At 41.2% G+C, this 72,089-nt stretch overlaps 3 long non-coding RNA genes across 3 annotated transcripts; all 3 read right to left on the reverse strand.

Annotated features, from left to right (window-relative positions):
- Nucleotides 1–17,721: 17,721 nt before the first annotated feature.
- LOC118557129 lies at nt 17,722–18,292 on the reverse strand. The gene is made up of 2 exons (XR_004927627.1): nt 17,904–18,292; nt 17,722–17,779 (listed from the first exon to the last, which is right to left on the reverse strand). It is a non-coding gene; the product is annotated as an uncharacterized LOC118557129 (long non-coding RNA).
- A 6,232-nt stretch (nt 18,293–24,524) lies between these two features.
- Nucleotides 24,525–24,906, reverse strand: LOC118557130. The gene is made up of 2 exons (XR_004927628.1): nt 24,707–24,906; nt 24,525–24,582 (listed from the first exon to the last, which is right to left on the reverse strand). It is a non-coding gene; the product is annotated as an uncharacterized LOC118557130 (long non-coding RNA).
- A 32,286-nt stretch (nt 24,907–57,192) lies between these two features.
- LOC118557128 lies at nt 57,193–58,192 on the reverse strand. The gene is made up of 2 exons (XR_004927626.1): nt 57,855–58,192; nt 57,193–57,294 (listed from the first exon to the last, which is right to left on the reverse strand). It is a non-coding gene; the product is annotated as an uncharacterized LOC118557128 (long non-coding RNA).
- Nucleotides 58,193–72,089: the final 13,897 nt, after the last annotated feature.

A 72,089-nucleotide genomic window follows, 5' to 3' on the forward strand; every position in this document is an offset into this window, starting at 1 on the left:
AGGGAGTTTTCAGCCTGTTACTAATATAACTTCCTGTAGCAATTTGATGCTTTCCAGCTGTGTCTGTAATGATTCTACCTCAGTTTTTGCCTGATCACCTCCTCCCCACTGATCACCGTCACCTGCAACTAATTCCCTGCTCTAATTACTCCTGTCAGCCCATCCCTATATAAGCACTCCTCTTTCAGTTTGTCTTTGCTGGTTTGTCTGATCTCCAAGACTCTGCACTCCCTCAATCACCAGATGTCCAGCTTCCCTTCTGCTCCCCAGCCTGTGCACTCCTCGCCAGCCAGCCTGCTACCTCACGCCATCCCAGGTTAGTGGATCTTGCCTCCCACTCACCTCTTTACTTTGTGTTCCAGTCTTCCCTCCTGTCTCGATCCACCAGCACGTCCTGGCTTTCACCCTGACGCACCACAGCCACAGTCCTCCTTCACATCCTGGTCCCTGTTCCGACCCACCACCTGTCCCACTTCGTCAGCACGTTTTGGACCCAGCTCCGGAGCTCATCAGGCTCGTTCTGTCAGTGCTCCAGCGTCCCGTCTGCGGTGGCTCTGAGGACCACCGTACCCGTCTGCCTGCTAAATCTCCACCATCTCCAGTCTTCTTCAGCCCGGTCCTGATATCCTACCTTCTTTGTGGCAATAAAGCTCCTAAATATCCGGCTCTGTGTGTGGTTTGAATTCGGGCTCGGACCCCGGTCATTACAGAACAAACCAGCCACGACAGAGTCCGTCACCCACACAGAGCCGATTCGGGGACCGGAGCGTAATGGCGGATGACGAGGAGCCGCGGAGGGCTCCGCAGGCTGTAGCGGTCCCGTCCAGTCAATTGGATTCGGCCGTCCTGCATGGATCGGCTCGCCGCCGGAGACGAAGACGTCAGCCTGCCTGTCCGGTCTCTCTCACCTCCGTGCAGCCATTAGCCGAGCCAACCCGGCTGCCGTCTGCTGCCGAGCCCCTGTCCCAGTCGGTAGACTCCATTGCTCCTGCTGCCACTTCCTGCCCAGTTCCTTGCTCTGCAGTCCGGAGCCCGCAGACCAACGGAGCCAAGCTCTCCACAGCTCCCCCTTGTGACGCCCCCAGCTCAGAGTACAGAAGATTGGAGGACAAAATAAGAACTTTTGCCCCAACAATCAAGCGTCTGAGGGAGACTTTATTTTCTCAGTACTCTGAGGAGCTGGAGAGAAAATTAAAGGAGTTGGAGGACAACTATAGATCAGCTCTCAGGGCATTCTACAGCCGTTCTGCTCCAGTCACTAAGGGTCCAGCGGACGCTTCGTTCCCAGAGCAAGTTTGTGAAGGTGCACATGCCCCAGTTTGGCACGATGTTACCATGGCCGCACCACATGTTGAGGAGTCTCACCTTTGGGACTTCTTCTATGGGGACAGGGAGGACCTGTTCTCGATAAGGGCTGTTCCGGCCCATGGAGGGGCTGCGGCCACCGAAGGCCTCCCTGCTCTGCCATCGCAGGAGGACCGGCCTGCGCCCAAGCCTCAAGAGGAGGTCCTGGAGGACCGGCCTGTGCCCAAGCCTCAAGAGGAGGTCCTGGAGGACCGGCCTGCGCCCAAGCCTCAAGAGGAGGTCCTGGAGGACCGGCCTGCGCCCAGGCCTCAAGAGGAGGTCCTGGAGGACCGGCCTGCGCCCAGGCCTCAAGAGGAGGTCCTGGAGGACCGGCCTGCGCCCAGGCCTCAAGAGGAGGTCCTGGAGGACCGGCCTGCGCCCAGGCCTCAAGAGGAGGTCCTGGAGGACCGGCCTGCGCCCAGGCCTCAAGAGGAGGTCCTGGAGGACCGGCCTGCGCCCAGGCCTCAAGAGGAGGTCCTGGAGGACCGGCCTGCGCCCAGGCCTCAAGAGGAGGTCCTGGAGGACCGGCCTGCGCCCAGGCCTCAAGAGGAGGTCCTGGAGGACCGGCCTGCGCCCAGGCCTCAAGAGGAGGTCCTGGAGGACCGGCCTGCGCCCAGGCCTCAAGAGGAGGTCCTGGAGGACCGGCCTGCGCCCAGGCCTCCAGGTGAGACCCAGGAGGGTCCGTCGCCGACTTGCGACGCAACGACCCAGGAGGGTCCGTCGTCCACCTGTGAGGTGGGAACCCAGGTGGACGCTTCCTCCTTCGAGCGCTCCGATCCTCGGGAGAGGGCTCAGCACCCAAGATCTCCTGGAGGCTTTGCCCCCCTTGGTGTTTCTTCTGAAGCCTCAGCCCTTGGTCGCCCTGGTAGACAGCCTGCTCTGGGAGAGACTTTACTGGCTGTCACTGTCTGACATCCTCCAGAGGCTGGTTTTGAGACTTTTTGTTGCCAAGGGTTTGTCCTCCACGACAGCCTGTAGTCAGGCTCCCCCTCCAGACGCCTGTAGTCAGGCTCCCCCTCCAGACGCCTGTAGTCAGGCTCCCCCTCCAGACGCCTGTAGTCAGGCTCCCCCTCCAGACGCCTGTAGTCAGGCTCCCCCTCCAGACGCCTGTAGTCAGGCTCCCCCTCCAGACGCCTGTAGTCAGGCTCCCCCTCCAGACGCCTGTAGTCAGGCTCCCCCTCCAGACGCCTGTAGTCAGGCTCCCCCTCCAGACGCCTGTAGTCAGGCTCCCCCTCCAGACGCCTGTAGTCAGGCTCCCCCTCCAGACGCCTGTAGTCAGGCTCCCCCTCCAGACGCCTGTAGCCAGGCTTTCCCTCCAGACGCCTGTAGCCAGGCTTTCCCTCCAGACGCCTGTAGCCAGGCTTTCCCTCCAGACGCCTGTAGCCAGGCTTTCCCTCCAGACGCCTGTAGCCAGGCTTTCCCTCCAGACGCCTGTAGCCAGGCTTTCCCTCCAGACGCCTGTAGCCAGGCTTTCCCTCCAGACGCCTGTAGCCAGGCTTTCCCGTCTGTCGCCTGTAGCCAGGCTTCCCCGTCTGTCGCCTGTAGCCAGGCTTCCCCGTCTGTCGCCTGTAGCCAGGCTTCCCCGTCTGTCGCCTGTAGCCAGGCTTCCCCGTCTGTCGCCTGTAGCCAGGCTTCCCCGTCTGTCGCCTGTAGCCAGGCTTCCCCGTCTGTCGCCTGTAGCCAGGCTTCCCCGTCTGTCGCCTGTAGCCAGGCTTCCCCGTCTGTCGCCTGTAGCCAGGCTTCCCCGTCTGTCGCCTGTAGCCAGGCTTCCCCGTCTGTCGCCTGTAGCCAGGCTTCCCCGTCTGTCGCCTGTAGCCAGGCGCCCCCCTGCAGACCCAACCTTTCCCAGAGCCGGGTCCCAACGGACTCGCCCCTGGGCGCCGCTTCCGAGCCAGCGCTGCTCGGCACGCCTCACCAAGTTGGCGCAGCCCAGCACGCCCCCACATATTTGTACGCCCGGTTGGGGTTGTCTTTTGTTCTTTGGTTCCTGGCCCTCCGTCCTATGCCTCCCTCCGCCCACCCTGGGTGGGTAGTTTTTCGTTTTTTGGTCTTTGTCAGGTCTGCCCCTATTATGCCCGGTTTTGGGCGTCTGGAATCCGCCCTTGAGGGGGGGGTTCTGTAATGATTCTACCTCAGTTTTTGCCTGATCACCTCCTCCCCACTGATCACCGTCACCTGCAACTAATTCCCTGCTCTAATTACTCCTGTCAGCCCATCCCTATATAAGCACTCCTCTTTCAGTTTGTCTTTGCTGGTTTGTCTGATCTCCAAGACTCTGCACTCCCTCAATCACCAGATGTCCAGCTTCCCTTCTGCTCCCCAGCCTGTGCACTCCTCGCCAGCCAGCCTGCTACCTCACGCCATCCCAGGTTAGTGGATCTTGCCTCCCACTCACCTCTTTACTTTGTGTTCCAGTCTTCCCTCCTGTCTCGATCCACCAGCATGTCCTGGCTTTCACCCTGACGCACCACAGCCACAGTCCTCCTTCACATCCTGGTCCCTGTTCCGACCCACCACCTGTCCCACTTCGTCAGCACGTTTTGGACCCAGCTCCGGAGCTCATCAGGCTCGTTCTGTCAGTGCTCCAGCGTCCCGTCTGCGGTGGCTCTGAGGACCACCGTACCCGTCTGCCTGCTAAATCTCCACCATCTCCAGTCTTCTTCAGCCCGGTCCTGATATCCTACCTTCTTTGTGGCAATAAAGCTCCTAAATATCCGGCTCTGTGTGTGGTTTGAATTCGGGCTCGGACCCCGGTCATTACAGTGTCGTTCCCTTTTGTTACCTCCTCTACAACAGCAACAACATTTTAAGATGCTGCTTTATTTTCAGGGTAAATTTATGTTAAATTAAGTTGCTACATTGGTCATACCCTATAAGGAAGGGTTTCTGACCCCCAATACCCAATGAAATGCATATCAGTTAGATCCCTACGTTGGAGAAGAAAATGGCAAACTAGATTTACCTCATTAAAGAGTTCTCTAGCTCTTAAAATCAACTTCTTTCATAGACTTTCAATCCACCTTTACATACATCTCCACTGTCTGTGTTCCTCAATAATGCATCATGCATAGACCAAGCACAAACCTGCACCTAATTCCCAAACGCACATTCACAGGGAGAGGGGAAAAAAATTAAATGAAAAATTAAAAGCTCACCGTTCATCTGCCAACCCAGCAATCCATCCCTCACTCTCAGCCACATCATATGTGACTGCTTTAATCGCAGGCCAATCACTGCTAGGTCACAATTAATAAAAGCCACAACAGACTCAAATAAACAAGTCCAAATTGCTGCCTTAATCGAATGATGCAAACATCAGTGAGTTACAAAAGTTCACCGCCGTCACTGACAATTTCCTAATTGTATTCACTCATTCATGGGAATTTTATTAACATGGAGCGGATGTCTTCTGCCCTTCCACTGTCACAGCACTAGGGATCTAATTTCATTATTTTCCACAAGATTTGCTTGACTACCGCCGCCATGCTAGTGGCGCACTGTGGCCAGATGTTTTTGCTATTTAAATTAGAAAGCAAAGCCTGATGGGTAAACATAATTAAAGAAAGTTGGAAGCGTCCGTGTTTTTTTTTTTTTTTTTTACTTCTTTCCTTTCTTGCCCTCTCTTTGTCTTCTGGCTTCTCCTCCTACATCGTTCTCCATTTCTTAACTCTAGTTCATCAGACTTTTCAATAAACAGCGGAGCCGTATGTTTCTCTAAGCTGGGGCACAAGGGCGATTTGCATAGAGGAGTGGGACAGAGTGGACAACACACACGCAACACACACACACACAGAAAGAGAAAGTAGCCAACAGATATGCATGTATGCAAAATTTGTGCAAAAACATTAGCAAAGAAGTGAAGAAAAACAGGCTATAGGTTGTTATACTAAAGCTGTTGTAAGACGAAGTGTGGCCTCGTCTTGTTTCACTTCGTGCACAGCTCTTTTCCACCTGTACGGAAGATGAATCCAAACACTGCTGACCTGTGGCCTCCTATTGGTGTCTGTTTATTAAAATCATCACCCAGTGCAACCCAATCACGCACGCATTAATGTCCACGCCTGTCGCATGCTAAGTAACCGCAAATAAGGAGGGGATGGAGGCTAAATTAAATCACTTGTGTCACAGTACTAATAGGACAGCTTTATTCTACAATGCTGGAAAATGTATCTGCTCCAATGCAGTTTACTTCTGATAGTGCTTTTTTAATGACACTTATGCATTTTTGTATATGTTTTAAATGATCAACCAAATTTTATATATCTTTATAACCAGGGTGAACAAGGAGTGTGATTTCTAAATGTTGTCATTTAGCAAATGGGGAAAAGCTATCCAAACCAACTTCCCCTATTTTAATTAAAAAAGTTACTTTAATTTAAAAAGTTGTTTAAATCATGAAGTAACTGTGATGAACCACATTTCTTAGGGGATGTGAGTCCAAGTGCACTTGACACATCAAAAAATAATCAGGAAATTGCCTAAGCAGAATCAGTCTGACAACATGACGTATGCAAAAAGATCTCATAAAGAAACCCATCATGCCCCAAACTACAGGAATTCAAGAGCAAATGCATATCACATCCATTGACGTCAGTGTGGAATGTGTTTTCATTTGTGAGGTTTTGAGATTCCAGCAAATCACAGGCACTAACCGCAAACTGAGAAAACACAGAACCGTGGTGAACTTTCCAAGGAGCTGCGAGCCTACCATGATCCCTCCTAGAGAGCAATCGCTACTCATCCAGGAAGTCACACAAGAACCAAGAACAACATCTAAAGCACTGAAGGCCTCACTTGCCTCGGTTAGGGTCAGCGTACATGACTGAAATAGAGACCGTGCATAAATGATGTCCATTAGAGAGCTCGAAGGCGAACCCACTGCTAACCAAGAAGCAACAGTCACATATTGTGGTCGCAGAGGGATAGTGCATTGGTGCTTCAGGACCTGGACGACCAGCAGTGGAAACAATGGATTCTGTTGTCAAGCTGAAAATCCAGAGGGTGAATGTCCAGCCATCTGTTTGTGACCTTTGATTTAGTCCAAAACTGAAATGTATCGTTCTGTTTATAATACACAGGTCATGTTGTTTTGAGTCATTCTATTTTCACCAGAAGTGAAACTGGTTGACATTACAGCCGTGCTCCGGACACGGAGTGGAGAGTCAAGAGGATTGGCTTGACTGCCATGGTTCTTTCTCATATGTTACAATGTTGTTGTGCTTTTCAGTATGTATTGCTATATTTTTTTTTTTCAAACTAAAGATTTAATTAGTAATTCCATCAATTTAATCTGTTCAAGTCCAATATATATTTATTAGAATACTGCAGGAAGACTTTCACCTAAAAGAATTGTACTGTACTATGTTTTAATTAAATACAAACTGTCTAAATTGGAATTAGGCAGCTAGGTTTACAACTTTTTATATGTCAAGTACACATTTTATATTGCAGCTTTCCTATTTCAATTGTCAAATTTAGGGTGCATTCCAGTTTATTATTCCAACATTTCACTTGCTCTCCTGAATGGCCAAACCTTAAAACCTCCTATCTCCAAGTAGCCAGATTTAACCTTAGATGATGAGAAGAAGTAAGAGTCCTCATATTCATTCTGTATGCAAGGAATACCATCCCCTGTTATGACATAAAAGTACCTTGAACAAAAAGAAAAAAAACAGTCAGGTTTGTTGTGAACATATTGAAACACAACAACCCACCATTTTTCAATTAGAAGGTTTTGTGTTTTGGCCATCGTTGCTGCTGTAGATAATTGAAAATGCAGCAGACTGAGACATCAGTAGAGTGACAGTTGTTTTACACCCATAGAAAACAGCTCAATGCAAGTCATAGCACAGGACACTGGTGGTGTAATCTTTATTTATTTGTTTCTTACCACTATTTATCATCCAATTGCATTAAGGCTTGAGAAAATTGCAACAACTCATTAAAAAGAGTATCCTCTATCTTACAGCTCAACTCATCACCGTTGCCTTGAGTCCAGTCGCTCTTATTCTCCGGTGTGATTTGGTTGGAGTTGTCTCACTCATTAAAGCTTTCAATCTGACTACAAGAGGCAGAAGCATTCGTTTACTCCATTTGATGGAAAACGGCCCATTCTCTGCGTGCATTACAGCCCTACGTAGCAAGCCTTGATGGCTGAAATATGCTCTGGGTGTTACAGCCACACACAAGTACTTTTTTAGCATGCAGTGCGCGACACATTTGATACCCTTTAGTGCACACGAACTGAGTAGCTGTCAAAAATACAACAGGCATCTCAAGTAATTATGCAGATTTATGCAAAACATTAACAAGAAGAATTAAAGGCACAAATGAGGTGGCTACACTTGAATTGTTAAGATTATGAATAATTACCATGAATCTTTTTGCTCTTAATATAACTTGTTTTTGATAAACAAAGCCTTAATTATTGGAATACTTTGGAGGATTCCGGTGACCTTCATTAATCTTAGACAACAAGTCTCTGGTGAGACTTGAGATGAGGCCTTAACACACACACACACACACACACACACACACACACACACACACACACACACACACACACACACACACACACAGGGGCATGCACATGAACAGACACCCCATGCAGGGTAAATGCACATGCATGGAAGCATCTATGCTAACTAGCCACTTCAGCCCAGAAGGAAGCAGACCGACAGGTAAAGCTTCTAGTTAAGCCAAAACAGTTCCTCATGCTCCCTGGTGTGTCCAGGTAAGGTGAGCCAAGGAACACAGATGCACACAAACACACGCGTACACGGATTTACTTGGACGTGAATATTCTAGTGTCAGACATTGTGCACTGAACCTGATGCTCAATATGGTTCCCATAATTAAAGGCATGACGAGCAAGATAAAGAAATACTAAAGGTGCTAAAACTGTGCTCTGTGTGGGCAGAGGACCGTACAAAAAAATAGAAAGACCCTAAAATATTTTAAAATGTTTCCATCTGAAAAGCTCTGTAGAGGCAATAATAGAAGCCTAATCCGAGCCTGACTACTCTCACTGTTTGTGTCTCACTTTAGAAGTTAGATCAGCTCAACGTCATACCGAACCGTTTGTAACATCAATTTTGTTAAAGCTTCGTCAACTAAGTGACACAATTTCAATTGTGTCATCCTATTTACACGATCTGCCTGGCTAATAATGTTAGATTTAGTTTAATTATGTCTGTTTAGGACAATAGCCAAATACTCTGCATTGGTAACAGCTATTGTTGACTGTCAACCTTAATGGGTTGACAGTCAGACCTGATCCCATGGGGACCAGGCACCCAGGGGTCCTGTCAATCAAACTGCTGTTGACTGATTTTGTTTTAGCTATCGGATGGTTTCTGTTTCCTTCTGTCTTCTTTAGGATGCCCTGATCTGCAGAGAGACAGTCCACCTTCATCATCATCCTGTTTGAACGTCTCTGGGTGTAATGATAGGGACTTAGAAAAAAATGACAGCAAAAATAACATCCTCTTCAATGTCAAGCCCGCCCTGCAAAACCCTGCATAATTGCTGCAAAACTGTAATTCTGTTATCAGGAGGCCTGGGTATAAAGGTGAGTGTTTTATGCCTAAATAATAAAGATGTTAGAAGAAAGACATATTTTCTGAATCTAAATCTGTGTTGTTTGTCTTGGTCAACAGCATGGACAGAGAACTGGTGGATCCTACACTCTTGATTCTTGATTCTAAGAAGCATGATATGTCCTTTTAAGAGAGATAAATAAAACATGAAGCATAGTTTCTTATGCACATAAAAGTCTTTGCAAATGTAGTGTTATTTTAAATAACTTTAGAGGTGCAGAATGAGCTTATGTCCCTGTCTGACCGCTATCAAATCCAAATCAGATGCAGAGCATCAAATTAAAGCAGACTATCTAGTGCACTATACAAATTTGGTATCATATAAATATTTTTTGTCCATTGCAATATTGTACAGAGCTGTACAGATTAAAATGTGCCATATACTTTCTTCAGCATGTATAGCAGAGTTATTCTCCTACAACAATCTGATGTAGGACTCCATATAGCAGCACCAATATCTGCTGAAGGGTACAGCTGTCCAAAGGATACAGCTATTCTGGGCACTGGGTTAAGGCTCTTAAATGCTGTTGTAAAGCTCAGCTCCACAATGGCGTACATTTGAAGAAAAAAAAATCAACTTAATAGGGGCATCAAAATTATCAGTTTGCTCCTGGAAAGCCTTGTGCTAACGCATAATTACACATTGTTGATCCACGGCTGCAGATTGTTCCTCCTTGATTGATCTCCTTGCATGCTGTATGTTGTGATCTTGCAGTAAAAAAAAAAAAGATTTATGAAAACAGTCAATAATTAATGAGTAAAATGTTTCTTTTTTTTAGCAGCTAAACGTTATTATTCTCTGTCCTGTCAAGTGCAAAATAGGGAAAGTAGGGAGCGAATATATTACATTAGGGTTAATGCAACTGAACAGCTGTGCAAAGGCAATGGCACGTTTCTACGACTCGCTTAAAGAAAAATAATTTGACAAATACAAGCCACAATAAATATTTCACTTCCATCTTGAACTGCTAAATTAACACCAATGGCGTGACCATAGTCCAGTAATTACTCCCACACACTTTGATCTTTATTACTGCATCACAATTTCACACTGACATAAACTTCGGTACCCGATCTGAGATAGATAAAGTTTAAACTAGTAATAATGATGGACTATGCTGTTTTACAGCAGAAACATCCCCCACTAGAGGTAGGTTTGCTTAGAAATTACCAAATCTCATACTTTTTTATTATTTCTAGGTCACGGTTTATTTCCTATTTCTCCTAATGAGCTATGCACAGTATAATAAGCATATGGAGGCAACAAGCAAGTTTGACATTATCTATCTCACAACCAGACACAACCACTGGACCGAACCAAGACGTTTGATAAGATGATAGCTCAACATATCAGACTTGTGTGACTGCTCTGCTGGCCCCACCAAAAGCATCTTGAACAGTAATTCTCTGCTGCGGTATTGATCATGAAAGTGCAGTATCCTTCATCTTGATGAGAACAAAACAAGCCAATATGCTTTCAAATGCTTTACTGCCCTCTAGAAAACATCGATGAAGCAATATTGGCCCAGTTTACATAAAAGAGCAAAGAATGCGAAAGGATAAAAAACAAAAGGGATGGATGCTGGTAAGTTGTTAGTCAAGAAGGCCAGATTTACCATTTCCATTTTATGTCCCCCCCTTCCCTCACGGATCAATGGAGGAGGGAGTTAATTTGCACTGACTTCGATATCTTGGAACAGCTTCCCTCTAAGACTTTTTCATCATTGGAGCTCCTAGAAGAAAGTCCCAGTCCCAGGGTTGAGTCAGCACTTAACTTTTCCAAGCTAAGGATCTGCTCAGAATCATCCTTCCAGGACAGTTTTGAGAAATGTCCCAAAAAAAAAGAAAAGAAGAAACTCTTTAAACTGTCACATGCTTTCACAAGAGCACCCCAGTTGTCTGCTACTCTGATACTTGCCTAACCTTTTACAATTCGGGTTTTTGGTCGTTGGTTTAGTTTTGTACTTCTTTCTAGTTTACCGATTCTGTCTTAGGTTTTGGTTCTGTATTTATTTTGGTTTATGGGATAGATTGAGTTTTTGTTGTGGTTTTGATCTTGTTCTTTGTTTTATGCCATCCGTCAGGGTTCTGTAAGCTTTTGGTTCAGTTTGGTTTTCCTGCCAGCCCACTTACCTGTCTTAGTTTGGTTTGTGCCACAGTGTGGGCTCTGGGTTGAGTTTGTATTTGGATTCTGTGTGTTATCAGTTTTATTTGCTATCTGCCATAGTTTAGTTTTCTCTGTTTAGAGTTCCGTAATAGGTTGTGTTTCTTCTACTTTAGTCTTTGTGTTTTGAGTTTCCTTTCGGGTTTTTCTGTTATTGTTTAGGTTTCTGGCTTGCTTTTGTTTCTGTCTGGATCTCGGCACTGGTGGCTGGTTTGATTACTCTCATTACAAACCTGCTCTACTCCACCCCACCTGCAGTTATCTCTTACTGGTTTCACCTGGTCCCACCTCCATTTAATCCCTGTTCAGTCCAGCCATCAGTGCCAGATCGTCTGTTCTAGTTTATCGGTAAATCTAATCCAGTGTTTAAGTTTGCCTGTAGATCCCTATCTGATTGGTTTCCAGCGTTCTGAGCAATCCTGTTACCTGTATACCTGACCTGATTCTGTTCCCGGACTAGTTGAGCTCGCCTGTTCCTAGTTCATCTGTAAGTCTATTTGTTGCCAACCTTGGATCTGTTCTTTGACGCCGTTTTTTGGATTCTGCTCTGGACATTCTAGTTTATCTGGTTTTCCGTTTTTTTTTACCCTGGACTGTTTTTTGGATCATAGGATTCTTGTTTTCCCCTTTTTGGTTATCTGCCTCAGTTGTACTGGTTCCTGTCCTGCTGTCTGTCAGAAAATAAATAATCTTTTATCGGCACACTGTTTGTCTGGCTGAATATTGGGTCCACACTCTGGATCGTTACATAACCTGGCATTTTAAATGGACACATCTTGTTAGGACAGCAGTTAAAGCTTGGGTTTGCGATTTTTTTTTTTCCCGGAAGTTTCCCCAAGCGCCTCTTTGCACGTGCAAGACCGTCTTACCTTGCTCTTCTGCTCTTCAGGGGAGTCGTGTGAAAAGAATGTCCCAAATCCACTCTAGTCTTATTTCTTTGTACTGAGGCTTCTTCTTCTCATAAACATGAACGTGGTTTGCTTCTTGCGACTCTCGGCTATGTTCAAAGTCTACGGTGAAAACAGTGGAGCTACAATGAGCGGCTAACCCCTAAGCTAGCCACTAACCTATCCGCTAGTCTAACCGGATACATAAACACCAGAAGTGCGCATGCACAGTCAGCAAGCGGAAACTGGAAAGGAACGACCATCCACACTGGCGTTACGTGAGTGCCTCAGAATGATTGGCATGTGGGACAACCAATAGGTTAGCTGATAACCCCAGAACACGAGGGACAGAGGGGGATGTGCGCAGGAACAAAACTCTGGCAAATACCTCCCATTCGGACCGAACGGCAGATATTAGTTAGTTTTTACAGGCCTGCAGCTCTCTCAGAGAACTATTTTTAAGCTCCTTTTTGCGATTTTACCCAGAAAAAAGTGTTTCTGAACAGGATTATCAACTATAGCTTTAATGTATTTTTTTTAAATTCTCAGATTAATAAAACATTCTTGGATACAGCTCGTAATATTGTTGTATGAGGTCCATGAAACCTTTCTATCCATGACCTGTCTGGTGTGTATCTTGCTCTTCATTATGTTTTCTAAAACGTCTTTGAAGCTATCACAAAACAAGTATATTTTGGAGTTTGTGGTGGTTTGCAGTTTCTTCCAAAACAAAGAAAAGTTTAAAGAGTATGAATTATTTTGCAACACATTAAAGTGAAATGAAGAACCAGAGGCTGGCAGTTCATTGAATAGTACTAGCCAACTTGGCTCTGTGACTACACCCTTAGTGGCCCTAGAGGGTAAAGGCAATGGGTTCAGAGTTAGGATTACAATAAACTGGAAAGTTTGGTGTGAGAGTTGCTTCAGCCGCAAGTTTTAAAAAATGAGGTAAAAACCCACTGACCTCTCCTGAGTAGTTTGGGAAAATCACTAGACCCTTTGTAGTCAGCTTCAAGAACTTTTTAGGACCTTTTCTCACTTCTGCTCCAAGGTAAGATGCTAAAGGCCCTGGTGTCTCCATTTGGAGGTAACTGGCGGATGTTAATGCCTTTGGAGATTGGTATTGCCCTCACTGGCAGTTCTTTGCAGCTTACACCTCCAACCCCGGATCAAACCTTCATAGGAGTAGAATGAGAGGAAGCTATTGTGAGTCAAACTGCTCAAGGGTAGCCCAACCTCCCTCGAAGAACTCTGACCTCCTCTCCAGGACGGGGGTGGATTGGTGGATGTTGAGGAGGCCTGTGGAGGAATATCTTTCCGAAGGGTGGCGACTTGGCAAGGAACTTTGAGAGTGTGCTAAAAGGTGTTTACGGGATATCACGCCCCAAGCTCCCTCTACTTGTGTTTGATGCCTGACTTCTTTTTACATTATTCACTTTTACTTTAGTTAAAAAAAAAATGAAAGCACATATTCTGCTGAAGCAGTCGGTGGCTTTTATAGGAATGAAGATGTCTTTGCTAAAATATGATGCCGTCCCACGATCATGACAGAAGATTTCATTGTTGTTGAGGGTGAGCATAAAAATGTGAAGACCTGTGATCACTTGAGCCGGTGAAAAACTAAAAAAAAAAAAAATCACTTCAAACCAGTTAGTTTAAACTGGCTTCAAATTACTCAACTTAAATGTATTCTCACACTACTGTAAATTTAGTTTTTTAATATTTCTAACTGAATATTTAATTATACTTGGCATTTAGAAAAATTAGTAAAATTGATTTTTTTTTTATTATTTTAAATAGTAAATTACCATTAAAAGTACTCCTGTTCCAGAGCTTCTATGTTTGGCTGTGTCTTTCTTTAGGACATATTTCTGTCAATAGGTTTGTATAATGTAGTAGACAGATCACCTGATATTACCATATAATGTAGAACAGATTACCGGATCAATGTGTTCTTCTGTGCATTTTTGTCTCTCTTGTTTTGTCTCTCAGGTTCCACCTGCTGCCACTAATCAGTCCCTACTCTGCTCACCTGTTCCCCATCCTTCATATACCTGCCTCACTCAGGGCCAGATCATCTCATCACCTCACTTGTGCTCTGCTGCCGTGGTGTTTTCAGTTGTGTGCTCAATCTGCATATGGGTCAAGTCTGGTTCTGCCAGCAACTCCTTGTCTGTCTGCATTGAACATTTCCAATAAACCCCTTGTAACGTAACTGTGTTCGGTTGAATATCGGATTATCCTTTTAAATCAGCTGGATTTTTGACACTGAACCAGCTTTTTAACATTTTCCAAAAATCTTCTACTATAAAAGGTTATGATAACCTTGGTTCCTGGGTTGTTCCTTGACTTTTTGTGAGCTCTCCTCACAAACTTACTTAAAAAAACTGACTTAAAAAAGCTCAACAAGCCTATAAATCATTCTGGCTCTGTTCTGGAGGCTCCTCTAGAATATCTGGAGATGAGTGTGCAAAAAAAAAAAAAAAAAAAAAGAAAGTTGAATAACATTACAGACAAACCTGGGCATCCTTTTCATCAGATTGTCATACAACAGCAGAGTGTGTTCAGACAGAGGCTTCCTCAGACACACTGTAAAACAGTAACCTTGCCTGCGAGCTGAATTCCCACGGTATTTTTGCGTTCATAGATGCACAAGAATCCACCTTGCCCCCCTCCCCCCGCCCCACCAACCCATTTTGAGTCAGGAGTGACTCAAAATGGGTTGGCCAATCACGTTGTACTATTATAGTTTAAGGTGGGACACGTCAGCTGTGACAAAAGAAAGAGCTGGTGAGCCCACAGCCAAACCAACACAAATATTTGTGGCGGCACATGAGGACACATGCCTAGCCAGAACAGAACGTTGTCTTGACCAGCGTAACTTGTTGTGGTCTCTCATGGCGCCTGCTGTTTACGACATTTTCATTTGATACCATGATTGGCCAAAACCAACGTTTGTTAGGCAGACACTAGGTGTCGCTTCGCCCAATCAGCTCAAAAAGTTCTGCTGAATCTCCCTCCTTTCCCTGAATGGATTCAATAGGAGCAGTTACAGATTGATAATGTGCAGAACGGAGAGTGCTACATGTTATCAATCTGGCTGACCAGATTTGTAAAACAGGCCTTTTCAGAAGATCCTTCCTGCCTACAGGAAGGATCATCTACAAGAGGGTTGAAGAAAACTGCATACTATTAGTCACAACAACATTTTATTAACCTTTGGGATAAATAAAATGTTTTGAATTGAATTGAATTGGAGTCTCCCAAATGAACATGATCCCAAAAACGTATAAAAACGGTTCTGAATAAAGAATAAAGGACACCAACTTTAAGCTTCTAGAAAATGCTGACCTGAACCATATTCAAAATATATGAGCTATGCTTATACAGAGGTTCATGTTTAAATGACCTGTACTATTTCTGATGGTAAACATTGATAAACCGGCTAGAATTATGCCAGGACCTAGACGATGGTTGTACAGAGTGTGTCATTTATCAGCAACTTGCTGAGAGAGATTTTTCCAGAGTGTATGTATACATTTGAGCCTTTATGTACAGTAGTGAATTTGTGTGGATTTGAAAAGATCAGCTTTAAATTACAACTCGAGAACCAAATTTATGTGTTTGACACATTTGTGTCACAAATAAAAGTCGACATTGCAAAGCATTACATCTTGTGAAGACTTTCAATAATGTTTACCATGCATTATTCATAGAACCATCCGTGGGCCTTTGGCTTGGAGAAGTTCTGAGCCAAACAAGCATCCCACAGTCCACTGTATAACCACAAAGCCGTATGTGCAACATATTGCACAGATTCTGACCATGCCAGTTCCTAATTAGGCTTAAGTGAAGTGTTGTTGTTGTCTTTGTGCCCTCCGACAGCCTCCCCCTGCATTTACCTGTTTCAGCATGGACTCCAGAAGACACTGCCAATTCTGTTGCCATGTGGGCTCTGCTGTGTTTGTCTCACACACACACACACACACACACACACACACACACACACACACATACAGACGAGCCTGCCCCCACCTCCAGGCAAACAGATGTCCCCCCCCCCCTCCTCCCTCTGATAGCTGGGAAGGCTGCATTTACACCCCAGTGCACACACACAAACATGTGAGGCTGCACGGATGTTCACAAAGAAATGAAGTCTCCGGTCGGTCTCTGCTGTTCACACTTGTGATTAGTTTTCCTCACATGTGACAGAAATCTGGTTCGTAGTTTTACTACAAGGACACAGCATTGCAACACATATTTGAAGTTTGGCACATTTGTAAAGACAAAAAAAAAATAAAAAACTTTCTGACATACACCTGAGACCATTTTCCTTTCATTCCTTCCCTTCCTGTCTATTTTCGGAACAACGTGCGACCAGCATTAGCATGGATCGGGCAGCAAAAACGCCCGGAAACTACGAACATTTGATTTCTTCAGTCATATTCTCTGTCAAAACTTGAAAGCAGGTTGATTTTTTTTTTTTTTTTTGTCATTTCTACTCCATGCACATGTCTTCTCAACACCGCTGTCAGTTTACTGCAGCACAGTAGGTCACATCCCAAAATAGACAAAAGTGTCTTTTGGATTCTGATAAGACGGACATTTTGCAAAATGCGCATTTGCTTGGGTCACATGGCCAAAACTTGAAACAAATAAAACTCGGGTTGCAGCTATGTTTGTGCATATTTGCCATTTTTAATATTTGTCCCAGAAAATGTTCAAGCTCAACAGAGCATCGTGTTATTCTGTTTTTGCACAAAGTGTGTGTGAGTGTGTGCGTAAAAAAAAAAAAAAAGGGATGATGCATTTGTGTAAGAGGCTCAACCTGACAAATGTATTCACAGCCAAAATTCATGTAAAACACCAGTAACAATCTCCCTGTGCTTTTAAAAAGGTTTGGATGATTCGGGATAATGATGCAAATTTCAGCTCTATTATGGATATTCAATGCCTCCCCCCTACCAACACTCAGGGTTGGACTAAGAAAAGGGATAAAAGGGATAGAATAGCCCGTTCTCCCAGGGACTTAAGCATAATTTTATGGTAGTCATGGTAGAACAGCTCAATTCCAGTTTTTCCTTACTTCTAAACTGTGTCATTAAAGACGTGGGATTGTATTACTACTTTAGATTAAAACACTTTACAGAAATTTCATATTTTCTTTGTAGATGAGAAAGGACATTTTGTGCAGATTGGTGGAAAATCCAAGATATTTAATTTCTAATGTTCCGCAGAATATGAATTTAAAATATTTTGGTAAACAGAGGAATTGATCTGAGAGGAGCTCATTCTAGTAATTTGGGTATAATTGTCGAAATTTTAAATTACATGTGACTTTGAAAAACAGGTTGACTTTTATATTAGGAAAAAAATAATTCACAAAATATAACAAATCAAAAAAATAAGTGAAAAAGTGAAACGGGATAAAAGTGTCTGGAACATCACAGAAAAGGATTTTTTCAGTATTTAGGCTTTTAGAATTTTTGTTGCAATAGCTCAAGAAAGGTGCAGAAACAAAAACAGCAGCATCCATTGGTCTTTAAGGCCTCGTCCGGATGGAGTTGGGTTTGGTTGTACATGACAAGCTTCTTTGTTGGTGTCAAGTTTTCTGGCCTCTACAAATCACCTTAGCTTCTGCCCAAACTTGACAAGGGCTTGCTCCCATCAAAGAAATCCAGGACCAACTCTTCTCAGTGTCATCTTTTCATTTTATTTCTCTTTTCTCTTTTTTTTCTTTAAATCCTTGTACTTTTCAATACATGACACCCAAGCAGGTTGAAAACCTACAAACAAACAAATTACAAATTACTTTCAAGTCATCAAGAAAAATAAACAAAATAAACTACTTTCCCATTTTTGTAAAGCCAGCTAAGTCCTCCGAATACAGGTTTAAAGTTCAGTTCCTACCAGTGGTGTTTCTGCAGGAGCTTGAAGATGAGGTCTTTGTTTGTAGAGGTTCTTTCAACACAGGTGTGCTGAGTAGACTTATAGCTCTTGAAGGCCTGAGTGAAAGACGGGTGTGCTTGATTTTCTGTAGGCCACGTGCCAGCTGGGTGGAGATGGTATTGCACTCACACAAATACACCAATTGCTGTTTCAACTTGACACCTCCCACTTGAGCTCCTGGTTTTTTTTTTTTAACCCAAGGAGGTCACGCCTCTCTCTTCGCCAGATCTTGTCCCAGTAGGGTTTTCTTGTTCTTCTATCGGCAATAACACAACAATGCGCCTTACATCTCTGTGAAGTATTGTTGAGGGTATCTTCACTTGAAGTTCCTTCCTCGTCCTCCTTGTTTGTCCTCCAGCTCTTTTAAGTGGTACAGGATAACTTGGATAAGTTCGTACATGAACATCTCTTACAGTCCCCTTTCCGTCACAGTTTACGCTGATCACTCTGCCAAGTTTGTACTGACTCCTCAAAGCATTTTGGTCTGCCAGCCAAACAATGTCTCCGACAGCAACATTTCGCTTTTTTGAATGCCATTTACTTCTGATAAACAAATTTGGTCCAGCTAATTGACTCCATTTTCTCCAGAATCTATCCACTTCTGTTTGAATGAACTTTAATCTCTTGAGTGGATAACTTTTAAAGTCAAATCCGCAACTATCACTTTTTAGATCAGTTCTTCCAAGCAGCAGAGAATTTGGTGTGATGTAGCTTATGCAATCTTCTCGACTTTGAGTTCTTGCATCTATTGGTCTTTCATTAGCCAGATTAGCTGCCATATACAGGAATGTTTGAAATTCACTCCATGTAAAAACTCCGTCCGATCCTAGATTGTGCAATGCTTGCTTGACTATCTTTACAGCTGCTTCTGCTGCCCCATTCCTATGGGGGGAGTCTGCAGGGTGTATTTTCCAGCTCCATTCAGTTCCATGTTCCAAAGCTTCATGTTGAATTTGCTCTTTGTTTAGTTGGTCCAAAAACAGATAAAGATCAGCCAGGACAGGTTTAGCTCCAATAAAGTTTTTTCCGCCATCTGACCATGACTTTCTTGGATGTCCTCTTAAGGCTGTAAATCTCTGGTATGCTAACAAAAAACCTTCACTTGACTGATCGCTTACAAGGTCTGTGTGAATAGCTCTAGATGACATGCAACAGAAGATGATGCCCCACACTTTCAGTTTAACTCTTTTCCGGGCCTCATCCCTCACTTCATAAGGTCCAAAAAGATCAATAGTAGTAAACTCAAATGGTCTAGCCGGCTGTGTTCGTTCTGGTGGAAGATCCCCCATTATCTGCTCACATCTTTTTGCCCTGATTTTCCGGCACGTCACACAGTTATTCACAACTTTCTTAGCCAATCTTCTGCCTCTCACCACCCATGCTTTTTTCCTCATCTGCAGTAATGTACCAGCAATACCTTCATGATTGACTTCATGAGCTTCAAGAGCAACCAATGTGGATACCCATGAGTCATAGGGTAAAATGGGAACAGCTCTTTTATCTTCATTAAAGGATTGAATACGACCCCCACATACCTGAAGTCCAGAATCTTGTTCTCTAAACACAACTAGCCTGTTTAAAGTTGTGTCATGGAACGAGGTATTCTCTTGTGCAGCCAGAAAAACCTCTCTCAGTGCATTCTCACACTCTTTAACACTAAGCCCGGGATGGATGGTTGATTGTTTGACGTCTGTTGAAATTTTCACTTTCACTTTTCTGCCACTATGGTGATTTTCCAAAGTGAGTCTCCAGTTTTCAACAGCTCTTCTCACCCATGCAATAACTCTGACCAGTTTAGAAAGACTGCTGTATCTTCTCTCTTGAATTAACTGCTTGGCAATGAATGTAAGAGGTGAGATTTTGAGCTCCATGCCCCTTTCTTTACCCTTTGTAACTTTTAGAGCATTCTTTGTTGCCTCCTCATTACACAATTTTTTTTTAGTTTGCTTAGACTGTGCTCTAGTTGTTACTGCTGAGAAAGCTTTTCTTTGGAGTTTTTCAACCCCTTCTCTTGCACTCATAGCAATGTCTTTGGCAGATCTTTTCGGCCATTGGTCAATAGGTTGCACCAAAAACTTTGGTCCATTTTGCCACTGTGAGTCCTCTTGGAGGTGCTCAGGACATGCTCCTCTTGATGTAATGTCTGCAACATTGAGCTCACCTGGAATCCACCACCAATCTGCTACAGGCCCAGTTTTCTGTATTTCACCAATTCTATTAGCAAAGAAAGTTTGGTACCCATAGCTGTCACGCTGAATGGCTCCTAACACAGTTTGGCTGTCTAGAAGATGGTACCACCCTCCAATTTCCATCCTACTGTGCTTTTCAACATACTTCCTCAGACGAGCTGCAAACACCGCACCACAGATTTCTGCCTTTACAGGTTCTCCTTTCTGGTCGAGTGGAGTTAGTTTTGCTTTGGATTCTACAAGTCTCACTTGGATCCCTTGCTCTGTCTCCCATCTGAAGTATAGAACTGCCCCATAACTTTTGTCACTCCCATCAGAAAAAGTTATTCCAATGGGCTTTCCGATCCAACTGATTGGTGTTAAACTCCTGTGAAATTTAATTTGGCCCAGGCGAACATACTCCTGGAACAATTCAATGGCTTCATTTCTTAGTCCATCAGAAAGTGGTTGATCCCAAGTATCACCTGCTTTGCCTGCAGTTTTGGTTTCTTGAAAAGCCTTTCTCACTAGAATGGCTCCTTTTTGTTTGGTGGGTGTAACTAGCCCAATGGGATCAAAAAGACTAGCTACTTGGCTAAGGAGTTCTCTCCTAGTGAGAGGATTTGGAGTTTTTATTCTCACTTCTCCTTCTTCTAGGTTTTGTCCCATCCTCATTTTTTTCCTCCTCTTTGAGAAGTTAATTGATGTCATCACATACAATTTATCCTCCTCCACCAGATATCCCACTCCCAAAGCCTTATTGTCATCCTCTTCCAACTGATTAGGGAGTTTAAGGATTTTATCTCTGCCCGATAAGGACATGTTTTGCCTCCCACTTTGACCTGATAGAACCCATGGTTTCAAACAGAATCCCCCAGCTTGTAAGATCTCTTCCACCTTCTCAATGTGTCTATGCAAAAGTTCTGGGTCATTGTCAGATGTTAGAATATCATCGACATAACAGTCTTCTTCCAGGATCCTCCGCTCCTCTTTACAGCTGTCAAACATGGGCAGTTTTGCCGTCTCTCGCATCGCTACTTGGGCAATACATCCAGCAGGTCGATCCCCAATGTTAACTCTGGTAATGGCAAACTCACCGATCTCCTCTTCTGAGCCGTCTCTCCAGAGGAACCTGTGTAGATGTCTCTCCAGGTCCTCTAGCCACACAGAGTTATACATCTTTTTAATGTCTCCCAGGGCAGCATGCAGTCCCCTTCTGAACCTGAGTAGAACAGCACGAATAGGATTTAAAACATCAGGACCTTTCAGCAGAATATCGTTCATACTTAGGCCTTCAAATCCTTGACTGCTGTTCCATACTAAACGCACAGGAGTGGTCACAGAATGAGGATTTGGCGCCACCTGATGGTTTACATACCATACTGGTCCTTTCCAGTTGTTTAGAGTGTCTTCTGTTAGTTTTACTGCTGCTTTCCTCTCCACCATTTCATGCACCTGGCTTGCATAGACAGTTTTCCATTCAGGCTCTTTATTTAATCGTCTTTCTATTCTTAAGAAAGTTGATTCAACACTTTTCCTGTTATTGGGAAGACAAGTGGGTTCTACAATCCAAGGATACTTTGCATCCCAGTGGGGAGCATCACTGTGGTTATCTGCTTGCACATAGGTAAGGCCTTGTTTAATTATTTCAAGTTCTTTCTCCTCCATTAATGTCATATCTTTCCCACCTGGCTGACATGTCCCACAGCGACATCCACCACACTTTGGTTCACAAGCTGCTCCTATGCTCTCCCACTTCCACCAATCAATGAACTCTTTATTGGTAGTTGTGTTTTTGCTTTCTGCTTTAACTTCTTCAAAACTGCAGGCTTCTTTATACTCCACAGCAGCAATGCGCATGGAACGAGCAAAGTGCGTTTCTGACCTGTATGCTGCCACGTCGACGTCTTCACAAAGATCCGGATGAGCTCCTCCCACGGTCATGCCGAGTGGACTGTTCCACAGAACCAAGTCTCCCACAACCTTGACTCTTTGAGGGGCCAGTCTGCCTTCTCTGTGGCTTATTAGCAGCTCAATAGTATCTGGTCTTTTAAGGTCCTCCAGGCCAACATCTGGGAAAAACCTTTGCAACTGTTGAGGTTGAATGACTTTAAGCACCTTAGCAATTTCACTAAGTCCATAACACATGAGTTGGTGAGCTTTCACTTTGCCTTTGGGGGTCTTAACTCTTACTTTTAGCAGGTATCTTTTTGTTCTAACTTTGACTGACATTCCCCCAACACCATGAACAACTAATGTTATGTTTTCACCTTCCAGGCTCAACCTTTTAGCTGCTTGATGAGTAATGTAATTAGTATCAGAAGCCAGGTCAATCAAAGTGCCAATTTTCTGGCCTGCGTTCGCAGTGACTTCCAATAGCATTAGAATGACAGGTTGCTCCTTTAGTCCATATGACTCCATAAGACCAGAGGCTTCACGCCTTGTGTTTCTTGTTGAAGCAGTCACATTTGAAAAGGCTTCTCTGCATTCTTCTGCTAGTTCTGGTGAAAGTCCAGCTATGAATTTTTCCTGCTCTTCTGTCAATCTATTTTCCCTTCTTGGTTTATCAGTCTCAACCTTTGTACTTTTACCCTTTGGGCAAAGGAGAAAATGGTGATCTGAAAAGCTTCTCTTCTTACAATCTTTATCTCTACAAAGGTAGGTGTTGACGCAATCAGCATCTCCATGCTTTCTCAAACACCTTTTGCATGTGTCCAGTGTCTTTACAATGTTGAGCTTTTCAGGTAAATTCATTACTTTGAACTGTTTGCAGAAGAATATTTTATCTCCGTGTCTTGTGTCTCCACACACAATACAGGCATGATTCTTTCTTGTGGATCGAGTAAAAGCATGTCGTTTCTCAAACTTCTTCTCAACCTTTTCACTCACTCCTAGTTGCTCCAATTTCTCTAGAACTTCCTCCTGTGTTTTTAGAAATTTGAGAAGACTATCAAAATGGTTATCTGGTGTAACTGCATTGGCAGGATTAACCATAAAAACTAGCCAGTCTCTCTTTATAACATCAGGTAGTTTACTCTCTAGAGATTTAATAACCAGAGGATTTTTCATTGCTCCAATATTACCTAACTCTGTTAAGTCAGCTAGAGCCTTTTCAATTTCTTGAATAAGATCTATCACTTTCCTTGGCTGGTTTGCTTTCCGGGGTGGAGTCTTCTCAAGCTCTTCAATAATTTCTAAAGCAATGCTTAACTTGTCGCCATACCTATTTTCCATCACTCGAAACATATCTGCAGCAGTATCATAAGTAGACAGGTGTAATTCATTACAGATCCTTTCATCTACACTATCCAACAACTGAAACTTTTTCACTTCCACTGAGCCACTTGGTTCTCCCTGCTTCTGCAGACTTTCCCAGTCTTTTCTCCATCTGTGAAAGTTTCTTTTACAGCCATGAAATTTTGGTAGACAAATGGGTCTAATCTTTACACTGGGTGCAGGTTGCGCTCGTATAGGAAAAGATGTAAGGTCTAATTGAGCAGCATCTGATTTCCTCTTCTCCTCTGCAATCGTTTGTGCTATGGCAAACTGAGATTTTCTTGTTTGAAGTTTATTTTTCATCAATTTCATTTGTTTTACTCTGTCTTCTATATTGTCCCTTTCTTCTACTGGAATCCACACTTCCTAGGTCACAAAACTTTTAATAGATTCCTGGATCACATTCTCCACGAAGGACAGCTGCACTTCATATGCGCTTTTGTTCACAGTTAAAACTTTTATCTCAGAAGCATCATTGCATGCCTTTTCTGCCTCTTGGATTGCAGTATAGAGTTCATCTTGACCATACTTTTTCCACAAATTAGACTGAACTATTTGTTTGACTTCTTCTAATTTTAATTCACAGTCATTAATAGTCTTTTCCAAATCAGCTGCTTGCTGTTTATCAAGTTCACCATCTTCATCTCCCACCTCTGCCAGTAGTCCAGCTTTGTAATCATCATTTGAATCACTTACATGTCTGGCATCGGAAGTTAGCTTTTTAAACTCCTCCCGTAGTTCCATCTCTGTCATGTTGGAAGCTTTTCTGCTCAGGAAATTAGCTTGCTTGGTGAAGGAAGACTTTGCCATGGTGCGATCCAGCTTCAATTGTTTCACTGACTTTCCAAACATTTCTTCAGCCATTGTGGATTGTATAGATGAGATGACCTGATGTTCCTCCTTGAGTTGATTCGTCAAAGCTTTCCTCTCAGGACTTCACTGTCATCTGATCTTCTGTTGGTTTCCAACTGGTTCCCAATTGATTCGAACTGGTTTCCATGGTTTTCAACTGTCAAGTTTTCTGGCCTCTACAAATCACCTTAGCTTCTGCCCAAACTTGACAAGGGCTTGCTCCCATCAAAGAAATCCAGGACCAACTCTTCTCAGTGTCATCTTTTCATTTTATTTCTCTTTTCTCTTTTTTTTCTTTAAATCCTTGTACTTTTCAATACATGACACCCAAGCAGGTTGAAAACCTACAAACAAACAAATTACAAATTACTTTCAAGTCATCAAGAAAAATAAACAAAATAAACTACTTTCCCATTTTTGTAAAGCCAGCTAAGTCCTCCGAATACAGGTTTAAAGTTCAGTTCCTACCAGTGGTGTTTCTGCAGGAGCTTGAAGATGAGGTCTTTGTTTGTAGAGGTTCTTTCAACACAGGTGTGCTGAGTAGACTTATAGCTCTTGAAGGCCTGAGTGAAAGACGGGTGTGCTTGATTTTCTGTAGGCCACGTGCCAGCTGGGTGGAGATGGTATTGCACTCACACAAATACACCAATTGCTGTTTCAACTTGACAGTTGGTTAGGGGATCCCGTCACAACAAAGCAGCCGCAAAATCAACTACGTCTGAAAGCAGCCCCCAGAGTGGGTGAGTTTGAAACCGTCCTCCGCGGTGCCTCCGTCACGATACCCCATACACATAATCAGCTAGACATTGGCGCGTTTGCGCACGCAAGCCGATGTAGGCCGTGCCTCTCCTTTAACACACATGCGCCTCCTTCAAACAGCAACAGTGGTGATCTCCATAGTTGCAGTTGTGCTGCACAGGCTTTTCCTACTTACTGATCTTTGCTGGAGACTTTAATGATGTTGTACTAAAAGATGTGCTCCCTAAGTTCCATAAATTCGTTAAGTTCCCGAACAGAGACAGTAATATATTAGACCAAGTTTACTACAGTATCCTAAAAGCATATAAAGCTTTTGCAGCTCCTCACCACGGTTCATCAGGCTACATAACGGTGGAGCGAATACCTGCCTACAAGCCACTGATCTGCAGACCCAGACCTGGGATGAAAACCATACAGGTTTGGACGGAGGTCGCCTGCTCAGCTCTTCAGGACTGTTTTGAAAACAGAGACTGGGAAGTGTTTTCAGAGGACGCTGACTTAGAAAGTCACACATCCTCTGTTCTGTTTTAAATTCACTTCTGCGCTGATGTTTCCTAACCAGAAACCATGGGTGGACAACACGGCCCTGGATGCAGTGTTCAGATCAAGAGAGACTGGCCTACAGCAGAGCTAGAAGCAAACTTTAAGAAGGCACCCAGAGAGCAGAGCACAGGTATAAGCAGCGCATGGAAGACCACTTCGGCAGCCACAACCCACGTGACATGTGGAGAAGCATCAGAAACACTACGGACTAAAAACGTAGAGACCAGCGGCTGAGCAATGACCCGGTTCTCCCTGACACCCTAAACATCTTCTTCCACGCTTCGACTCTCCAAGCAGCAGGGAGCCTGAACATCTTCCCCAGCCAGAGGAGTGGCATCTGCCTCATGTTCTGCAGCTCCACCAAGTGACTTCCTCTCTAAAGTATGTCAAAATCAACAAGGCTGCAGGTCCAGACATGGTGTCAGGTCAGACACTTAAATCATGTGCTGACCAGCTAGCAGGGGTCTTTCTGGACATCTTTAACCTCTCCCTGCAGCTTTCCGTGATCCCTGTATGAAATCATCCATCATCGTGTCTGTCCCCAAAAAAAACAACCATCACCTGCCTCAATGACTACCGTCCTGTTGCTCTGACCTTTGAGAGGACCCTCCTAAAGTACATCAAGGATGCCATCCCTGCTGGCCTGGACAGCCTGCAGTTTGCCTACAGGGAGAATCGCTCCACAGAGGACGCTGTCTTGTTAGCACTCCACTCAGCTCTGACTCACCTGCAGCATCCCAACACCTATTAGGATGCTATTCATGGGCTTCAGTTCAGCTTTTAACACCGTGCTCCCAGACATGCTGGCACTGAAGCTCAGCAACCTGGGATTGTCTCCACCTCTCTGCTCCTGGATCAGTGACTTCCTGACCAACAGACCCCAGGTGGTGATGATAGGGAACTGCGCATGGCTCTACTGATCCTCAACACAGATACCCTCTCTTCACCCATGATTGTTCTGCTATTTACTCCACAAACACAATAGTTAAGTTTGCAGACAACAGCACTGTGGTTGGTCTCATCTCCATCAATTATAAGACCCACTACAGAGATGGGGTCCACAATCTCCCCCAGTGGTGCTCCAAGAACAATCTCATCCTGAACACCAGCAAGACCAAAGAGATCATAGTGGACTACAGGAGTTTCAAGAAAACTGAACGCACTCCTCTCTGCATACAGGGGGAGACGGTGGAGCGTGTGGACTGCATTAAGTTCCTGGGCGTCCACATCTCCTCTGACCTCTCCTGGTCCGTAAACACCTCCTACCTGTGAGGAGGTCCCAACAATGGCTCCCCTCCCTCAGGAAGAGAAACTGAAATGGACTGGACTTTCCACTAAACCGCTAACAAACCTTTACATTGCTACAATAGAAAGTATTCTATGTCCTAGCATAACTGTGTGGTATGGGATGCACAATGAAGGAGAAGAGGGATTTAGCTTAGGTGGTGAGGACAGCACAGGGAATTGTGGGATACTGTCTGCAAGAACTGGACTCAGTTTATGTTGCAAAGGTCAGGAGAAGGGGCCAGATGCACACTGTTAGCCATCAGGAAGGTTTCACTGCACAGTTCTTTATATGAAGGTATAAGAATATTGCACATTAACTATCAGGAATGTTTCACTGCTGAGTTTAATGCACAGTTTTTAAGAATTGCTGTCTTAATGCCAAAGAGAACAGATTTTACTTTCACAAGCGGAGCCTTACTGCTTTCGCCATAGTGTTCCGCTTGACTTGTATATGCAAAAAAGCTTTATTAGGTTTTATTCTGGAACGATTTCATGTTCAATGGACAAAAACAGGAAGGTAGACGAGAAAGATGAGACAAAAGTCTAGAAGGGAGAAAATGTGAAAAACATAGAGGAGAGGAAAGGGACAGAACAATATAACATCCACTGAGTCTGCTTCTACACCTGCAAAGATAGATATAAAAACAACAGCAAAACAAACCGATAAAGTATTACGGGTACCAACAACCAAGGCCATGCTACCATCACTAAAAAATACACAGTGTTATTTAATATGAGATGTATAAGGTGACAGCTTAAGTTAATGATAACAGCTTTTCTGTATAGCAGTGTGTGTAAGCACCTGAATCCAAGCACCTGAAGGCGTTTGTGAGAGTGCAGTTGTTCATGTAAGGTTTATCCATAAGAAAAATGCTCAATAGTGGTTGTGAGGAGCCAAAGACCCCCCCCCCCCCCCCAGAGTACTGAGGCAGACTCTCTTTTCTTTTAAAGATGATGGATTGAGCGGCGCTCTGTGAGATGTTCAAAGCTTGAGATTTTATTTCATAACCTAACCCTGGTTTAAACATCCCCAAAGTTTTCCCCCTGACGTGTCTGCAGTGTTGTTTTACATTATAGAGCAAACCACTGTTACACAAAAAAAAGTTAATTAAAAGAAAAGATTACAGGATATGTTTTCTAAATTACGAAAGAAATGCGATGACTTTCTGTCTGCCCCTTTCCCGTTTGATGAAGATCTCATAGTACCATGGAAATGGCAGCACATAAAAAGTTACTCTTAAGAAAACACTTTTGGTTCAACACAGAGAATTTGAGTGAACAATAGAAACACATCACCTCCCACAATGAACAACGTTTGAATTTGTAGGTAGTAAACTATAAATCTGTGCACACTAAAATTAAAATTAGCTTTGGTCATAAATTAGGTGGGGATGGGATACAATATACTATAAATGTGTTTGACTCATTGCACAGAGAATTTGGACACCTTTCTCTACACCTTTGTCCCACAAAAGCATTTGATTAATTTCTAAGTGATTTAAGAATCTCTTCATCTTTCTTCAATCATCGGCTGAAAAACAGCAACTGTATTTTTACATTCAGCAGTTCAAGGACCTATTTCCCCCCCACACTCGCCACGTCTGAAATAAATATGCTGAAACATTCATCAAGGAGAGCAAGAAGGGGACAGAAAACAAGGATGGGTTGAGGTAAAAAAGAAGGCGGCGCAACAGGCGCACACATAATCACAGGTTCCCCAGTAATGTGCACGCATTCACCCATTGGACGAACATCTTTTACTTTATTAGCATGACAAAGAGCACAATCATTTCGGATATGCCTGAGTGCTGTTTTCATTAACTTTCCAATGAGTTATTAACAAAAGTGTCAGGAATGCTGCAGGCTTTGGCCAAAAGAATGGGGAAAACTGAGAAATTGAACAAAAAAAATATATTAACAAATGTGTAAACCAAAGAAAAGAAATGTCATATTAGAAAAAGAGTCACGGGAGAGCAAAAGGGGTGCTGGGTTAACAAGTAAATAGAGGTTAACAGGCTGCCAGTTTTGAAGCAGCAGATCCCGTTCTAAATGTAAAGCATATCCAATTAATCATGATGACCAGTATTTTTACTCATTGAAACTGAGATTTTCAGCTGGGAAATGTGATTTAGTCTTTTACCAGTCAGAGACGGGACTGAAGCTTACACCTGGATATTTTGATTTGAAACAGACTTAGGATGGTGAAACACAAAAACATGCATTTACATACATTGTACTATGTACTGTAATGTTTACAACTACATTATGTGTAGTTGATGCTGAAGCTTTTAAAATGTAAGATAAGATAAGATAAGATAAGATAAGCTTTATTGATCTCACATTGGAAAAATTCACTTGCCACATCGGCTCATGAAAGAAGGTGCAAAAGTAGGAAAGCTGCATCAGTTATATACAGTGAATCTTCATATATACAGTGGATCAAAGAGAAAGAGAAAAATGAAATATATAGACAATACTATTAACTGTATTTTTATTCAAAATAAGCCAAAAAAATAAGTAGCGACATTGTCTTGCAAAAAAAATACCCCTTTTCACATGATGTCAGGTAACCATAAAGCTCAATATATTTATGTACTGTATTAGAACAAATCAAAAATCAAATCAGTAATGTCACATTGCCACTGTCAAATAGATAACGGCAATTTACAACACATACGATCTCAACACACTTTATAAAGTCAATGCAATCAAATCATACAGACAGATTGGTCAAAATTATTTCTATGTAAGGAAACCCAGCAGATTACATCGAGTCTTTGACGTCTGCATTGTGTCATTGACTTTGCAGCAATCCCTCAAATCTAATGAATAGATGTCATCATGCAGTGCTTTGTGTTGATCTATCAGTAAAAATCTCAGTAAAATACGTGTATTAGATGTTTGTGGTTGTTATGTGACAAAACCTTTCACAAAAGTTAGAAGTTTAAGTCTTTTTTGCAAAGGTTGTGAAGAGTAAAGTTGCATGCAACGGAACAAATCAGTAAATTCATAACATGCATTGTAACATCAGTAAAAATTTAAAATCGATAGCGTTATGATGTCATTATGCACTGAACTTCCACTGAAATCTAGCAAAATGTAATACATCCTAATGGAAGAAAAAAAAAATAAAGGAGCAATGGCTCATAAACAGTAAAGGTTTTAACCAGAAGGCCCCATAAATGTGTCTTAGACGTGTGTTGCTTGGAACCACATTGGCTGTGATATACTTTAATAGATCTTTTTGTTGCTGTTTTTGGCTGTAGAGGTGTGACTCCTCATTTCTCAGTCCTCAAGGCCTGCCAAGAAGTTCTACAATCATCAACTTCTCAGTTACAACAGAAGAAAATGCTAATCTAACAAATACATTTAAAAAAAAAAAAAAAGTGCAGTGTTAAAACAGCCTCACTCCATTCCAGCGCCTTTGAAAAATCACGGGCCAGTGAAAATAAGCTCAACAGTGTAATTTACAAAGCCCTATAAATCAATCCTGGTGAGTCCACATATTTCTGTGAGGGGAGAATTTATATGTTTAATTACCGAGCGCAGGTGCCAAGCCCTGGCTTTACTCATTACAGAAAGATATATGAATGGCAGGGAGGACTCGGATAGTGCAGGACAAAAAAGTGAGGACAACGTAATTAGCCAGCTCTTATTTAATGGGACCCTTCCTCAAGTCGTTGGAGGCTCCCTCCGCGGCTCCTCGTCCATATGCTTCAATTCAGAAGTCATTTCAGAAATCACTAGTGGCAGGTAGCACAGCAGCAATTAACAGCGGCTGAGAATGGGATCGGCAGGGATTGAAAATGAAGTGTTAAACACTGGGATATTTGATTGTCCAGCTTTTCGTCACCCCCTCCCTCCCTCCGCTCCTTCGTTCTCGTTTCTGCCTCTTAAGGTTTGTTCCAGAGAGGTGGAAAGCTAAACAAGAGGATTCCCCGCTGAGTGGGACTGGGCTGCAAATGCCTTTGGCTACAAAGAGGCTGAGGACGGTTTTGGCCATGTATCTGTGTATTTGGCCAAATTGAGTGTTTATCCTCCCATGGTCTGTAAGTGGACTTGGCTGTAAATTCAGCTTAGCCTGTAGAGGAGTGTGTGCATGTGTTTTATTTAGCCTGACGGTACCTGCACTGTATGCTGAGGGTGGGTTGAAGATGCTAGCCAGTCGGTGTGCCAAGCTCACGGAGCCCTGCCAAAGGCATGTCCTGACCATGAAGACACAAGCCTGCCTGCTTTCCCCATCGGAGGACTCAGAAAATTGCATAAATAAATTAAATATATTAAAATCAATTAGGTTTTTTTTATTATTGAAAACCAAATCTATCAATTATTATCTACATGACTTTATTATTCTGGGGGAATTTTGGTCTTCGGTGTTGCTTCGGTTTGTTAGGGTGTTATGGATTTCTTTTTCTTCGCAGCTCCAGAAAAGTTCTGCCACAGCCGGGAAGATTTCCACTCGAGGGGAAACAAGTGGAAAACGTTTTCTACTTGTGAGCAGTCTTTCTTCCTGTAGAATTTGAATTGTTTGGAAACGTTCCTATATTCCTTCCCAGATTGATTGGCAGCGACTGTTGCCAGCCTGAGGCCATTGCAGATGTCTTCCCTGCTTGGCATTGGGCTATAACACAATCATGTACTCTCTGGACTAACGGAAGCACCAAGAGCACGCGATCGGTTATTTGTTTTATCGTGTACTGTACATATTACAAATAATGTAAATGTGTAGTCCCTAAAAAAAAACCTTCACTGACCTGAAAAAGTAGAAAGAAACCGTAACCCTCTCATGACCAACCCTGACAAATAAACAGGGAAAAACTATTACTACTACTCACCCAGTTTACTAACTCAGATACACACACCAGTTGTACCGAGACGGTCCATCACACCCGGAGGCATTGTTTGGCCAACACTAATCTGGGGGACCCTCACTGGACACCACTTGGCTGTTCCTTAACTCTCTGCACTCACCGTCTGGCCACAGGCTTGTTGCAATTGGCAGGCCGTGTTCCCTGGCAACTGCCCACTCTTGAGTTCGTAGCTTTTTGACCCGCGTGTTGAGAGGATCGTTTGGCTCTCGCTGAGCCGCATAAACATTGGAGCGTGTTAGCCGAGGGCAGTTTGGCCAGAGCATTAAAACACCTGATGTTCTCAATCTGTCTTGGAGCCAGTTCTGGTGACTGTCCTTTGGCAGCACTGAAACCATGTTAGACTCCCTGTGGGCAGTGCTGTAGCATCGCCCCCGTATGAAAATAGGCAAGCGCTGCTCAAAGTATCGACTTATATCCCCCCCCCTGTAACTGTGAAATGTTTATCAAGTCTTACAAAAGCCTCCGTTTTAGCAGTGATAAAAAGTTTTACAGCCAAAAAATTAAACTTTGAGAACATTTTTGCAGAAGAACGACCCTGCCTTGTCATTATAAAGCTAAGACTAAATCAGTCTGAAATCAAATTATCTACATGGTTATCAAACGTGGGTCAAATTTATTATTTTGGTGCACAACTCCTAACAACAACGGAAGCTAGCTGAAAAGTAAATATCTCAAAAAGTGGTACACAAACATAATAGTCCTATGAGAGAATTTCTAATGTATAAATTATATATATGTTATCTTTTTAATATTTATTTTATAATTATTTTGTTATTTTATTATTGGGTAAAAACATAAACAAAAAAAATACAACTGATCCAAATGACCAGTTAGTCACGGTATCTTTGTCAGCATTTATCATCCTAAGAAATGTAATATCATGTTTTTAGTACAGGGGCCATAACAGGGGCCAGGAACAGTTCTACATGGGCACAGGCCCCTGTTGGCCCCTGTCTAGAACTGCCCCTGCATATAATAGAGAGGGTCAAATAAGCATCAGAATCGGCTAGTCTGACTATTTCACTATGTTGATCTTCTGGTATTTTAATGGGGAACAATTTCCTTTAATTTACAGAGAATGGCCCAATAAAACAGTTATGAATGCCTTGATGATGTCAAAGGTTAGAGCTAATGACCAGGGCAGCTCCAGGTGGCAGAAAGGCTACAGCAGATTAATCAATGAATGTGGGATACCATCTCTGAACACACAGCAGCTAAGGCTGAGCCAAACTGGAGCATGACAGCATGAAATATGACAGTATGAAAAAACGTTGCCTGGTCAACATTCCAGATTTTGCACAAACACCATGGTAGCTTAGATCCATGATGCCTGGCATCAGGAGTTCAGGCTGCTGGTGGTGATGCACTGCTTTGGATAATATTTTCTTAGTGTCATTTTAGCAGCATTTCATCACCCACCTGAGTATTGTTGTTATGTCCATCCTGTGATGACCACAGGATGGACATGGTCGGCTGGACCTTCTGATGGTAAAGTCCAGCAGGATAATGTATGATGTGACCAAGATAAAATCATGTCTAACTGTAATTCTGTGCCCTCTACAGTCACCAGATCTGAATCCAGGAGAGCACCTTCGCAGCAACTGTGTGATGATGTCATGTTCACGCAGACAAAAACCCACATGGAACGTTTCTGGCACCTTCTTGAATCTGTGCCACGATAATGAAAGCAGTTCTGAAGGAATAAGGAGGCTTAATCAGGCACTTGCAAGGTGCCTATAAATATGGTATGTGAGTGTAATTGCTTTTGATAAATTCGATCCAGGGGTGTAAAATTTTATACGCAGAACTTTTTATACTGTGCAAGATAGGAAAGCAATATTGCTGCGTACCATCAACTTCTCGTCCATCAGAAAGGATGCTATTTCCATTGTAGAAGATCAACTGCTTTGATGTCTTTAATCTGAAGATTTTGTATTTCTGATTTCATAAAACAAAAACGTGTCAAAGCTGTAAAGAGTATCTACTCTTATCACAGAAATATGTTCATGTTAGTATTATCTTCTATCTTAGATTTCCAGTGGTTGCCATGCTAAGGCATGTTTCATCAACCATGTAACAAACAATTTATTATAATGAAACTTTTTGTGATAAAAGAATTAACATGGTATGAATAAAGGGTAAAACCAAGATACGTTGTTAAATTTGTGGCTTTCATTTGTTAAAATAAAAAATAAAAAAAACTTTTTGCAAAGATCATCATGATAATGGCCTGGTTTACCATAGGGATTTTTAAAATAATTTTTCAAAATGAGATCATTCTCACCACTGTCTTCACATTTTTATACCAAGTTAAACCAGACTAAGGAAATTCTAACATTGCATAGGGTTTTGTTGAACTTGAGTTAAGGTTTAAAAAAAATGTTCAGGTTCAAAAGAAGCTCCTTTAGCACTAATTAACTCTAAGAACTTGTCCTTTCTCTGTCTGAGCCAAATAAGGGAGGGGCGATTTGACTCCAGTTCTACTAGAGTAGTATTAGCTGACTTTTTTAAAGCCAAAGAACATGTTCTTGTGAGAAAATAGTAGACGGACTAACAGTAATGAGTTTTTTAACAGCCACAATACTGCGGTGCTGTTTAGCCCTCGTAGGTTTAAACACAGACGAATTATGTGGACAAAAGTGAGCATTGCACATCCAGTGGATGGTACGGAGCCCGTTAAGTCTTGGTGGGTATTTAAAAAAAACAAGGCAGGTGGAAATCCCTGGTCACGCTTTACAAAACTGTGCTCTGTTTCTGCAATACGTGCATGCAGATTATTCAGTCACATCTGTGAAGAGTTTGGACGCTGTGGCCCACCTGAAAGGTAAAGTCTTTGGAAATGTCATATACAAAGTTAAAGCACTGTTCAGTTTTAATCAGCGCACTTCACAGCTTGTAATCTGCGTGACCAGATTGCAGAAACCAAGCGCACGGTTTAGTAATCCGTTCGCACGGATTGCCAAACGGAGTGCACATTTTATCGAACCGTGCGCAGAGATTTCAAAAACCTAGCACACGGTTTAGTAAAGCGTGAGCGCGGATTTCCATTCGCTATATTTTTGCCGGGCTCCGTAGGATGGACACCTGCCTAATCATTTGGAAATAACCCTCCCAAATATGAACATTTTTGGTCTGCTGCTGGTTTGATTCTCATTACTCATGTGGCCCACAACCCTAGCTCACATTTGGATTTTTACAAATATTGATGTTGCAATTTGACATGAGAAATGTATTTCTACTGGTCTAAATGTCCTGTCAGCTCAAACGTATAATTACGTCATACTGCTGCATCTTAAGTGGTAAATAATGTGGTAAACAATCAAGATTAAAGTCATTGGAAGAATAGGCTGCATCTTAGATTTTAGTAAAAATAAATAACCTAAATAAAAATGGCACTAAAGTGAATTGTTAATCTTGGAATAATTGAGTCATTAAAATATAGATGACCTAAACAGAGCATAAAGGGTTGAACTCATCAAAGTCCTCCAATGACTTTCTCTCATTGTAGAATTAATGGATTTATCATGATTAATTACATGGCTGTTTAAAAGAAGTGTTTTACTGACATGGTTCCCCCAATATAATCTGAACAATTTTCATGTTGTAGAGTTTATTTGTTTCAACTCCTGTACAATCATTCAGGATCTGTAAACAGCTCTTCACAAAGTTTACGCAGCTTCAACAGGCTCTCGAGTGAGTCCCGGATCACCAAACGCTCTTTCTGTATCATATTCTGTGTGTGAAGGGTGACTGATAAAGTAATGGAGACAAAACAGTGAGTCTGTTCTGTGGGTAACAAACTTTGAATGTCAGCCAGCGTGACGGCCACTGACTCAGACAGACACAAGGGGGAGGGCATGAATCGGAGACGAAGCTGGCACGGATCCCTACCTGGTTGAGAGCAGCTGGCGAACCTCCAGTCAGTGTGCCACCCCGGCTGCCATCTCTCCTCCCAGCTCATGGATCCGGGCACCGTCTTCACTCACACTGAGGACACCGGAGAAAAAAAAACAACAAAAAAACCAAACAAATGAGACAAGAGGACGGGCCGTCACAGTCAGATCTCTAGACGAAACAAGGCTTTTTATTACTGCAAGTCGGTGGAAGCAACATGTTTTCCTTAAGAATAAACATAAATCGTCTCTAAAGCATGTCAAATGTAGTGTAAAAAACATCTGTTAAAAAAATCCTATATGTATTGATTGAAACATTATGAAACTTAAGACGGACCATTTTAAATAATTCAGAGTTGAATGTGATTTGGTTGAAAGGGGACACAGCAAGTAAGTTTTCCCAAAACTTTCCACACCAAAGCTTTTAGTTTATAGTTTACATTTTCAGAAAATATCAAAGATTTTTAAGCATGTACATGGGGTTGATAGTAACTTTAATAAAGTATCAGACATTAACTAGCCAAATTTAGGAGCTGAAATGCTTCTTGCACAAGAAAAGGATGTATAGTAGTATTATGTATTATCTGCTGCTCTTTGTAATGTAATTTTTGAAGCTAGAAGCCAAAATCTACAGATGCACCAATCAAGGTTTTAACAGCTGATACAGAAATTTGGTGGTCTATAAAGTGAGATATGATCACTCTAATTTTGCTCCCCCAAAGGACGATACTTTATAAAATAATTAAAGCGTATTGCAGGAGTATCCTCGCTGACTGGACCTAAACCTTCACCAGATTTTTATGAAGCTTTGGAAAAAGTAAATTACCCATTGTTTTATTTATTTCCCAATAATGACGCTAGTTCTTAGCTTTTATCCATGAATATGGAAAGAAAAGTAAATTTTTCACGATGTGACTGACAACTATTCAGAGCTGATCAAGGGAACATTGTATCTGTAATTCCTATCTCTGGCTGCCTGATTGGTGCATCTATGGTGTCTATATTATAGAAGGCATGACACAGAGGTGTGCAGAAACAACCCCTTAAATCCGAGCCGCCATGTGTGACCCCAGGGAAGATAAACAAGTAAACAATGTGAAACAATTCCCTAATTATTTTTTGCTCAAATACTTATGGTTGACGATAAAATGACAATAAAACATTCTCGATTCTTGTTTTACAGCTATTTAAATATACCTGATAAGATTTAAACATGGCGGACATTTAGAAAAAAAAAAAAACACATCTACCGGCTCCAACCACCCATGTCCACTATCACATGAAACGCCTTTTATGTGCAAAATCGAGCTTAAGATTTAGCTTTACAGATTGCTTTGTGCATTATGGATATAATGCAGTGCACAATGGTACATTTGATGATACAGGGGGTAGACGTGTTGACCAAAGACTATTTCATACTCATAAGGAGACCTACAATGTAAATCAGCACCAGATTCCCTTTAATGAGGTGAAAAACACATTTGGCACAGTTTTGGCACATTTGGCTAAACTGCGCCAATATCACAGCTCTGCCTGGCAAACTGCCCACTAAAAACTTTGAGGAACAGCAAAGCTTCAACTGATTTACTCCAAATTTGCTGCAGCTATAGTCAAGATATGGATCTATAAAATCTGATGCTTCTCCTAGGTTTTCAAAGGGGTTTTCTTGGTGTTTTGTAATGTCTACTTAGACAAAAATATGGGTGAGGCTCAGAAATGAATATTTTTTCTTTGTTCAAACATCAATAAATCAAGTATTGTGACAATTGAAATTGTGGTTCCACTGGGAAAATATCCTTTAATTACTTGCCGTTACATAGGTAACAAAAGTTAGCATTTCTATTTTATAACTATGGAGCTGTACTTGATGTATATCAGGTATGTAATTTCAGGTGGAAATTGCTCTGAAAACCCTTTAAGGCAGTGATAACTAACGCTCCTCTGTACCCAAGTTATGAGGATCAAGGTTTTTTATGACCATCAAAAAATTTGAACACACTATTGTGTTTACTTTTTTCAAGAAAAAAAAAATTCCTGGGTTTTCTTCTGTATTGTCTGACTTGCTGGCAGCTGAGGAAAATTGGTCTGCAACTCCATAAATTATTTGCACTGTAGCCTCACTGTATTCATTGTGAATCTAATAAATGCTGTTTATTCCATAAATGCATGAATTTATTTTGCAATATAATTAATTATAACTAAATAGATTGAAATATTTCATGACTAAACATAAAAAGGGAAAAACAAAACAGAATTAACAAACAAAGAAATAGCAGGGATGAAGAAGAAGATTGGATTAAATATTTTATTGCAAAGAACTCCACGGCATGTAGCCCAGGAAGACAAGTGAAAAACAATTAGTAGCAACCCATTCATGGGAACAATTAAAAAAAGGGTTGGGCTTAGCAGAAACGTTCAGTTTAATTTAAATGAGAAAAAAGAAAGCCGAAAATGTCCCTAAACTTTCGATATATATAAACAAGTGCTATATTTTTAGTTAAAGGAAGTCTTGTACATGGAACCGTTGTAAATAAGGACTAAAAATATAACCTGGATCTTACTGCATTGACAGTACAAAAAGATTGTTAATTTTTTTGCTTTTCATTGAAACTTTTAATCCAGACTTCTGCCTCTGTTTTCAAATGAAACCTACAAACGTCTTTCTAATATTTAGCTTTAATTAAAGTTAATCTGTTATGATCATTTCCGTGTAGTTTGACAAGTAAATGAAACAACAACATTGTGTTACATTGTTGAGAGAGACTCACCAATATTTCATGTTGAATAAAGTGTCAAGATTCACGGTGATGTCTGGTGCAAACTGATGGCTCGTGTTAATCTGTATTTTCCCCGTGCCTTTATTCACAGAGCCGCTCTGTGTTGTTCATGTCATACGACTGAATTTTTTTTGTCTCATGTGGAGGAAGAAAAAGAAGGAGGAGAAACCTTGACATCATCAGGCTGTTATTAGCTGCTTCATCTATTTTCATTGGTCTTTCTTCTATCATGCTTTTTTCAATTTTGACAACTCCTGATAGCTTTCTTTAGAGAACTTTTTTCGATGCCTTTTTTTTTTTCATGTGTAATTACATTTTCTGGGTAAGTGGCCAAAGTTATATGGAAATGTGAAAGGACTACCTTTATAACTTTTGCACAAATTCAACCTATTGTATACAAAAATGGGAGGGGGGGGGGTCTGTAAAGCAAGATGTAAAAAAACTAAAAGGTCTGAAGGAAAGCAATAACTAAATCACCATTAAAGTCAATCTCTACTTGCATATCATTGGCAAAATTTTTTGGTGCGTTTTGATTTTATTTCACTATGCAATTTATTTTAAAATGTGTTCAGATGATCCAAAAATATAAAAATTAGCCAAAATCCTAGATTGGAAAAGCAAAACAGAAACTGCAACCATTACTGATGTACATGGTATAAATAAAAAAAATTAACAAGCGTAAAACCATTACATAAATGGTATGAAATAAAGAAAAGTAATGGTCCATTTGATTAAATGACAGCCTTTATATATATTGCACAACTGTTTAAAAATATCCCCTTGTTGAATTTCGAATAATGTGGTATTAAATGAGATTAACCACATTTTGGCAAATCAAGAACTCTGAGAGAAAACAGGAAGTAGGCTACAAGATCTTCAAACAAAATACACATTCTGACTATCTAAAGAGATTTGAGAACAGATGTGAACCAAATTCATTGACAGCTATTAGTCTGGAAGGGGTTAAAAGTTGTTTCTAAGACGTTGGGATCGGCAGTGAACCACGGAGAGCTACCAACGTTACTCTAACAATGACTCATCCAGGAGGTCTCATAAATCCCCAGAACACCTAAAGCTTCTCAGGCCTCACTTGGCTCAGTTAAGGTCAGAGTTCAGCATTCAACAATAAGAAAGGGAGACGGGGTAACAATGGCATCCGTGGGAGAGCGGCCATCTAATCTTTTGCCAAAAGCCTGATAATAACATTTGTTTGATGATTGGGAAATGTTTTACAAAAAAATCTAGGAATAACAGAAGTTTGAAAGATCCGTCTGACCTCCACAACCATGCCACATTCAAAGAATGGAGCATGTAGACCTTATAAAGTGGCCAGTGAGTGTTTTCAATACAGCTGGCAGCTGATAACACAATGATTCCCAAAAGCTATTAGCTGAAAACATGCGGTTTAGTACACAATCTTCTGAAAAAGGATGCATCAAAGACGCTTTCCTTTTGAGGAGACATGAATTACAGGTACATTTCAACTACTGTATGCTTTCTTCTCTCCTTTAGACCTGACATTGCTGTTTCCTTTGCTTCTCTAGTCTTCCCAAAAAATCTTTAAAAGGAAAATTGGCTCACCCTACTTGAGACAATCCAAGACTTGTCTCCAATAGCTCTTTAATGGCCACCAAGGGAAATTTATTTCTGAGTAATGGTCTAAAAGTGGGTAAAAAAAAAAAGCTAAATATTTGTTTAGCTTTTTACAGATAATTCTCACTCCTTAAAAATAAAACAGAGTTTAAATTAAACCAAGACAATTGGGGAACATGGACATTGTTCCAAAATCTCATAGATGACCTTTACATTACAGGTATGTACTTCAGTAAACTCATATTTTACGATCTTCCAGAATTCTTCTTGTTTTCGACGTAATCTCTGGCATTAGCATCGATTGCAGTGAATCACATCCACCCCATAAGGCATGCACATAATAATCGTTGCAGTCACCCAGCTTCTACAAACTCTGTCGTGGCAGAACAACCAGAAAAAGCGTCTTTGATCATGAAATATGAGCAGGTGTGCACAGTTTGCTAAAACCAAAGCACCACCAACATGACAGAAGGAGATGTTAAGTCAACAAGGCATGGTCCAAGAATTTTTTCTGTGGTATTTTTGAAAACCGTTACATTTTCCAGATGCCCTTGATGCTCAGAACGCGTTCGGTCTGAACGGGGCTGTCTGGATGCATGAATAGATCCAGTTTGAATTACTGCACAGCACATTGTGTAATGAAAGGACGGCGTGCACAAGGAGCGTAGTCAGTGTGGAGCCGGCTTCCTGAGTCTGGCCTGGCTGTCTGAAGGTGCTCTCACGTTCCTCCTGCGCCACTGCAATCAAGATAATCGACTGCGCCTGTGAGCCGCCTCCAACGGCACCACAATCAAAGAGTAGTCCGATTCCCTTAAGCTGTTTTCCTGCCTTTATATACTGGGTCTCAGCAGATAGCCAGCGCCAACTTACTGAAAGCCAAGTATTAGTAGATGGCCAGCGGTCCTTGCCAGCCTGATCACGGCCAAGTTCACATCTTCTGGATTGCCCTTGTCGGATATGTCTTAGGCTTCTGATTTATGTATCACAATCAAGTTTCAACATAAAAGCAGCAAGTTCCATCCTTCACGCAGCCCACTGTGACGCCATCGTCCCCTCTAATGGATAATTGTATTTCTGCGGAGCCAAAAGAACCGCTCTCCAGAACCGCAGCCCCAACCTGGCTCCTGAAAAGGCTAGTGGCTTATTTTCCTAAAACCTGTTCCTCTCCCTTTCAGTGTTTCATGACTGTGCCTCCGGCTGTTTCCAGTTTGCCAACGTTACACTCTTGTAAAAAAAATAAAATTGCTAAAACGTTTCCTGTGATTGGTTGAAATTTTGGGCCCTCGGTCTGGTGCACTACAGATCTGCAGTAAATAGACATTTGTGCACGTTTTGGAAACCATTGAGCTGCTTTCGACATGACAGGTGTCGTCTTTGTCCTTGTGACAGAGGAAACAAGCAGGTACAAAACGGGTTGACAATTCTTCCAGATGGAAAACACCAAAGTGAGCCCAACATCTACAACCGACAACACACCGACTTCAGCATCGCTTGGAGGTTATTTGGCGAAACTGTAACCTATGAAAATTTATAAAGCGCTGCTTTAGCTTTACACTATAGCCACATTAACCTAATTGCATTCACTCAGCCATTCATACTCTGGTGCAAAGATCACTAGGCCACTTGGGGTTAAGTGCCTTGACTGAAGGGCCAACACGAAATCAAACCCACAACCTTCAGAGTGCAAGAGAACTACTCCACCCATTGAGCCGGAGTCACCCCAATGTAATTTAGAACATTTACAGACAAGAATCACTTAAAATGAATTTTTTTAAAATCCCTGGCAGATTTAGATCTAAAGTAATCTTTTAAATTTCGTAACATTTAAAAAAATTTCTTAACACGTTTTTTTTTCTGACTGGAGGATCTGATTGTGGATCAGTGAAAGAGGCAAAAGGTTAGGATGATGGCAAGGTGGCCTTCTGACCTCAATGACTCGGTGCTCATCAAAAAAGATGAATTTGTAAAAAATAGCAGTGGAAACGTGCCAGAAGCAAGTTAACAATTCCAAGGGTTTGATTGCTGTGGTCCCAACGAATGATTCACATTTTTATTAGGTGGTATATTAAACTTTTTTCCAAAATGAATACTCCTGCTTTATTACATTTTGAGAATACGTGTCTCAGCAGAAAGAAACTTGTTGGTTGAGAAAAATTTACTGCCTAACCTGATTTTAATTACTTTAAATCTAAACCAGCATGTACTTACTTTTGATTAGCTTACTGGGGTGAAAGAGCAACAGGATCTGACAGAGAGCAGGTTGGAGGTTGGCGTAAATAGCAGGTTCATAATTTGATGGAACGGTCCAATTTAGTATCGAGATCTGAAATCCAGATACATGATTCTGCCTTGTTCGATTTCAATACACCGAATGCAAAGTCATTACAGGAAAAATGAGCTTATATAGGATTTATACCAATCAGTCTGTAATGTCTACCTCTTTTACAGGTCCAAGTCCTAAAAGAGGGTTGAAACTCTCCTTCTCCCTGTAAAGCAAAATCTAAAAAGGAAGGGTTTCCTACTAAACACCACTGAAGAGGTTAAGCCAAATAAATACATGTGCCGTCCAAAGGGATAAATAACCAATTTTAAAGATGCAATTATTCCATTGATAGACTACAAAAAAGTGATTCTTTAAATTAGGAGAAAAGCATGGAAATTGGGGGGGGTTGGGGTGGGGGCGGTAAAGCTCAGATGGCGGGGAAATGAATTCCCAAAACTAATCTTAGCATAATCAGGGCACTGCCCCAGTGTCCTAACCCCATCTACACGCACACACACACACACACGGTGCAACACATAACCTCCGCTGTGTGGGCGGCGTTGTTCCCATGACCCACTTAACACATCTGGGTCAGCTGTATTCAACCACCAATTTACAGACATACGCACAAAGCCAGCCAGGTGCGCTAAGATAAATGAACCCACGCATACAGGGATCAGAAGACCGGGACCGTCGTTTCCTCCCTCTACCCAGTGAATACCGAAATCAGTCGACCGCTCATTACTGGAAGAAGTAGCAAACCCCTGACACGTTGGCGCAGTTATCTGATACGCTTCACTGTTGCTCAACAACTATCTGCCCCTCCGCAGCCGAAACCTACCGCTGCTTGTTTATCCCTCGATCTACTCATCTCTGTGCCAGAAGAAGAAGAAGAAGAAGAAGCAAGGGCCGAATTGGCACCCCCCCCTCCCCCTCCCCTTTACTGTATATAAAGAGCACTGTGAGATGAACACCTTGGAAAGCCAAAAGGTTGCCTTGCCAGTTGTACAGCTGGATGTAAACTAGTAAGTTTTGCTGCCGCACTGGGGCCTTTTTGCAGAGGCAGGAAGCAAGAAAAGGGCACATGAAGAGAATGCTTAGGCTCTTTAAACGCAAGGGTAGCGCTGGCTGCATCGCTTCCAAAAATAAAATAAAAAAAAGGGAAGAAAAAAAAACCGAAAGGAAAAACTTTTGAAGTGTGTTTGTGTTTGAGGCGAGGGAGCAAAGGTGTGCTTTTGCGTTTGAGGCAAAAGGCAAGAGTATCCCTGCCGTCTGTCTGTTTGTGTGTGCGTGTGCACGCGTGTGCGCGGAAGTCCCGCTTGCCAGTTATAAAAAAACATGCGTAGCCCAGGTAAATGGCACGCTGTCGTCTGTACATGCCCAGTGGCTTTTCCTTTCTCTTCACAGGGAAGAGTTCAGAGGGCCAGTTAGCACCGTTCACAGCGGACCCCGAGGCTTCAGTCAAACACACGTACACACCGAACCAACATGCACATATGCTGAAAATCCTGCTCGGAGAATCTCAAAGTGCACGCATACACATCTGCACATGCTCACAGGCTCTTGTAAATTCATGCAGCAGCAGCAGCAGCAGCAGCAGCTGTACATGCAAGCCCAAACTTATTGAACACAAAGGCGTTTTGCACGCCCAGTTGGCCCGTGGCTAGGGCGTTCAAACGGCCGTGATATTGAAATCCAGCAGTTGGGAAAACAGTGGATTTCGCCGAGGTCCATAGCAGGTTATTGATCAAGGTTAGCTTAATGCGCAAACTGCCTGTGGCCGAGGGGCCGTTCCCACAACACATGTGTGTTGTTGCATGTAAAGCGTGTAACGAAAGCCCTTTGTGTCAGTGTGAGTCAGCTTATAGGTGCTGAAATGGGAGGGCTTGACTTACCTACGCTGTAAGTTTATGAACTTTATGAACTGGCTCGCTTAAACGAGCTAGAAAAGGACAGTTTTGCTACATCCCTGGAAGCTAACTGCAAGAACCATCTATCTTTGTTAGTTTGCATTGCCTACACCATGTTGAATTTGGTCTGAACGCAAAATAGCTGAGGCGTAGCATTACAATGGTCACATCTGGATTTAATTTGGTCTGAATGCAGATTGGTGACTGGTACGGAAATTGACTTGTGAAGGGCTGGTATGAACGGCAGCTGGAAGGTACATGTGCGGGATCCTCAAGTGAAATAATGTCATCAGACCAATCGCCGGAGCATCCGAAAGTTAGTAAGTGCAGAGAAGCAGCGAGCTTTAACATGCTGTAACATGTTTTTAGTGTATTTTCTCCTTAACAGGTTTTCTCCCAAGATTACCCTCGGGATCCTGCCACCACCATGTTCCACCGTGGGAATGTTGCGGCAGCCTCATAATAGATATCATTCAGCTCTTGATTGCTTTTCTGTTCAGTATTCTCAATTTAGGTAGACTGCTATGCCTTGGCAGGTATGCAGTTATCGGATACTCTTTGCGTATCCAGATGGTTTGAGCACTACGCTTTCAGATGGTCACAGCTTGAGATATTGTTTCAGAACATGAAATCCGAGGTCTTTTGAGTCGCTTAAACTGACAAAGAAAACAGATCTTCCCCTGGGTCTGTGTAACCTGCTCTTTCCTTGTAGTTTTACTTCTGCTCTAATAACTAAATCCACAAATCCTGAATCGTGCCTACAGAAAACACGGGAGAGAATGGTCGGATTTAAAGCGCAAAAGAAAAAAACAAAAATTGTGTCACGGGGGTTCTTTCTCTTCTGTGCTTATACGGGTGTGTTATCTCCAACGCCGATATCCATTGAAACCAGTATAAGCAGTCAGGAGAAACACAAAGATTAGATATTTTACACACACATATGGTGCAAAAATAACTGCTGCTATGAGCGGAGGCAAGCACTGGAAACTGTACTTGCAAAAATCACAGCACAGCAGATAAATATGCGACTGCCTGCTAACATGACAGTTCCAAAGCTAAAGCTGGCAAAAAAAAAAAAATGGTCTTAACACGGAGCCAATATGTGCTAAAGAGACAGAATGGAGCCTACTGCTAAGTCTCCAAATGGTTCACAGGTGGAAAGCTTTTAATAGCAGTGGGCACAAGCAGCCGGGGCAGCGAAGATTCATTTCATTACAGCCTGCTGGACAAGTGAATGGTTAGAAAATCACCCTACACAGCAGGCTCAGCCCTTAATCCTCGGAAAACATAATTTCTCAATATAGCTAAAGCTGAAAACAAAAGTCAACACGGAGCTCTGCGGCTTGTGGTCTCTCAAGGATGACTTTGATATCTGTGTTTTCTTCATTTTGCCGAACACAAATTTGCCCTCGGGCTAATTCATCCAAAAACCCTGAGACCACACAACTCAAACATCAAACCACAGCATACGTGCAAATGATGAACAGCCAGAGTGTCCCCCCGCTTTGCAAAAAAAAAAGGCATTTTGTCTGATCTGCAACTGGCTCTCTAAAGGGAGGCACACACACACACACACACACACACAGATGTACTCTCTGCTTGCCTTCCAGTGTCCAGTCAAAGTAATAGATGGTGAATTCTGTTGCTTACTCATGCATACAGCTGACAAATTGTCCCTCTCCGATTGCGCAGTGTGATTGGTGAGAGATGGAGCACGACAGAATGAGCTGGCAGCTCCGACCGAAGAAGGGCAGCGGAGACGCAGACAGAAACTAGTCCAAAAAGCTGCATTTGAAGAAAATTATATATCTGAGGGCTGAAAGGCCGCCGGAGTGCAGATGAGCTGCTTTTAAGTGCGAGTGCATGCACGTCTACGAAAGATCAAAAGACTCGTGAGACACTTCTTCCCCTTCCCTTTTCTTTGCAATGACCTTGCTGCATCTAGCAGCGCGCGGCGTTGTGTATGGGGTTTAAGCTCAGCCAAACAACATCAACAAACAAAAGCAATATAATAACTTGTGCACGCAAAATTCACAAAGGTGTGATCTGATGACAGGATGTACCTGTGATATATCCACTTAATGTCCACCAATCCTGATTTAGGTTGCATGATACGACCCATATACAGCCCGGCAGTTAATGCTTACAGTATAGTTTAACCTACATACGAGTCCCGTCCCACAGGATCTGTTATCGCCACACGACATGCGTTTTCTGGAGTAAAAGGCATTGATACGTTGGCGTGAAAAAGTGTTTCTCTACCTACAGATTTATTCTGCTTTTCCTTTTTTTTTTTTTGTCACACTCATGTTTCAGTAATCAAACATGTTTTAACACCAAAAGTAGACTGAGTAAATGTAATAAACTTGTTTCAAAGGATGATTTCCTGTTTAAACCAAGAATTAACAGAGATTAATCCCATTTTAGACACACCCAGGCATGATTACTGCCTTACATGTAGAATCAGAACCTGTCTGACTAGAGTAAGTTGGCTAAAAGATCCCAAAGGCGCATCATAAAGAAATTCAAGAATAGTTAAGAAACTAAGTCAATGATATATGTCAGTCTGGAAAGGGTTAAAAGTAATTTCTATAGCTTTGGGACTCCAGCGAACCACGGTGAGACCTACAGTATTATCCGCCAATGGAGAAAACATGACAAAGCTTTTCAAGGAGCCCCCAAACTTCCATAATTACTCCAGGAAAGCGTCGGTAGCCTATCCAGGAGGTCACAAAGATAAACCAACAGATCATCTACAGCACTGTACGGCTAATTTTCCTCAGTTAAAGTCAGAGATCAGGATTCTAAAATGAGAACGAGAATGGTCAACGATGCCAAAAACATTTTGATGTTTGGGGAAAATACTATGTAGACTGACGGAAATAACGTGGAAAAACGAGAAGGCTTGAAACAAAGCGCACTTACCTTCGAACAAGGGGGTTGTAGCATAATCATTTCTCTGGTTTTTGTGTACATAAGTTGTTTGGCTTTGCCGCTTGAGCTTTAAAAAGACATGCGTACTTGAAGATTGTGTGTAGACAAAAGGTGTTCTTCTGCTTCATTAACCTATTTTCATAAAATGTAATCACTATTATTCCAGCTGTGTTCATCTGCACAGCTGGAGATGTCTGAGCACTGAGTAGGTCAAATGACACCAACAAACAGGGAGTTGAAGCTGCTAGAACGTTCTTCCACTGTAAATATTACCACAAAAGGTGAAAACTACTTTGATGCTAGAAAAACTCTGACTTGTTAGATCAAGAAAACAATGTACACAGCCTATAATACCTTTTTACAAGCTATGCCCACCAAATTAAGCTATGGGTGAAAAATTGAGAAGGCAAATTTCAGCCTTACTGGGGGTTCGGCTGACATAAAGTCAGAACAAGAACTGGTGCTTGGAAGTTGAGCTTTGTGAGGGACTCTGCAACCAATCTTTGAAAAAAATACTTTTATTAGGACAAATCATGCATCCTTTGAATATATATTATAATGCTATTGTTACGCTATTCTTATGTCTTGTACTATATCACCTGTGTACGAGGAAGGGTTTGAAAAACGTTGTTATATACTATATGGGCATTCTGTAATTATTTCTGCCATTGTCACCCGCTAAACATGAACTTTTAGATTTGTTTTGGACACATTTTCAATACAGAATATGTGATGGATGGGTTATTTGCGCATAAAAAGAAACTGCAGTTCACTCGTGAAATATTCCGTCAAAGGGCAAGTTTGACCATCACAAACAAAACAGTTATCAGAAAAAAAAAATAAGGAAAGAGAATGAAAGAACAGCGGTGAAAGTGAAAGCAATTTTTGCCTGCGGACACATCTCATTGTAGCACGAATGTCTGAACACTGCTCCTCTTTGCCTTTTCAAGGGATGTGCGGGAGACTGGTAGTCATAAATCTGGACTGCACTGGGTCTTTCCACTGTATATATTTGTCTATGTGGCGGATAAGCAAGCACACTTGACGTAAACGTACTTGTCTCTCTGATCAGTCCTCAAGGCCTGAGTTGAGGCTGTTAGTGAGATTTCACCACCTGAACTAGTGGCAAGGCAGCTGAACTCTGGCAGGGGCAATGTTTAAGAAAGCGAAAGGGGAAAAAAAAAAGAGAGTCAAAGGGTGGTTCTGACTACTTTTGAATGGTGCTTAGTCAGGAAATGGAGTATTTCACATGATAAAACCTTTGCCTTCTTCTTTACGTTACTGTTTATAACCGGCGGCATAATGTGCACACGTATCACGGTGTTAGCCGTGTTCAGTCCATGGGAGTCTCCTGCGGTCAAAAAGTCAGCGCTTTGCAACACTTCAAGAGGTGCCGCAATAATGATGCAAAACCAAACGCCACCAGTCACCCCTGACAGACAAACCGTGGCGTCCTTATGCATACGATACCATCCAGATGAGTTGATTTGAGTGAACTACATGGCAAACGCCAAAGGAGTAACGGGGATGAGTTGGCTTCACTGTGTTTTATCAGGGAAGCACAATTTAAACACGTTTTCCTCAATCAAATTCTCAGATGGGAGTGTGATGGTCTTAAAAAATGTTGCAGATCTCTACTAACGTGTATGCAAGCAGTGGGTATCTTTATATTTCAATTTCCACTAACCTGGCACAACTAGAGGGCACAAGCTGTGCATTTATGAACCGAGGGGGTAGTGTGATTAGACGGTTGCTGAAGAACAGTGAGTGAAGATCACCAGAAATAGCGGGTGCCCTGGAAATGCATGGGGGACTATTACCAGTAACTGGTGAAGGTGGACAGAAAAAACATTATAATATATGGGTTGGGTGGTTGTACTGTGCACTTCCCTACATGTTGGGCTTTTGGTTGTTTAGGGAGGCCTTTGTTGGAAATTGTGGATCTGGAATAAGTTCTCGCAAAACAGACCTCAACATGAGAAAAAGTGTGCACAAAGCACCCCAAGACATTCCTATTACCACATAGACACATCTGCAGAACCCTACCAAGTCCTGACAACTGGCCTCAGCTACTAATTCCCCGCTTCATGCATTGGGTCCTATTCACGCTGAAGCAATGAGAGCTGGATTTGGAGTATCGGTGTAACGAGCAGGCATTGACGATTGATGAGTGGTGTCATTATGCTCAGCAATAAATCGTCTAAGGCGACACCAACGGTAAAGGGCCAACCCTGCCTGTGTTTCGGAGAGACACAGAGGAGTAACTCCTGGCGTTCTGATGTTTGAAAGCAATCGTATATGACTTCGGCTCACATCTGATACTGATTGGTTGGACCCCAGAGGTACAGCACCACATCAGTGCCATTCTGTGTCAGCATATCTTATCCCTTCTGAGACAGCACTGTGGTGCAGTTTTTCAGCAAGACACCTGTCCACCTGTGTGTCTCTTATCGATCTGCCAAATCTGGAGGACCGACAACAACCGCTGTGGATAAACTCACTTTAGAACTGGTGACAGTACGATCCCCGTCCGTACTGTATAGCCGAAGGTGTCCAGGCCCGGGGAGTGCAACCTTGTGCTGACAGAACCACATATTGCAATCACCTGAAATTCTTTTATCTGATGCAAATAATAATTTAAAAAAACAATTCAATATGTGACATGTGTGTGTTTATTCGGGATCCATGTTGTCACTGTGTGGCTTTTCTTTTGCTATTCTACACCTACCACCTCCCAGTCCCAGATTAGGCCATAGCGCATTTACCGCGAGTTAAGTTAATCCGACCTCTGGCATTCCCACCCCCCCTTCCGCTCACAGTATCTGTGACAAATGTGTGACAGTAATCTTCCTCTGACACGTCTCTGATATGCTTCTCCCCTTTTTTATTTAACAGAATGGACTTGTGTGTGTGTTTGCTTGGGGTCGGGGGAGCGGCCACCGTCAACACCCCACCAGTGGCCCCATACATGCACACCATATACAGAGGTACCTTGACATGAAGACGATGGCCCCATTAGGAGATAATATCCATTGCTGCCAGCCCTGGCAGCGCTACGTTGGAGTGAAGAGTGATGCCTTTCCTCCCTCATCTCTAAAAATAATTCCACATAATGCACCTGATAATAGGTTTATGCAATAATGCATCCATGCATGGTAATGCATCCACCCCAACATCACCCGCTTCCAACAGAGCTGATGGGAAAACATGGCAAAAAGTGGCAGAAAACCTGAAAGGTTCCATTGTAACACAAACAAAAACATGCAGATTTTTATACATTAACAATAATAGGGTCAAATAGGAAAGTAAATGACAGATTAAATAATCATGTGAGGGTAATACTATGTAAGTAAACTTTTTAGATGCATCCCTGTGGCCTTTCTACTAAATTCCAATTTACATGATTATACAACCAGTTTAGTCAAACTTGTAACAAAAAAAAAAACTTTCCAGGGCATAAATAATTTTTACAAAGATTCATTTTCATAATGTTATTCAGGCTCAGATTTCACAATAGTTCTCATCATTGGCAACGAGTGATCGTCGTCGTTGTGTTTGTGTTTGGAACGCAGAACTTGGGCACTACTGCATAACCCAATGCCCAACCAAAGGAAAATCAGTGATAGTGTCCTAACAGAATCTTATTTTATAAAGTTAAGATTTATAAGGTGACAGAGAGAAGAAGAAAGTCCATATAAATGCTGTCTGAGAGCCTAATAAACTGGCCCCCTAGCGAAGGAAAAAGAAAGCACTTGGTAAAGAGCAAAACATGCATGTAATTCATCGCAATGGTGAATGATGATGACTTGAGACAAAAATCAATTCAAAATGCTAAAATCTTGGCTATATTACAAAAGGAATCCTTTTAGCTCTTGATTCTGAACAGCATTTTTAACCTGATGTGGACAAGCATGCGTCAGCGTGGTCAGCCCAAGCAGAGTTCAATCCGAAGAGGCTGCTTCACGTTAACGAGTCACGCTGTGCTTGTGCAAGTCTCACGTCTCTCTCCGTATTTCAGTCTTGAGGTGTGGAGGAGTCAAAACAGAATCCAGAGGACACAACTGTCACAGGACTCATGTCCATCTGCAGTAAACTTATTTATAACATGTCTGTAGCTACTTCAGGCTGACACTGATGTGGGGAATTGAGAAAAAGTTAATCACTGATATATCGTTCCAGAAAATCTACATTGAATCGCATTAATTTATCTTAGACACAGAGGAAAAAAAAATATCACTAATGAAAGGAAATTCCTCCACTAAAAAAATGCAGTGGGGACTGTTGGGAGACATTATTGGTTGTCTTTCTTCATTCAAGAAAGCCCTCTCTGTAACCCTTGTACAAAAACCCTTAATCTGAGAGTGCAAATCCAGATTACATTCAATTCAACTGAATTCATTTCAAGTGAATGTAATTAATCCAATTGAAAATAATAAAATTGAACTGAACACCCTTTTGAGATTTAAAAAAAAAACATTGTTAAAAGTTCTAATATTACATACTATCTAGGTGTTTTTCAAAGACTTATGTCATTGTCCAAATATGATACTTGCTCCATGTTTTTTTTAGAGAAGAGAGGTTTCAAAGTGTTGTTTTTTTTATTATTTTAAAAGTATTTATTGCCGATAAGAAGGCCTACTTTTATTTACCTGTGGCTCTTTCTTTAGGGTTCTGTTATTCTAAATAACAATTTCATTTTCTAAAACCAAATTGTTTATTTTTTTTTTTCAAACGCTACTAATAAAATAAAAGGGGAAAGTGACGACGAGGGGAATTTTTAGCACACTCATGAAATTAATCAGGTAACTACAATAGCGTGAGGGGATTTTTGTTTACACCACTGATGGGGTACCAGCACAAAAGAGTGGCTGAGCGTCGGCTCGACGGCAAAGACAGAGTCCCATTTTGGATGTCCCTGCTATTTGTTGATTGTGGAAGAAATCCCAGAATGTCATAGGACCGTATATGTGTAGCTAAAGCTATGTGAACGGGGAAGAAAATGCGAGAAAATAACAGGCAGGGGTCAGGAAGAGGCCCGACCTCCGGCTAACACACCTCGCCTGAGTTACGATGACAATACCACCTGTTCGTCGCAACTTATTCCTAAGGCCTGTTTGAATTGGCATGCGCAGAGGAATTTATCTCTGTGTCGAGCACAATGAGGAACATTGTGCGCGTGTGTCAGTAAGCAGAAGGTAGCGCTCCGCACAATAGGAAAGGAGCCAGATTTAAGAGCACGGTTGCTTGGTGCGTGCCAAGCATCTCCATAAATCCTAATACACATTCCACATTCCCTGTGGGGGGACGCACGCAGAAAGAAAGAAAGAAAAAAAAAACACACAGCAAAAGCAAAGAAAGGGAAGGAATGAATGCATTTTCTTCTTATCTATCTGTCTTTCACTCTCTTTCCCCAGCGAGAGAGACAGAGGGGAATAAATGGCTCCCCTCTCCTCTCCTCGCTCCTCGGTGTGGGCTGACAGCGCAGCAGATGGCGGTTTAAGCTGTGAATTTATGAGCGCCACAATCTTAATGTTGCAGAAAGAAAAAGAAAAGGACTCGCATCAAACGCCACTGACAAATGCACTTGCTAATATTAATGCACTCCTCATTCATCCAATATGCTGGCTAATTGCTTTTCTGTACACAGTAATATGGCACCTGCTGCTCAAGTCCGGTGCTCCCGTCAGGAGAGGGGAGATCTGGGAGGGAGGAGGTGGACGTGGAAGTGGAGAGAGATGAGAAAGAAAGTACCCCCCTACCCATACTCACACACACACACACACACACACACGCACCTTTTTTTTCTTCCTGTGATGGATGCAAGGCTGTGGATCATGCGCCAGACCTGTCAGTGTTCCTAATTAAAATTTTATACTTACAAGCTCCGAGAAAAGGGGGGGGGGGAAAAATGGTGGAAAGCACTCAGTAAACAATCACTTATGAGAGGAGAGGAGGAGAGAGGCCATCACAGACAAATTCATGTGGTGCGGCACACAAAAATCCAATTTTAAATACGGCATCATACAGTGAAAAAAAAAAACAAAAAAAAAAAAACCTTGGACTTTATTAGAGCTTAACAAGGCCGCGTTGCCCACAGATCAAACCAGACTCCAGAAGGGCCTGAAAAGCTGGGAGCCGCCCCCCTTTGAAGTAGGAATAAAAAAAAATTTAAAAAAAGAGGAAAGAAAAGCTACTCTTTTTATAGGCTCTTGTCGAATTGCCGAATGTAATAAAGGCTCAGAGGCTGTTAGGTCGCATGGCTGTGTCACCTTCAAAGTGTCAGAGACTAAAACGGTTTTCGCAGAAATCTGCAGGGAAAGTTGATGTGGCTCGGTTTTCAGGATTATCATGGCCGCTAATGCTGACAGGACCACCGTCATGAAAAGTAAGCTTATCATTAAAAAAAAAAAGGTGAATATTTCCACCGAACCTCAGTTGAGACCAGCCTATACTGTACAGCTCATTTATTGCGAATCATTCAGGTTTTGAGAATGCAATTCATTTGCATTGACGGACGCTTCCTCGTCTCCTGCATCAGCATTCATTTTTCTTATTAGCCTAACTATTGGAGTTTTTAAAGTCAGACAGATGAACATCATTATTTTGGTGCTTTGCATCATGTTTGGGATGCCCATCTGGGGCCCCCCTAAAGCCTCACCATGATCTGCCCTCCAGCTGCTGTTAAATGCACTAAATTGTAAAATAATGAGTTTGTAAATTGCACGCAATTACGGATGCAAATTGAATAAATCCTCCAAACTATAGATTGTCCTTTCTCCTCACATCAGCGTCTAATTGATGCATGGAGAGTAGCAGGTATTTCTTTGGAGCTCTGGGGTAAGAAACCGAAAAGGTCTATTTTTTTTTTTTTAGGTTTTTTTTTTTTTTTTTTGGTTGTTTACGTCGTTCGAGGCGTCTGTCTGACTGGCTGCGGGGAGATGAACTGTGATTTGATGGAACAGAGCGTTCCGTACCAGTTGGAGTGAGACGTGCTCCATGCAAAGCCGATTGCTTGGTAAGTGATCAATCTTTGTGCTGAAGGTGTGTAGCATCTAAAACAACAAAGGCGCGGGGGTCTGAAGTGAGAGAAGAAAAAAAAAATACCCAAAAGGAGGTGTTAGGATCAAAATCTTAAAAGACGGATCTGATCCGGCATAAGATGATGGAACGAAACTTAAAACTAACATGCAATAATTATTTTTTTTTGTTTGTTTTCACCGTTTTGAGACACAGAGTGGTTTAGAAAAATGACAGCTTATTTCTCAAACCCATGAATGTGGTTTTAATTTTTACATTTTGAAGAATGAAGCTGAAAATTCTAATTCAGTCTCAAGCAGTGAGATTAGTTAAAATACCAGAGAGCTACTGTAGCTAGCAGTTTCAACAGAGGCAGAGATTCTTTTAAACAGATGTACAGCGATAAATACCAGGTGAATTTTGGAGGAAGATTCTATTAATTGTAGTTTCCTTGTAAAGTATTGTACATTATTATTCATTGGTAGTTGTTGTTTTAACTAAAGATGGTAACTTTAAAAGCTTGATGCTAACACGTGCACAGAAAAAGTTTGTCAGTGCACGCGTTAGCTACAGGGGTCTGAAACTTGTCTGCTTCTGGAAATAAGTTAAAACAGGACTTGTCAAAGGAGAGCAGCAACAGGTGGGGAGAGGGGACCCCAATCTGGACTGGGAACACATACAGAAGACATTTTTATCCTTCTCTCTGGTTACATATATAAAAAAAATTAATAAATGAAAAAAGGGTACACAGATGTACACAGTAACGGAAGACCAGCTAAGTTTTGTGGTGGTCTTAAACTCATATTGCATGAAAATCTATTTTTTCCAAGGCGACCTGTGTGATTGTTGTAAATTGGATCTGTTTGTTGGTGAGAGTGGTGGATGTGTTTAAATTGGCCTTAGTATAAAGTGACCAGATCTCGCTAATGGGAACCAGTGACGTCTCTGTTTTTGGTTTCCCGCAGGGTGTGGTAGGGGGAGGGATGGGGGGGGGGGGGGGGGGGTGCTTCCAAGCTAGATGGCGTACTACCCAGCCTCTCTTGTTTTACCAAAGGAGACAGAAACTGTCAAAGCTTTGTTCAAATGTTTTTTAAGTAAAAAAAAAATTAAAATATATAGGGTCTAAGTGAATACAACCAGTGTTGTTTTTTAGCTGGAAGGATTTCAAAACAGGCCTTTTAATAAAGACAAGGCCTGAAGCAGCGTTACATAGAAAGAAAAAAAAGACAATTCCAAGAACTTTGACACTAGGTAGTTGCAGAAAGACTAAAAATTATAGAACAAAGATACAGCTACATTTTGTAATGGGCCTAAAGTAAACAAGCACATTGTGCTGAACGTTAGTCGCTTTCTCTTTGTAAAGTGATTTAGTAGCCAGTTAGGTAGTCAGCCTTCAGTTCATTGTTTATTTACAGACAGAGCAACTTGCACAAGGTGAACCTTGTTTCAAAACTGTGTTAGGTTATAAAAGAGAGATGGATTGTGTGCCTCAGGTAACCAAATCATAACTGTTTATGGTTTTTGAAACAGCCCACTTCCTTTTAAAAAAAAAAATTAAAATTGGTAAATATTTAGAAAGAACAAAACATCCTTCAGCCGTTTAAGGAAAGAATGACGCTACAGCATGCCAGGGGACATCACTTGACTTTCTGTGCCAACTCTCTAAGAAAAAAAAAAATAAATCAGTAATGGTTTGCCATTTGAAACCATAACTTTTTAAAACAACACTTAAACCATTCCTATTCCATCCTAATCATGTTTTTTTTTTTACTGTTTTATTAATGATTTCTAATCCAAGATCCTCAGAAAATGTTTTAATACATGCCCTTGTAATAGAGAGAAAGGATGTTCTGATGAACAGCGTGCAGCAATAGGCAGGGGAGGGGCTGCTAACTTGCACTACTGAAAGAGATTTGACCTTCAAAAATAACTTAAGTACTCTGCAAAACTGGATTTACATAGAATCTGCTTTATACTGAGGTTTTAACCTTTGATGGTATGAATAGTAATACCTGGCAAACAAACATTATTCTGCTCTAAGTGCATATTTTTATTTCTGGTGTCACTATTTAATATTTCAAACTATTCTATTGTCTCCTTTCAACTGCCTGATAGGTCTAACATTCCTAAGAAAGCTTAAGCAATACTCAGAGCAGCATTGCTAGAGTATGAATTAAAAAAAAATCATATCTTTTTTTTTTTTAAACAATATCCTCCATGATTTCAATCAGCAACTTTCCATACGAGCTTCTGCCGAAACCTGTTATTAATCTTTCTTTCCTCGGCTAATTATTCTGCTCAGAAACAACATATGTTAGTTGTAATAATGAGGCAGCAGACTGATGGACTGACCGTATCCCACTGAGCATCCGACACATACGCAGACACACCTGCTCTTACCCGGAGTGTCTGCGTACGTGGGTGGATGTTTTAGATGCATTTACCACATCCCTGCTCGCTTCGTGTGTGTGTGTGTGTGTGTGTGTGTGTGTGTGTGTGTGTGTGTGTGTGTGTGTGTGTGTGTGTGTGTGTGTGTGTGTGTGAGCAGGCTACCTCGTCTGTGCGTGAAATGGAGAACGCTTTGCACCCGAAGGCACACGTCAACACGCCGAGAACAGACTTGAGCTTAGGACTTGAGTCATATTCGACTGTTCGCGCACAAAAGCATAGAAACAATGCCTTTCTGCCCCATCGCACATGCACACCAACATAAAACCTCCAATGTAACAAGCTGTAACGCTCTTATTAAGTGCGCAGGTCTGACTGCAGGGCTTAGTGTTAACCACTTTATAAAATCAGAAATAGGTACGGCATGGAGTCGTGATTGGGTGGATAATTGATGCAACTGATGCAAAGAGCTTTGTTTGTATTGCTATTTATTGCAGTAGAAATAATAATGATAATAATAATGACAATAATAATAATAATAATAATAATAATAATAATACTAACAAAAACTAAACAAAAAGTAAATCGTTCAAAAGAAACAAAGACGGGGGGAAAACCCAACCCAATCGAAAAAATAATAATACTTCAAAACTAAATGTAGTTCAAAAGTCCAAGAGCAACGGGAGAATTGTTCTTTCCTTTTAGATACTCCCTTAGAGTTTATTTTGTTTCATGTGTGGAAAGTGTCTCTTTTCCTACCACCAGGTGGTGTGTGGGTAGCTCGCCATCCTCCGTTGAAGGGGGAGGAAAAAAAACCTGACCTAAAAGGCCAGAAAACATACATTAATTTCATATATAAATGTTATATTTATATATGCTAAATGGGGAAAAACCAAATACATACTGCTATGTATTGACAACCACTTCATACTTTATAAAAATAAGGGAAAGGGAAAAAAAAGTCCTTTTAAAAAGAAAAGTGCACTTCGTAATTCAAGTTCAAAATTTCTCAAGGTAATTAGCAGTCGCTACAAACAGCTAATAATAAATCAAATCAATCAACTTTAAGAATGTGATTGATCAAAGTAGCTACAAACGAAATCATATTAGGTACCAGACTTCATAGATGCACCAGCATGGAATACAACAATAACCAAAGAAATCATGAAAAATAATCAAATCTAAAGTTGAAAGGGAAGCCTTTAAATATTAAAGGTGATGCCTTCAATTCGGCTTTAACAGTGTGACTTTTTATTAAGTAAGTAATTAGTAAATTCACTGAACTCATGCAAGCAACTGATTGTCGAGTTGGTAGCTAATTCTAACTGGCGGCACACAGCGGAAATAACGCCCCATCATATATGGATGAATATTTACTCACCGTCGAGTAACGGATTGTCTGAGGAAGTGGATGTTACTTGTTCTCATCAGAAGGTAAATCAGGCATCAACAAAGCCCAACCTGGTGAGTATTACGGCGGATATATTAGCGGCGCTAGTATGGCTGATACAACGTTAAGTTCAGATGGTACTTAACTCACCGCAGATCCTCGAATTTTAGGGATGAATTTGTTCAGCGATGAGTCGATTTGAGATTGTTTTGTTAACAACCGACGCCACAACCAACAGTGAGCAGCAGCACAGTGGAAAACCCGGAAATACACATGAGGTTCCCAGCTGTTAAAGGGACGGCTTAAAGGGAAGGTGGTTGGGGCGTGGCGGTCACGTTACGCGATATAAGGATATAAATCAACGGTTTGCCAATGCTTTTTTTACAGGGCCACTTAAATAAATGCTATCAAATCTGATTCCCTTCATGACACGAATATCAGGCATTGGTTTAATTGTTGTATAAGTCCTGGCACCATAATCTTAGAATCAATTCTTCTTAGGGAAAAAAATGTGAGAATGAAAATGCTTTTGGACCCCAGGTACAGCTGATCTGTTTAAAAGTTGACTTTTTTTCTTTTTTTTTTGGTGGTGGGAGGGGAGGGGACTGAATTAATCACAGGCACAATCGCAAGTCATACAAAAGCAAGAGCAGCGACATCACCATCGTCATCTTTATGAGAGACATACTACCCACAATCCTTTTCCACGAGCCGACTAATTAGCCTCCGAAAGGTCAAGTAAAGTCAGTGTGATTAGGGAGAGGAGAGAGAAAAGGAAGCGAGGGAGGGAGGGAGGGAGGGAGGGAGGAAACAATACAGACATGAAGAACAGTAAGAAGGCGGCTCACATACATTTAGTTTTGGAGTCCTGCCAAGATATCTGCGAGCCTTTTTTCCTTCCTCTTCTTTTTTTTTTTTTTTCTTCTTTTACTCAGAGAGCTTTAGTGCAAAACGTTGGCTTCAATTTTTAATGAAATGCTTATGTTGTAGCACCTGGACACGCTGGCTCGGCGCTGGCCCATCAGGTAAGGCATCCCAGGAGGGTCATTAAATACAGAGACTCAGCGAGCAGCACGACCTGTCTGGGTGCGGGCCACGGTGATGCAGGGCCTCTCGAATCAAATGCACACTGTTTTTTTTTTTTTCTTTTGTTGCGATAACTTCTGCGTTTTCATTTTAAAGAGGAACGACTAGAAGCGACGCGTTGCAACCCCTTTGTTTGATGTCACACCGACGTGTGCATCTCACTTAGTTTGAGCATCGTTGAAAATGTTTTAGTGAAACTCATTTATAGTCATATTTAAAAAAGTGGAATACACAATTTGATAAGGCTCATTTGTCACAAGTACCTGTTTGAAAAATAACCTTTAAGCAGGTTATACTTACACGTTTTAATAGACCAACATTTCTGTATCAAAAATATTTTTTTCTTATTAGACTGATGTATTATTCTAATCTAAAAGTTTGTGTTTTTAATTAGCTGTAAGTGGAAAATCCTCATTACCAACATAAACAAAAGTTTGAAAACATCAGGTATTTTTGAATCTATAAATTCACTTAGTGAACTGAGCTACTGCAAATAAATGAACTTTTTCAAAATAATCTAATTTATTGACTATGAATGTATTACACTGAACCTAGAGAGGTGTTTTTCAACACTTATTTCCCTTAATTTATATTAGTAGGGCTCACAGTCAATGAAAACATGAAATTCAGTTTCTTGGAAACTGTAAATGTTACATAAACCCCATAAAAAGTGTTTTTATTTTTTTTTATTTTACTGCAGGAACGTTGGCCTACTGAAAAGGGTGCTTGTTATGTTCTCTAATTCATACGTAGCTCAAAACTCTTGTAGCCCATGTCCTGCGTGCGTCTCTGCCTCTTGATGCAGTGACTTTAGCCACCAAGAACATCTCCCCAAAGTCCTTTGAATGTGCTTTGCTCCAAAGTATTCCCAAGAGCAATCCTTTGTCAGTCTTCTTCCTTTTTACTCAACTTTTCAATTATTATGCTTTGATACAGCGATCTTTGAACACCTTAGCCTCTTTAGCAGGGACTCTCTGAGACCTGCGCTCCGTGTGGAGGTCGATAGTCAAGGTAGAAATCTTCCCCCTGAATGTGCAGGCCATGTTCCACTGTATAAATAAGACTTTCACTTTAACATAAATCCTGGTGTTACCATAAGCACCAGCTCTCAGGATTACTAACAGTTCTCTGACTTCCTGTTCTATTAATTCGTTAAAGATGTCAGTTTAACAGTCTGCCACCCAGACATACCATAGATAAAAATGTATTTTTAAAGAATGCAGATCTCAAATGTCCTGAATCTATCTATCTATCTATCTATCTATCTATCTATCTATCTATCTATCTATCTATCTGGATGATAAAAATATCATCCTTTTTTTTATATCAGCCATAATCACTAACATTAACAGACATGGATGCTTTCATGTTTGTTTATATTGTGAATTCTTTTGAATTGAATTACTGAATCGGGTCTTTTTATTTCTATTCTAATTTACTGAGCTGCACCTGTATGTCTTTGTCACACCCATGCACCGTGCGTGGGTAAGTGCCAAGTGAAAAATGTGACATTATAGGCAGGGACGCTATTCCCAGAGAGTGTGGTACGGTGGTCTTGCCGCAGGCTGCTCCCCTTGGCTCGGTGTAGAGTCAAAACATCTCCTGTGGTATGAAAAAAAAACAACAACAACACAACAACAATAGCGGCGGCGGCGCAGCAGAGCGTGCCTCCCTGTCAGCGGCAAAACACGGCGACGTGTCGGACGACGACGACACTGACACTGCACCTACTGTGCACCCCCAACCTTTGGGGATTCACCAGAGGGAGACGCCCGTGCACACTTGACGTCACGGATTCGAGTGATCCGGGGTATGTGTCACGTTGCAGACGTTAGCGCAGCAGCGTATGGTTTCCTGCGCACTAGTGCAGAGTTCTCATTCAGACGCAGACAACGGCTGTCCACTGGCCCTTCTACCTCGTATAGCCTGATCCCTAAAGGGAGAGGTGTTTTAAGAAATTCAAATACTCTCTCTCTCTCTCTGACACACACACACACACACACACACACACGCGCATACATATACAGACATACGGTAAGTGGACCAGCAGTCTAATGGAGTTTAATTACTCCCGGCTCATCCATCAGGGGCTCCAGTAGGGGAGTGGAGTATTTTATCACCACTTTTAAGGGGTTATTAGTACAAATACACTGTCACCCTGCATTACCACTGCAGCGCTTTAGGGTGCCATGCCCTCACCACATTCATTACAATCTCTATCAATATCTATCAAAACTAAACGCTCCCTCTGTTTCCTCCACCGTCCTCCTTCGATGTTCCCTCCCTACATTCTTGCCATTAAAAAATGAAGAACTGACTCTCCCACAACCAGCCTGTCCCCCCCCCCCCCACCCCCTCTCCCTCCTCTTTGTGCGTCCTTCTCCCTTCACCGCCTTTGACACACGGCTCTAAAAGTTTCCCTCCGTTCCTGGCGCAGCTCTTATCTTGGGCCCTGGATGGACAAAGTTCTGCCTGACTCTGCCAGATGTAAACTTTAAGAGTAAGGTGGTCATCCTGGGGGAGAAAAAAAATCACAAGTAAGAGTGGGGAGTAAAAATCCCAAAATATGACGCCTCCTTTCCAAACTGATTGAACAGGATTTTTTTTGTGGTGTTATGTAATGCATCTCAACGGATGTGACATATTTTTATAGTTACTTAAGAAGGGATCCAAGTGGTGCAGAGGGAGAAGTTAATCACTACTAATTTGAAGTAATATTTATTTATTTTTGCCGATGAAGATTCTCAGTGATCCAGGTCATGATCAATCTAAAAAAAAGGTTTTAAAATGGCTCTAATGAGGCCTCGCCTACAGGTCTATAAAGTTTGGAACTCCACACTACGAAATGCCTTCAGCTTCATAATAGAAGTCCAGTTGTTTTATTTTTCTAACCTTTTTTTTTATTCATTTTTTGCCCTCAGCATGCGTCAAACCAGTATGCGCCTCACCAAGGGGATAAACCTGACAATTCAAAACACAAAATTTGTTTATTTATTTATATTTTACAACTCATTTCAAAAGTGGAAGGTGCATAAAATTAGTTTTGCTGTTTAATATCGGAAGCAAATAACGGTTTGCCCTAAAACCGAATTATCAACCTTCGTTGGCGCGATCCTGGCGTTTAGTTGTGTTCTGTGCCTGTATGAGTCTTCTCCTTGAACAGAAGATCTCTGTTGACAGAGTGGCTTCTGATCTACAGCAGAAGCCACACCTGTCTGGAATCTCCCGTCTTGGCATTTAAGGACCTTGTGATGATCAAACCAATGTGGTAGAGTCAAGGCCTCTGCGTTTCTTGGTAAAGTTCCTAGTATTAGCTGCATGTGTCTGAAGTAAAGTAACTCTGGTGGTGCTTACCTCTGCGTTCCTGACCACTGTGCGTTCTGTGCGTTCATGTTGCATTCACGGTTGGTTTCTATACGAACCCCAGATTCTCCCATCAAGCCTGCTGTCAACAGATCTCCATTTTGCGCTTGAATCTTTCGTCCTCTTAACCCCTCTCTCAGCAGAAGTCTCCCTGGAACACAGGTCCTCATCAACGAGGACCTGTAGAGGAACACGGCTCCTTCCTAAACCCACTATCTGGATCACCGGACCTCCCTCAGTGCCCTCTTTCAACTATAGAAAAGCAAGCTAACTTTACCTGTCCATCTACGGGTGTAATTAATTCACTTTATTATCTAACTGCTGCTCATCTAACTCTTCCTCTCCGTTTTCCGACGCTGCCAAACCAGAGACTCCGAAACCTCTCCTCACTGTAAAAATAGCATTGGTTGAGAAAAATTTGTAAATAAACCCCTTGATCTTACCATCTGTGGTTCAGTACAATTCCTCAAACCCTGACAGCTTCAAGTCCTATTAGGTCCCTTACCATCAATGGCAGCTCCACAAAAGTCTAACAGTTTTGGGACTGCCAGTTCTGTTTATTTGTCTATAACATGTCATAGGAGGCAACCTTTATACACAAACACACAATAATTGAACTATTTTAAGCAGGCTGTAGAAAACTGACAAAAGAACTTGGACGTAGAATATGTATTTTCAACTGCATTGTGCAGCTTTGCCTGAAAAATATTTCTATACACGGTGAAAACGACGTGCTGGAGTTCCAACTGAACATCAAAATGCAGAAGATTGAAGATATGAGTGACTGAAATCAGTCAGTCTGAGTGTTTTTAAAAACTGCTGATCTGTGGGGAAGCAGTCACCACTAGGATACAAGGAGGATGGTCAGAAGGAGAGAAAACGTCCAATCGGCAGCAGTTGTGTTGACCAAGATATTATGTTGATGTCAGTGAAGAACGGGTAGACTGGTTTGAGAAGCTCAGATAACCCCTGGTTACAGCCAACGTACTGATAATGTCTGAAACCTTGAAGCAGATGGAATAGAGCAGCAGAGGACAATGCTCGGTATCTCTTCTCTCACCTAAGAACAGGTAACTTAGCCAAAGGTTGCATTTTTTTTTAAAGAATAATAATTTCTTTATTGTCCCGCCCGCCGTGGGGAAATTCTGGAAATTTGCCCAACACAACCGCACAATAAACGATGGGAAAATTATGTTTTTTTTATTAGTCGGCCTAAGACAACGTTATCTTTTTTTATTCTGCTAACTTATTTGTTTATTGAATCATTTAGTTTTGTTAAAGGATTCAGGCTAATTTAGCGTTCCTGTATTAGAAATACATTGTTATGCTTGTACTGTGATTTACTTTCATGTTAACTTTGTATTTACTCTGAACCTTTTCTGTTCCACTTCAGTTTGACAATTAATTAAAGGCTCGCTTCTGTCAAAAAAAATTCTAATTCAGTAACAGAATATTTTACATTTGTAGACTGTATTTTATGACATACAAAAATTACTAAATTTTCCAGGTCTATTTATTTACATGGTGTGCTATGATTTGGCAGGGAAAAAACATGACACCACATGATTCAACAAATCAAGTCAAGTAATTAGGCTTGAGTGGACCAAAACTAAAAATGCATCTGTTCTGCAATCACTCTTAAATCTGATTATAAAACATCTGAATTTATCTTGAAATTTCTCATAAAAAGTTCAAAAGCGTTTAAAAAAAAAAAAACCTGCCGTTTTATATAACTAAAGATGCAAGATTGAATATTATAACAATGAGTTGTTGAAGAAGTACTGTATTATAGTAAGTTAGATCATATTTTTAAAAAACGTTTTAAGGTCACGTAAAAACCTTTACATGTGGTTTTTACCACGTATGAATTATGTCCGACAAAATATTTGTGCATATGCAGAAATATTATGTCATACCATTCACTTAGAAAAATACATAATACCTGCCAATTATTTGACATTAAGTGTGTTCTCCATCTTTTCTACCTTTTAACTTTACAATCTAAGGTTAAAAGGCACATGAATTGATGTTTTAAACTTGGGTAACACTTACTAGGTTCAAGCCTATTTGATAACATTTCTTTATAAACCTGAGTCAGGTAAAGAGTGTTTCCTAACAAAGCATAAAGTTATTAAGACATGAAACAGGATGTATCATCTGCTATGTCTAAAAAGGTGTTCTTTAAGAAAGCTTTTGGGGCAACTGATGTCTGGGCAGCCAAAAATTAATTCAAATTCATGAAGTAGGAGCATAGATTTGTCGCTTAACTGGCTCTGCTGTTCAAACACCAATCAATTCAGCTGTGTTTCTTTTTCATTGTAGTGCTGGTTCAAGGAATAAATTACATGTTGTCTTCTTTTTTCTGTAAAAGCACTCTGAGAGTATAATAAAATCTGAGTTCTGACATTGCTGGCATAATTAATGTGTGTTTACAGTGCTTAATCCATGCTAAACACCTGAAATAACTACCATAACAGTGATAACAATGGACTACAGAATTGTAAAAAAATAAAATAAAATAAATTCTCTTTAATGCTTTTAAGTCAGGGTTTAGAAGACACTATAGCACTAAAATCACATTGTGTTTTAATTTTAACTAGTAATGTTATATGCTTTTAAAAAAACAAAAACTGTTTGATTATGATAAAATAAGGTTACATACACCAAGCCTCCATCCTAATAATGTTTTTTTTTATGGTATGGACAGTATGTACTTCAGTTAAAATCATAAATAAACATAAAAGGTTTTATCTATTAATAAATTGAGCAAAGACAAAGCAAAATAACATCTAATACGTCAGCAGGACGTATTAATTTTTCATAAAAACTTTGTAGCTACAGACGTATAAATAAAAAAATAGTAAAATAACGTGGCTACGCACCTTTAAATTACAAGTACTCGTACAGATTCATCAAAGACTTCCATTTTTCTGGATCTTTGTGCTGTGTCCAACCCAATTGATGAAAACGTCCTGAATAAGTGCTTGGAAAAGAGGGTTGCTGTGCTAAAACTAGATCTTGTTTCGCAGGCCAAGACTGGTTTGTGTCATCTGGTGCTTACAAATCTGGGCAAATCAAGATCACATGTGGGGTTCCCCAAGGCTCTCTTTCTGGGCCACTTTTATTGAACAGTTAAATAATCCCCTAGCTCAAATTATGGAGTACAAAAGCATCTCCCACAACATCATTGCTGATGTTGTACTACTTCACATTTCAATGTGTCCAAAATATCCATGACTGGGTCTGTTAAAATTTACTTTAGAAAAGTTGGCTCCTCTAAATCAGGACCCATGTCCTAGCTTTTTATTTGTTTTAACTTACATCTTAACATTTCTTTTTATGAAAATGTGTCTTTTCTCTGTTACTTTGTTCTGCTAGAAACCACTTTTTATTTTCCTGTGTGTAACGGTGTATACAAAACTTCTCTTGGTTAGAAAAATTTTATATATATATATATATATATATATATATATATATATATATATATATATATATATATATCCAAGAAAAGAGCTTTTTAAGAAAATAATGTGAACTCAAATGATCAACATATACGTCTAATGTATCTCACCGCTGCATAAATTCCGACTCCGAATTGTTCTGATTTCACTTTTAACTCACCATTTGACCAGATGTCTCATTAATATCCCAAAATTATTTTCTTATTATCTGTCTTTTTTCTCTCTGGATGGCATAATAATAACAACAATACTGTATTTGTATTCCCAAAGCTCTCGTTATCCTGTTGTGCATATTTATAGTGGAATAGAAGGTTAGTATAATGAATATTAGAATTTGAGCCTTTGCTGTTCAAGCCATTCAGAGGTTAGAAAAATTAATATTATGATCTGTTACAGGGAAAGACTAAAGTAGTGAGAATAAAATGACACATAAAGCAGCCAAAAAAAAAAATTTCCATAAACTTTAATAGTAGAATAAACTTTTGATGGGTTTGTTCCAACTTTCAAATATTCATGTTTTACTTAATTATTGCTGTGGATACACAGGGAAATCGGAACTTAAACCCCTGCAGATATGGACATATATCTTTTCAGTGCATTCACTAAATTTAATCTACCTCTGAAAGAGTGGCTAAGGATGTGTGTATGTGTGTCTGCGTGAAGCACCTCGAGCGCCTGTCATCCTTTGGAGAACAAAAGCACTCAGCATTACAAGTCGGTCCAAGCCGAGTTTGGCCCTGTTATTTATGGAAAACGAGGATTGTATGGATTAAAAAGACGATGCCAAGACGAACAGCATTAAAAAAAAAGCCATGATTCATTTCCCAAACCAGGGAAAAAAGCCAAAGGACAAACAAATCAATGGCAGTTTGGATGATATCTGGCCTCCGGCACTGACAGGCCCCTGAAGTTTTTGGCACGAATGTAAATGTGAAAAGTGCAGTTTTCTTTATAAGCAGCGAAGCAGGCAAAGCTACAAAATACACGATTTAGTTATGATTAATATTACCCGTTGCATGCATTTGAGACAATTGAGGAGAGCAGTAAAACTGTAAGGTGTGCTGAACACATCTACAGAAATAAAAAGCCTTCAGTGTCCGTTCAGGTATTTTAAAATGTATCAGTCAGGATAGGACAAAAAAAAATTTCCTCTGTGTTTATCACTATTAATAGAATTGAGATTAGAGAGAAATTGTCCCTCCAAAATTGCTAAAATAAAAATTAGAAGAAAACTGAGCAGGGAGTCAGCCAGCGGGCTTACAGCAACATTAAAGGAGTGGCTAGGATTTCTGGTAAGTATGTCTACCTAATGTGTTGTACATGTGAAATCAATCTCCCACATTTTCCATATGTCTGGGTTATGCGTTTGCGACCACCATAAAGCCTTTACTTACAATTTAAAAAAAATACATTCATGCCATGTAAAATGTGTGTAAACAAATATTTGAAGATTCCAAAACATTGTGGAATAAAAGTTGGTTTTGATGGTTTGATGAAAGCAAAATGTAACTATTTGGTCATGATTCCAAATGGTATCATTTGCAGGTAGACAACACTTCATAGCACGAAAACAACACCAGAACTGCTGAGGTGTATGGTGGAGGTATAGCTTCATATTTTGGGACTTGTTTTTTTTTTTTTTTATCTTAAAGTAGGGGGTATTATGAGCAGTTGCAAATAGCAGTCAATATTGTAACAAAATCGTCAGCCTTTTGTAAAATAAATAAATAAATAAATAAATAGAGATTAAGAGAAAATTCATCTTTCAGTGTGATAACAACCCAAAACATACATCAAGATCAACAAAAGAATGCCGTCACCTGAAGAACATTACAGTTTTTAAATGTACCAGTCCATACGTGTATCTAATTGAAAATCTGTGGGACAACATAAAAAAGATGAAGGTAGACTAGGAGGGTATTGCCAAATTAAGATGTTCCATGCTGATAGACTCAAACCAAAAAATAACAATAAAATAAATAAATGTAAGTTTTACATGCATTTAAAAAGATTTATTTAAAAAAAATATTCATCTTGGTGTCACCTTTTTACATCACACTGTCATTTTAACAGGGCTCTGTATACCTTTTTAAAGCGACTGTGTTTGCTTCTGTGATAGCTTGTTATTAACCAGAAGACGGGATGGTGATTATAACAAGAGAGTAGACTAAGATGCATTCAATTAAAATCCATCCAAAACAATTAAATGATGCACTGGATAGATAGTGTCATAGTGCAAAAATCTATGGCTTATCATCTGGGCAGAGGGCCAATTTACACAGCAGCACTTGAGATACAAAATAATTGCTAGTCAGACCACACTGGCCTGCTACTCTTTTTCAATGAAAATTTGTGTATCAAGGTGCAAGCAGAATTTGTCTTAAGTTAAAGTCTGTGGAAGTGGTTATAAAGAGAGAAAGGGACACGAAAGAGTGAACATCAATACATTTTAATAAAGTTGGTACTTTCCCAAAAACACATTTTGAAGTTGGACAAAAGCACAGACAGGAACGTGGGATCAGCATAATGAATGTTTTTAATAATAATAAAAGAAGAAAACAGCACAAGGAGAACAGGACATGGAGTAGGGGCAGAATAACAGGCAGTACAACAGGAGCAATGTAGAAACAGGCAGACAAAGGGATAGTGAGCAGAGGATCGAGCAAAGAACATTGACAACCAGAGAGCTTAAATACTGAGGAAAAGTGGAGAATGACATTGGGTGCAGGTGATGGAATTATGCGGAGCAGTTCAGGCAAAATGGACGTAGGGAGGAAGGCTAATTAACACAGATGTAGCTGAACTAAGTCACAAATGCACAACTAAACAAGGGGAAAGGACTAATACTGACTAATGGGAATATATCTGAATATACAGGGAAAAGATCACAGGAATAAACTATGAAACAAAACATGAAGGAATGGATGAATATGGCAACAAGGGTTGTTAAAATACCAAAATTGCAAACTCAATACTGATACAAAGTAAAATACTCAATACTATTTTTTTTTATAAAGTGGCAACATTTTTGAGGCAAAGGGTTATTTCTGCTTAAGAGCAAAAAGTGATTATTTACAATAGGACAACTTAACTTTAACTTTCCTGATACATGAATGACCAGTAAGTAGAGGGCCCAAATATGGTTTTCTACTTTAGAAGGTTATATTTTTTTAAGTGTCACCTCCCTGTTTGCAATAAGAGTAAACCAAAAAACACTGATAGTGTGTTAATATCTTTTATGGAAGGACAGTATGGGCCATTTTATTTTATTATATTTGCTTATCTTTATTGTCCAACTGTGTTCTCCCATTTGACTGTCAATTTGCTAATGATACAAATTAATTTTACTACTGAGTGACAAATAAAGAATAATTCTATACTAATAAAAGGTTTCAAAACAAGCAAGAACCTGGTGTACACAAAACATATTTTTACAGTGTGAAACTGTTTTTACAGTACGCAAATGTGTTCAGCAGCAGTCCTGTGCAGTTTCTGTCTTTCTGGTAATTTTTCATTATATATTCATCAGTGATCAACAACAGCGGCATGTTTCCAACTTTGTTCTGATGTAATTGTAAAAGTAGAATGGGAGGCAGATCCTTTAGTAAGCAGGCTCCTCTCCCGTGGAACCAACTCCCAGTTTTGGTCTGTGACTACATTTGGAATCACTTTTATCTTACCCTCACATCATTCAAACTGCATCAATACAGTTTTAATGTTACTACTGATCAGATGCCCGTATTCACAAAGAATCCTGAGACTAAATTTATAGCTCATAGAGATGTGATTTTAGGAAAAATCTTTGTCTTGAAATTTTACCTCAGTAAGATAAAAGTTATTTACAAAGCGTCTTAGGCCTTAAGAGAGCTCCTAAAATGAAAAGAAATGTTAAGAGTAATAAGGAGGACTTTTAGTGAGCCAAACAGTGTCTTAAGCTAGGAAGACGGTGGAAACAGTGAGAGCTGATTGACTGCCTAAACAGTGGAGGAAATGAGCACATAATATGTAGATAAGATACATTTTATCATCCCCATAGAGGGAAATTAATCAGTTTCAGCACCCTGATGGGTTAAAGGTGTGGCTCTAGTAATGTTGTTTTATTGAGGATAAATAAATAATAGGAAATAATCATGAATAGAAAGTGGTGACATTTACGAAAAATACATATAAAAGAGGTGTTAAAGTATTTTCTGTATCGAGAGGTATCGATACGCTTCAAAATCCGTGTATTTGCGCCGTGATCCAGGGACAAATTTACCTTTCAACACTCCTCTATTGTCCTCCCAGAGCTGTGAGCGGTGCACTGGGCATCATGCTGTTTAGTTTGATATTTCTCCACTTTTTTCTGTTTTTTATGTTGGTCTTTTTGCCAAATTCAACCGCTTTGTACAAGCAGGCAATGCCCGTACAGTGCTGACAGGTGAGTACACATTCATACTAAATAGATAAAGTAGTAAAATGATTGGCGAGTAAAAATAAATAAGCAAATCAAAATAATGATGACGTAAATAACAAACATTTTTGATGCTGTGTGACAATCAATAATTTTGCTAAATTTCATCATCATGTCACATTTCTGAATAGAGTCTAATCGGTTAATTTCTCTTCTTTGATTACTAAGAGTGCATTTGTGTCGTTTCTTTTCTTGTACTATCAACCAATCACAGCTCCTGAAAGACAACGTCACACTTAGCAACGGGGTCAACCACACCTCCACACTAACATCAAAATTTCTGTCATTTGCTTACTTAGAGTCACTCTCAGCAGAGTACTGAATCGCCCTCAAATTCAGACTCCTAAACAGGAATTTTTATAACCTGACTCCGCCAGATGGATTTGCTCCGCATATCCATCTGGAAACCTTCCGTTGAAGTAATTTTGGGAAGGGGCGAAAATACTGGTTAGCTGATTGGCCTATGTTGGTGATAGACAGGCCAAATAAACCAATCAGATCAACGAAGCATATGACGTACTCGTCAACATGCTTCGTCGTCGCTTTGGTACGAGCGACGATGAAAACACAACCACAAGCCAAGCTACTCTTGCTGCTGCAGGTAAAGGCTCGTTAGCTCAGCAAAGAAATACTCTGTAATTCCGATAAAACTTGCTCGATAGCCATGCTAACGCTAGTTTCATCGGCTGAAGCCACCATGTTCTTTAGACTGAACTGTCGCGCTTCTCGTTGCGTCACACCTCAACCCGCCTCAAAGCCAACGCTGATTGGACGTTCGTTTGGTGAACGGCTCCAAATTTTCTTTAACGGAGAGTAGCCAGACTGATCTGAGAGTGAAACCTTGAAAGCTCGCGAGATCAGGATGGTCTCACGAGGCTAGAATTTTTAGGCTAAGATAGGAGCTTTCTGAGAGGACTCTGAGAATCTTTGTAAATACGGATACAGATGCCCTGCCGGAGTACTATTTGCATGAAAACTCAATCATGTCTAAGGTGGCTTAGATTTTTAGAGCCGGTCTGTTATAGCCTTTTCATATACAGCAGAAGTCAGAAGTCATATATGGGGAAGAAATCTCACTGTTCCACTTGCCAGCTGGAAAAACTAGTGGGATGTGTTTTACTCTTTCAGACACTGTGCAAGTAGTTTTGCTAACAAAGGTCTTATTTGGGAAGTTCCCAAATGAAACCACAGACCAGGGGTCCGTTCTTCGTACGTCGCTAACTCAGTTAGCAGGATTTCATTGTTGACGATTTGGCCTGATCTTGGATCGTTTGGTTCTTCGAAAGACTTCCTGCACTTGTTGTCATAGCAACAAGTGCGCCAGCTTGAGCCTGCTCCAGAGCAGGCTTATTTCATGTAAACAAGATTAGATCACGGCTGTATAAGCGGAGGAGATGGGAAGTCTGCCGTAGCCATGTCCATTTTTACGACTGCAACCTCTTGCGGAAGGTGCAAGAATAATTTGCAGAGTTTATCGAATTAATCGCATATTGCGCAATAGACAGGATCCTTTAGCGCAGCGCGACAGTGTAATTGTAGAGAGATTTTTCTTGGTGGCTGTTATAAACAGACAAACACATCATTTAACAGTGGCTTTTAAAGAGGAAAAAGTGGTGTTGGAGCCATAAATCTAAAATTTTAAGTTATTTGTATGGTGGTTTGCTTTTTATTTTTATCCTATTCAGTAAGAAGATTTGTTCGGGCCATTTTATTGTGAAGTTTAGTTTACTTTGAAAGGCTTGCTTCCTGTCGAGCCGTATATTGTATTAGAAAAAACTATGGTTGGATTATCTAGACACGGAGCAATACAGTTTTACCGTGTAAACTGTGGATGACTTGGAAAAGGAAGATTTTCATTTTTTA

Source organism: Fundulus heteroclitus, chromosome 22 (genome assembly GCF_011125445.2).
Source record: "Fundulus heteroclitus isolate FHET01 chromosome 22, MU-UCD_Fhet_4.1, whole genome shotgun sequence".
In the NCBI taxonomy this organism is placed as follows: Eukaryota; Metazoa; Chordata; class Actinopteri; order Cyprinodontiformes; family Fundulidae; genus Fundulus; species Fundulus heteroclitus.